Genomic DNA, 58,717 nt, shown 5'->3' with positions numbered 1-58,717 from the left:
GGGCAAGACCCTGACGGCGCCCTCGACACTCCATCAGTGTGGGCCAGTTGAAAAACTTGTCAGAGCAGACCCAGATGCTTGCAGCGCCAGTTCACTACAGGTACGTAGCACACCAAGCTTTGGCCCCGCAGAGGAGACACACCCAAAGCTACCAGGGGCCCGCGCAGGGTACAAGACCGCTGTCCACTGTCCGGAACCCAACCCTGTACGGGGGCCCGCCTCCCACGCTGCGTCGGGGGTGGGGCAGGGCGGGGCACTGGGCGCCGGCGAACGGCGTGCGACGAGCGGGGGGCGGGGCCAGGGGCGGAGCGGAGCGCGCATGCGCGGTCGCCTTTGTGTGGGTCGAGCGGCGGCGGCGGCGGCGGCAGTGGCGGTCCCACTGGCAGGCGGGCAAGAGGGGAGTCCGGGCGGCGTCCGGCGTGGGAGCCGGGGGACCACCATGGTAAAGAAGCGGAAAGGCCGCGTCGTGATCGACTCGGACACGGAGGACAGCGGCAGCGATGAGAACCTGGATCAGGTGAGGGCAGGCCGCGGAGGCGCGGGCCAGCGGAGCGGGAGGGCTGACTCCGGGCCACGGGAGCCTGGAGCCGGCCGGGCCCCGGGCCTCCCGGCCCGAGCTCCCGGCCCGCCCCGTGCCCTGACCTCCGCTGCCACCTCTTTCTTGTCCTCCCCGCAGCTCCCGGGCCCCTCGGAGTCCGGACGGGGCCTGGAGACGGAGCCCAGAGGACTTGGCGCCTTGGGCGGGGAGGCGGGGCAGGGACCAGGCTGGTGGGCCTCGGGCTCGGGGGACCAGCGGGGTCCGTGATCTGCCGGGGTCAGATCGGAGCAGCGGGCTGCAGGCCTGGCGATCCGGGCCCAGAGAGATAGGAAGTATCATACGCCCGCCAACCCGGGAGGCTGGGAGATTTTGGAGGAGGTGCAAGGGTGAGTGTGGGGTGGTGGGGGCGGGGGGCGAGATGGTGCGGGCTCTGGAAGATGAAGTTTTTCAGACTAGAGGTGTGGACCTGGAGGAGAGACACCCTTAAACGTTCCGGGGAACCTCTGCGGTGCTTGATGAGGAAGACTTAGGTGTGGGCACAAATCTATTTGGCAACTAGGGTCGTTTGTGGTTGAGAAGGGTTCCCGTTGAGATGTCAGACCAGAGAAAACTCCTGGGAGAAGGAAAGAGGGCAGAAGTGGATAAATATATAGGACGACTTGGAAGGACTATGACTTTGGCCTCTTGGCTCTTTTCATGCAGCATCCCAGAATTCTTTCGTACTTGAAGATTGTGCAGGAACCATTGAAAGTAACTTTTGGTCTCACTGTCTTGGGGTTGAACTGTTTTTGTGCTCTGGAAAATACTGTAGGGAGGAAGCTGTCCTTTACAACAGTGCTCTAGTGATACTAGAAGATTCAAAGACAGTTTCCCCTCATGTTTTGGGAACAAATGATACAAAGAATATGCAAGAGGTAGTAGCTTTATAAGTTAAGTAGAGGGAGTACTGAACTTAGAATCTGAAATTTTGAGTTCTAGGCTGGCTGTGCTGTTTTCTAGCTATGTATCTTTTGTCTGTAACTGTAAAATCTGGATACATTAGCCTTGAGTAGCAAATTGGGCTATTATAAGGATCAAGTATTTTTAAGAATTAATATTGGTACAAGCACTTGCAAACTAAGGCTTTTGTATCAATGGCTTCTTGGGGGTTCTTTGTATTAGGCCACAAGTCTCAGGACTAAAGTATTAGGGCATAAAAGGGGTGGACTTTAAGAAGGAGGGACTGGAAATGTGTTGAAGAAAAGAGGACTGTTTCGAAAATGGTGGTATGGAGGTGGGAAAGTCGTGGGGCTTCATCAAAGGGAGAAAACCTTGTTTGGGGATAGGAATTGAAAGGTAAATTGAAAATATTCTCACTGAAAGGCTCCTGAAATTTACAAAAATATAAAAAATATATTCTTGGCTGGAAAAATTTGTTCGATAATTTTAGACTGGTACTTAAGAGGATTAGAACTTTTTTTTTTATCTAGAAATGTGGGTATTTCCAATAAAAACATCAGCTACCATTTACATAGTGCTTGAGGTGAACTAGTCAATCAATTAAGTACTTTATCTACATTGTCAAGTTTTCAAATTATGGTGAACTTGGTATCATTTTCTCCATTTTACATATGAGGAAGATGGAGATTGAAGAAGTAACATACCTAAATTCACACAGCTTGTTAGTGGTACAGTGGGAATTTGAACTCCAAATCTGCATGATAGCAAGGCACATACTCTTCACTATACCAACTTAATCTGTTAGTCTTTTAATTTTTCATAGTGCAAATTGAGAATGTGTTTCATGGTCATTTTCCACATTGCTAGAATTCATGTTTGTAAAGTACATTGAATAGTTTGGAGGAAATTGTTACATCAATTAAAAAGATTATTTGGGAGCTTCTTTGGCAAAGCACTCTAAGACATCTGTTCTGATGATGAATGAACTAAGCTGCAAATTACTTTGTCTGTAATGATTTTCCACAGAATTCTAACAAATGAAATGAGTTCAGAGCTTCCTTTTGTGGTAAAGAGGTTTTACCTGATCCACAAAGAGCTCTTCCAAAGTGGACACTGGAAGGGATTGCAACTTTAAACCCAGCTCTATCTATTTATAAAAAGAAATTAGCATAAAATTTGTAAGTAATACTTAACACAATTTAACAGCAATTTCAACTTTCTCCTCTTCAACCACTGTCATTGGCATTCTTTTATCAGATGGGAACCAGATCAAAATTCCCTTTCCCAGCACATCCTAACAGAGGCACCTGTACCTTCTGTCTGTCTAGCTGTTCAGTGCTGCACCAGGCTCTCAGAGGAATCAAAAACAAAGATCTCTGCCCTCTAGAAGTTTTCACCAGAGACTGTTAGCAGAAGTTCAAAGTCAGGCCGGTTTGGGGGTCTTTGGAATCCTAAGAACAAAATTAATGCATCTGGGCCTTTCTAACCAAGATGCCTTGGGCTGCTCCATCTAGTTCTGGGTCTTCAGTGGGGGTATAACATCATATTTGCTGTCTAGTGTAAGGTCCTTGTGGAAAAGACAAAACCATAACAAACCTCTGAGTGTCTAGTGTAAGAGTAGAGCAGTTAGAAAGGAGGTCCTTTGTTCTCAGATTTTCCAGATGGGAATAGAAGTCATTATGTCAGAAATATTATTTCCAACTTAGTCCTTGCTGAAAGTGAGGCAGGTGAGCCTACTATGCTGATTCTTCCTGGTGGTGGGAGGAGGACCACCTGTGTCAGAAGCTGCCTGGGTTGCTTATTTAAAATGTACTTTGCAGGGGCTCCCATCCCAGACCTACTGAATCAGACCCTCAGGGGATAGAGCCCTGGACTCTGCATTTTTACCAGGTACAACCCAGGTACTCATTTATGTTAATGATTGAGACCACTGTCTGTGTGCAAGTTAATCTTTTTGGTAAGACACTCTAAGTAGTTTGGGAGAGAAATAGCCTCCTGTCCCGGCTATAGTGTGTGCGTAACTGAAGAAACTTGACGGAGATGTTTGAGGTAGCAAAGCTGTTGGCTTTTAAATCTCTGAAGCTATTTGAATTGTTGGGATGCTTTTTATTGAAGCCTGTTTCCTTTTTTTCCTTTCTTCATGTTGGGAAGAGAGGTGTGTAGGAACTGAATCAGAGTAGTTTAAAATTGGTTTAGCTTTGAAAGGTTTTAAAAACTCAGACCTTTGAGGGGCGCCTGGGTGGCTCAGTCGTTAAGTGTTTGCCTTCGGCTCAGGTCATGGTCCCAGGGTCCTGGGATCTAGCCCCATGTTGGGCTCCCTGCTCCGCGGGAAGCCTGCTTCTCCGTCTCCCACTCCCCCTGCTTGTGTTCCCTCTCTCGCGGTGTCTCTCTCTGTCAAATAAATAAATAAAATCTTTAAAAAAAAAAACAAAACAAAACCCAGACCTTTGAGAATTTGAAGGATTTCTTTTAACATGTGACCTGATAGTGACCTTATTTTTTATGTTGGGCACACCCTTTCTTCAACATTTTTTTAAGGATTTATTTATTTTAGAGAGAGTGCGAGCTAGTGAGCACATATGAGTGGGAGGGGTAGTGGGAGAGAGAATCTCAAGCAAGACTGCACTCAGCACAGAGCTGGATGTGGGCTCTATCTCACGACCCTGAGATCACAACCTGAGCCGAAACCAAGAGTCAGATGCTTAACTGACTGCGGCCCCCCTCAACACAGGCGCCCTATTTTGAACATTTTTAAAATTGCAAATTCTGAAGATACTTGCTTTTGGCACCTCTTGGAAAAGAGTTTGAGGCAAACCTAGGTTTTTTTGTTTGTTTGTTTCCCCATCATGTACTTCCATGGAAATAATGTATGTCACTCGTTATGGAATAATATTTATGCAATGGGTCTTATAAAATGAAAAGCGTCCAAGATAATAAAGGAATAGAGTTCTCTATTCAGATTAATACAACTCAGTATTTATAAAAACTTTACCCTGCCTTTCTCAAGAAAAAAAAAATTGAGCTACTTGCATACTGGAATGCTTTATTTCATAATTTCCTCTCATTTAAAATGGTGGTGTTGTCATGTCCTCTTTTTCTCTGCTTATGATACTCGAAGTAGCAATAATTATATTTGTCTTTGAAAGAATAGACCCCTAAGTATTTTCTAGGAGTTATTTTTAGATATTATATGTAAAAAAATGACATTGTTATAAAGTATCCTTCCATAAACCTTCCCCATAAAAGTTGGGAAATTTATTTTTTAAAAAAAGATTTTATTTATTTGAGAGAGTGAGTGAGTGAGAGCACAAGCTGGGGGAGAGAGAGAGGGAGGAGCAGACTCCCCGCTGAGCAGGGAGCCCAACACAGGACTTGATCCCAGGACCCTGAGATCATGACCTGAGCTGAAGGCAAATGCTTAACTGAGCCACCCAGGCACCAGAGTTGGAAAGTTTAAAAGTTGTGCTGCTTTTTATAGTCTTTTTTATATTTCATAGAAGTCTAGGATGAAAAACTTGTGAGAAGTGTCAGTGTTAACTTGTGAAGTTTTTAATTTGTGTCATAATGTTGCATCCAGCTTCATGTAACTCATTTGCTAATTTCACTCACCTTTTCTGTGCAGGGAAGATTGAGTCCCCCTGGGAGCTTTAGCAGAGAGGCTTTTAGGAAAAATTCAACACCAGATCTATTGGTGTACTTATTGCTCCCTTCCTAGACTGTAAGTTCCCCAAGGGCAGAGATTGTTTATCTTTCAACAAATGTGTTAGACAGTGTTAGGCACTGAGACTATTGGGTGAACAAAATGGAAGCAGTTTCCACTTTCAAGATTAGAGGAGACGGGAGGGGGTTGAGTGTGGGGCAGGCATTGCCCAGAGAGTCATTTCCTCACAGTTTCACTAGAGGCTGTGAGGGAAGAGCAAGGATACTGTGAGATTGTGACAAGTGGCCCTAGACTACCCTGGAGGGAGTAACACTTAAACAGACTTGGAATATGTGTTAAGGAAAAGATTAGGAGACTGAAGAGTACAGAGACGTGTTGAGTGTTCATGGTTGAGGGACCAGCAGCATTGCTCAAAAGCATTGGGGCAGGAAGGACCTAGCACCCTAATGAAACTGAAAGAAACACACAGTGACTGGAATATAACAAGTTGGAGAGAGAAGGTACAAAGGAAGCTGCAGTAGTCCCTGTTTGGACCCTTTGAAGATGGAAAAGTCAGTTTAGTGAATCGCAACCAGCATTAAAAATGAAAATGAAATTGAACCAAATAGAAAACATCAGGGGTGCCTGGCTGGCTCATTCGGTAGAGCATGTGACTTTTGATCTCGGGGTTGTAAGTTTGAGCCCCATGTTGGGTGTAGTGATTACTTTAAAAAAAATCTTAAAAAAGAAAGAAAACATTATGTGTCAGACTTAGTAAAAAGGAGTATTGTTTTTCTGTAACCTGTATTTTGCATATATACATATACATGTATACTGGCTTATGAGTTAGAATTGATCTTACTGTGGGCTGGGGTTAAAAAGAAGTTTTAAAGTTATTGGTAGGGCCATGTTGGCAATGTTAAGGGACTTTGAACTTGATTCTGAGGGTAATGAGAAACCACTGAAGGATTTTAAGCTTGAAGAGGTGTTCACATTTGTTTTTTAAAAAGTTTGCTTAGGGGACGCCTGGGTGGCTCAGTCGGTTAAGTGTCTGCCTTCGGCTCAGGTCATGATCTCAGGGTCCAGGGATCGAGCTCCACATCAGGCTCCCTGCTCAGCTCTCCCTCTCCCTCTGCTGCTCCCCCTGCTTGTGCTCTCTCTTGCATGTGCGCACTCTCTCTCAAAAAAAAAAAAAAAAGTTTGCTTAGGCTATTACATGGAGAGTAATCTGGAGAAGGGACACCAGTTAGGTGGCAGAGAGAGGAGTCCAGGTGAGAGATGGTGGAAAGCATAAGTTCCACTAGAATGGAAGCTCCAGGAAGGCAGGGCTGTTTGTTCACTGTAGTATCCCTGCACCCTAGGGGATGGTATGCAGCAGGTACCCCGTCAATTTTTGCTGAATGAATGCCTGACTTGGACTGGTATGGTACTCACAGAGACAACAAAAGTAGATTTGATTGGACAGAATATTCAGGATAAAGAGAGGACTTGATGATTGATTAGATGTTGGGGGTGAGGAAGAGGAAGTCCTGGCATGAGATGGGGAACGCAGAGGAAGATCAGATTTAAAGGTGAAGAGTTTAAAGTTGTCCGTGAGAGATCTCAGTGGTGACGTCAAGTAGGTAGTTGAAAATAATGCCTGCCTGGGGCACGTGGGTGGCTCAGTTGGTTGAGCATCCGACTCTTGGCTTCAGCTTAGGTCATGGTCTCAGGGTCCTGAGATCCAGCCCTACATTGGGCTCTGCACTCAGTGCGGAGTCCGCTTGTCCCTGTCCCTCTGCTCTTCCCCCTGCTCACTTGCACGCTCTCTCTCTCTCTCTCTGGAATAAATAAATAAAATCGTTAAAAAAAAAGAGAGAGAAAAAATAATGCCTGACACAGAGTAAGCACTTAATCTTGTTGAATATGCAAATGCTACTTGGCATATCCATGGTGGAAAGTTTTCTGACTTTTCTGGTTACAGCAGGATTACTCAAGAGATAAGAGCGTCAATTTGGAAGTTCTTACTTCAGCCCCTCTACTGTAATACTGATAACCCTTCTTTAAAGTGTAGAAGAAATGTATATTAGTTAGAAAGTATATTAGAAAAGGAAACCAAGTACAAACAAGTAACAATAGTAGAATTTTTTAAAATTTTCTGTACGTTTTGTTTGGAATGGGTTGAAAAATGATTTTGTCAATTTTGTAACATTGTGGGCATTTTTACAACTCAGTATTTTATCTACAATTATAATTACTTGGCTGGAAATTTGAAGGGGAAGTTGCCACATTTAGTGCCAATCATCTGAAATATAAAGGATTTTTTTTTTTAATTTATTTATTTGAGAGAGACAATGAGATAGAGAGAGCATGAGAGGGGGGAGAGTCAGAGGGAGAAGCAGACTCCCTGCTGAGCAGGGAGCCCGATGCGGGACTCGATCCCGGGACTCCAGGATCATGACCTGAGCCGAAGGCAGTCGCTTAACCAACTGAGCCACCCAGGCGCCCTGAAATATAAAGGATTTTATACTGTCACTTTGGAATTAACTCAGAAAGGTTTTTGTATATATGTTCATTGTTTGGATTTATTTTCTTTCAATAAAAATAGTAGGGGGGCACCTGGGTGGCTCAGTCAGTTAAGCATCCAATTCTTTTTTTTTTTTTTAAGATTTTATTTATTTATTTGCCAGAGAGAGAGAGCATGTGAGAGCACAAGCAGGGGGAGCAGCAGAGGGAGAGTTAAGAAGCAGGCTCCCCCCTGAGCATGGAGCCTGATGCAGGACTCGATCCCAGGACCCTGGGATCATGACCTGAGCTGAAGGCAGTTGCTTAACCGATTGAGCCACCCAGGCATCCTGAAGCATCCGACTCTTTTTTTTTTTTTTTTTTTAAGATTTTATTTATTTATGTGACAGAGAGACACAGCGAGAGAGGGAACACAAGCAGGGGAAGTGGGAGAGGGAGAAGCAGGCTTCCCGCCGAGCAGGGAGCCTGATGTGGGGCTCGATCCCAGGACCCCAGGATCATGACCTGAGCCGAAGGCAGACGCTTAACGACTGAGCCACCCAGGCGCCCCCTGAAGCATCCGACTCTTAATTTCAGCTCAGGTCATGATCTCAGGGTCCTGGGACTGAGCCCCACATCAGGCTCCACACTCAGCAGGGAGTTGCTTTTCTACCTCTCTCTCCCTCTGCCCCTCCTCCCACTTGGGCACACACGTGTGCGTGCTGTGTCTCTCTCTCTCAAATAAATAAATAAATCTTTCCTAAAACATTAAAAAATAAAAATAGTAGATGCTTGTTGAAACAGTTCCAGCAAAACAAATACCTCTCTGTCCCAAAAACATACATACACCCAATGGCTCCATTCCTTACTCTTGAAAGGTAGCCAAGTGTCCATCATTGGAATCCTGTTCCTCTACCTATAGTTTTGATATGAAAGAAAGAATAGGAATTAACATCTCAAATCTGTTTCTTTTCTTTTCTAGAGGGGGAGGGAGGAAAGGAAAGGGAGAGAAAGAAAGAGAGATGGGGAAGGGCAGAGGGAGAGGGAGAATCTTAAGCAGGCCCCATGCCCAGTGTGAAGCCCCATGCGGGGCTCAGTCTCACAACCCTAAGATCATGACCTGAGCCCAAATCAAGCGTCAGACACTTAACTGACTGAGCCATCCAGGTACCCCAACATATCAAATTTAAACCTATGTGAATTACTACTCTTTCCTCATTATCTCTCTAGTTCTCCCTCTTCTCTTTGTCCCTGTGACTGCTTCCCATGTCCAGGTCACCATCCACTCTGATGACATTGCTGAGGTTTCCTTCTGACTCCTTCCTGCACGTCCACTCTAGCATCTCTGGTCTGTTCCTCTGTCAGTCAGAGTGCTCTTTAAAAAAATCCTCTGGGGATGGTTACTCCACCTAAAACCATTTGATGACTTCCCATTGCCTTCAAATAAGAATGCTTGCTCCTGGTCTTGCTTTATAAACCCTGGAATGAACTCGTTTCTTCTTCTTTTTTTTTTTTTTTTTTTTTTTAGATTTTTTTTTTTAATTTATTTATTTGAGACAGAATGAGAGACAGAGAGCATGAGAGGGAGGAGGGTCAGAGGGAGAAGCAGACTCCCCGCCGAGCAGGAGCCCGATGCGGGACTCGATCCCGGGACTCCAGGACCATGACCTGAGCCGAAGGCAGTCGCCTAACCAACTGAGCCACCCAGGCGCCCTGAACTCGTTTCTTCTTACCTCTAACCAACCTTACTCTTTTCTCCCCCTTGCCTGCTAAGCTCCAGTCACAGTTCTTCTTCAGTTCTTTTTTTTTTTTTCCAGTTCTTCTTCAGTTCTTTGACCAAGCCAAGCTCTTGCCAGTTCAGGCCCTTAGCTATTCCATCTGGAGATTTCTGTCCAGAAAACTGCACCTCTCTTTCCTCCTGAGTTTCTAGTCTCAGCCTAAATGCCGTTGTCTCCGAGAAGCCCCCACAGATCACCCTATCACAGATCTATTCCCCATTCACTTGATTTACTTCCTTCTTAGCACTTATCAGGAGATATAATGAGTTGTTTCTGTTTATTGTCTCTCCCTCACTCAGTTTTAAATTCCATGAGGTCAAGGACTATGTATCCTTTTTTCATGACTGTCTACCCAGGGCTCGGTGGTACATGATAGGTGCTGGTAGTAGGGTGACCATCTGTCCTGGTTTGCCTGGAACTGAGGACTTTCCTAGAATTCAGGACTTTCAGTGCTAAAACCAGGACAGTCCTGAGCAAACCAAGATGTTTGGTCACGCTAGCTGGTAGTAATTATTTGCAGTACTTATATTTGTGGAATGAATAAGGGAAAAAGACCTCAGCATGCTAATTAGCCATAGAAACCCCTAGGGCCTACCCATATGGGCTTTTAGCCTCATTTCTGGGGTCTAGAATATGTATCCTACTTTCATGTGATCATGGAGGTTTGATTAAAGAGATGAGATTTAATTTCCTTTAAGTGAGAGGGAGCTAAGTTGCTTTATTACCAATTGATCCTGACATGACATCACAAAATGTATACTGTGAAGGGGAGGAGGATTAAATCCTAAGGTTTATGAGTCTTCACGTGTTGATGGGATTAGAATTCTAATCTTAACCAGAAAAATGCTATTTTAACAATCATTACGTAAGTGCAGTTAGATTTGCTTTATTTTAGGGTCTGAGTTTTGGCAGTCCAGTTTAACGTTAAATAAGGCTTTTAAGCAATGTTAATGAAACTGCTCTAGAAGCCAGTTGTGTCCTACACAGCCATACCTGTAGTATGTTGGGCACTGGCCTTGATTTAACCAGATCTTTAGTTCAGCTTAAATTTGATATACCATGCTGTCACCCCCGACTGCCATTCCCTTAGACAAATACCAAGATAAGTAGGGAAGGTTTTCACTGGATGAGATGAAATACGGGGATAGTAGTGAGAGAGAACCACTGGACACACAGAATCATCTCAACCAGCATGGTACAGTTGAATCCAGCTGTTAGGAGAGAGCTGCAGATGGACCTACACCCTGTGCATGAATTAATTTTAGATTGGCTTTTTCAAGTCCAGGTGTTGGATCAGTCACCGCTACAAGTAGTAAATCTGATGGTCTCTTCACCTGTGCATGTTGGAAAGACCTTTCTGTTGCACCTTGGTCTGTTTAGCTGTACTTTTGAGCCCTCAGTTGACTAGGGGACTTAACTATAAAGAGTAACCTTGTCACGCGTTCCCCCAGTAACTTCCTGTACAAATCTTAACTTGTGGAAAGGGTATATATCACACTATTAAGAAGGTCTTTGCTTTCACCATACTATTGTTAATATGGTATTTATGTCATAGGAGAAGAGGGACTGTGTCTGTCAGATGCAGTTGTTGATAAAGGAGCGCCATTGTTAGGTTTTTAGTATGGAGTGGAACTTTAGCAGGAAGGCAGTTTTAACATTTTAACACTTCAGTTATAGTAACTTTTAATGAATGTCTACTAATAATAGTGATGTTTCAGGGTAGGATTTGATTGATAGTTATCTAAACCCCTGTTATAATGAGTTGGTATTAAAACAGATTTCTAGTGCATTTGTGGACCTCAAAGGGTCAGGAAAGAGATTACTTGCCAGAAATCTTTCTAAATTTTATAAAATTCGCATTAAGGTAATGTGGGGAAAAAGATAATAGTAAAGGCTGTATGCCAGTTACCAGGTAACCCAGCAATCCCACTTCTAGGTATTTACCCAAGTGAAATAAAAACTTACATTTAGGGGTACCTGGGTGGCTCAGTCAGTTAAGCATCTGACTCGATTTTGACTCAGGTCATGATCTCAGGGTCCTGGGATCAAGCCCGACATTGGGCTCCACACTTAGCAGGGATGAGGATTTTCTCTCCTTCTCCCTCTGGCCACCCCCCTCCCACTCGTGCTATCTCGCCCACATGCACTCTCTCTCAAATCTTTTTTTTTTTTTTTTAGATTTTTAAAAAATTTATTTGGGAGAGAGAGCCACGAGCAGCAGGGAGGGGCAGAGAGAGAGGGAAAGGGTGAAGCAGACTCCCCCCTGAGCGCCTGGGTGGCTCAGTTGGTTAAGTGACTGCCTTCGGCTCAGGTCATGATCCCAGGGTCCTGGGATCGAGCCCCACATCGGGTTCCCTGCTCGGCGGGAAGCCTGCATCTCCCTCTTCCACTCCCCCTGCTTGTGTTCCCTCTCTTGCTGTGTGTGTCTCTCTCTCTGTCAATTAAATAAATAAATAAAATCCTTAAAAAAAAAAAGACTCCCCCCTGAGCAGGAGGCTTGATGCGGGCTTGATCCCAGGATCTGGAGATCATGACCCGAGCTGAAATCAAGAGTCAGATGCTTAACCAACTGAGTCACCCAGGCGCCCCTAAAATAAATCTTTAAAAAAAAAAATCTTACATGTACACAAAAACCTGTGTATGAACATGTAATTGCCTCCAGATGGAAACAACCCAAATGTTTTTCAAGTGGTAAAGTGTGGTATATCCACACAATGGAATACTACTTAACAATAAAAAGGAACAAACTACCAATATGTGCTGCAGCATGGATGAATCTCAAATGCATTATGCTAAAAAGCCAGACTCAAAACGCTGCGTACTGTACGGTTCTATTTATGTGATATTCTACAACAGATCTATGGTTGTTGGAGGATGGAAGGAGGGATATAAGAGCACTAACTTCCTGAAAAGGCTAAAGATCATAAGAACACTCTACTTTTTTTTATACCAAGACAGTAACTCGTCTTGATCAAATGCAAATTACAATAATATTTGTGGGGATGATAGAACTGTCCTATGTCTTGATTGTGGGAATAGTTAAACTGTATGTATTTGTCGAATTCTTAGAACTTATGCATAAGAAAGGATAAAATGTACTATATGTAAGTTACACCTTGGGTTTTTTTTCCTTCAATTTTATTTTTAATTTTATTTATTTTTATTTTTTAATCAGAGAGAGAGAGCAAGCGAGGGAGCACAAGCAGGGGGAGTGGCAGGCAGAGGGAAAAGCAGGCTCCCTGCTGAGCAAGGAGCCCGATGCGGGACTTGATCCCAGGACCTTAGGATCATGACCTGAGCTGAAGGCAGCCGCTTAACCAGCTGAGCCACCCAGGCATCCTCATTTATTTATTTTTTAAAAATTTCATATATCAGCGAGAGAGAGAGTGTGCACGCACCTGAGTGGAGGGAGGGGCAAAGGGAGAAGGACAAGCAAACTTTCCACTGAGCACAGAGCCTGTTGCAGGGCTCAAGCCCGGGACCCAAGAGCATAATCTCAGCTGAAGCCAGATGCATAACTGACTGAGCCACCCAGGTGCCCCTGTTTTTGTTTTTGTTTTTTAAGATTTTATTTTTAAGTAATCTCTATACCCAATGGGGGGCTCAAACGCACAACCCCAAGATGAAGAGGCATGCTCCACCAACTAAGCCAGCCAGGTGCCCCCTCAGGTTTTTAAAAGACAGTAAACACACATACTTACTGCTGTAATTTGCATTGATCAATAGGAGTTTCTATTTTGGAATGAAAAAGTAGTGTTCGTATGATCTTCAGCCTTTTCAGGAAGTTGGTGTGGTAGCTCTCTTCAATGAAATGAGAAGAGTAACATTTCATGACTACTTATGAAGGAAGAGAGCGGGTCAGCTGTTAATCTGAGAAGGTCATTTTCTCATTCTGGCCAGGGCAGTATACACCTAAAATAGAAAGAGACTGGAAGAAGAAAACAGATACTTTGTAGCAAGTCTGTTATTTTAAAATCCATCTTGGCATTTGACTTATAATTGTATAGCACCATCATCATCAAGAAATACTACTACTAGTATTTATTAGTTGTATTTTTGTCTTTTTTGGCAGAAGGGAAAAATGTTTTAGACTGGTAAACCATGACTGAGTTACGAGGTAGGGTCTGCCTGCCCTGGTTTGAATTCTGGCTCTATCATGTACTAGCTGTGTTACCCTGAGTAAGTTTCTAACCTTTCCTGCTGCTTAGTTTCTTTATCTTCAAATGGGGATGAAGACAGTACTTACCTTCAGGTTGTCCTGAAGATTAAATGTTAGATACTTAGAAAAGTACTTGGTGCCTAGTAAGTACAGTATAATTTTGGACTGGTGCTGATACTATAGAAGGTAAGAACCAGAGAAGTTTCCTTTTGTTGCATGTTTGAGTGACTGGACTGAGTTGGTGAGAAGTAACAGGAGAGAGGAACCATGTGAAAGCAAATTCTGGTTCTAGCCATGACACTTACTGGCACATCCCTCCCCCTGTAATCTGTCATAAATCACCAGGACAAAGCAGAGGTGGTGAATGGGAACATTTGGGTTGTCAAATTAGGATACTGATGTAGATGCCAGAACACTTACTGCTTGTTGTCAGGCTCTGGATTAAACACCAAAAATATACTCATTTTACCCCCTGGTTCAAGCATTCAAATTAAAAGATGATCTTAGAAGGGCACCTGGGTGGCTCAGTTGGTTAAGCATCTGACTCTTGATCTCAGCTCAGGTCTTGATCTCAGGGTCAGGAGTTCAAGCCCCGCTCTGGGCTCCTTGTTGGGTATGGAGCCCACTGAAAAAAAAATTATCTTAGAAACTTGTAGTTTGTCAGCTTATTCAGAACAATCCCACAAATCCAGTTTTTCCATGACTACAATAAGAGGATGCTTAGAGTATTAGTTAGCTATACCAGTTAGAACAGTGAGCAGATTACCTTTGAAAATATGGTTCTCATATCAATTCCTAAGAATCAGTACTTGTGTAGCTTATAGAGGAAATGGTGACAGTTTGGGAGTAACCTCCAGTTCAGTTTTCTAGTCATTTTTGCATTTCAGACATACATTTCCCATTAAGAAGAAAGGGACAGATTTTGTCTTTAGTGCTTAGGAATACTGGCAGTCAGTCTTTTCGTGTGATAAAAGTTCCCATGATGACAACTTTGAATTGAAAGCACAAAGAGGTGGAAGAGACCTAGGGAAGGTGGGCATTTGGCTATTCTTGAATGTTTTTTCTCCGTTGAACCAAACTCATGTGTCTACTTCTGCCCTGTTAGGAGCTCTTGTCTCTGGCAAAGCGGAAGCGAAGTGACTCTGAGGAGAAGGAGCCACCTGTGAGTCAGCCTGCAGCCTCCTCAGACTCTGAGACATCCAACAGTGATGACGAGGTGGGTGTGGAGGGGCTCGGCCCCAGGGACTGCGTGGTATTTGAGGGCCCTGAGGTGGTGACTCCTGACAGCCTCTTTTCCTTAAATGGAGACCATACTGCCTAAGATCTACCAGAACTTCTTAGGGAAAGAAAATTGTGTAAGGAAAGCTCTCGAATTGTCATGTGTCCTTGTGCTGTCAGTTACCTAGTGGGCCCCTCTGCAGGGCACTTGCGGTCATCGTTTAGTGGCTTGTTTCCAGCCCTGTTGCAAAAGAAGAGGCACAACCTGTTAGTCTTCATCTCTTTATTTTATCTATTTTTTGTCATTGTTTTCATTCCACTCTCATGTTAGAAAAGAAATTCTGGGGGCTCCTGGGTGGCTCAGTCAGTTAAGCATCGGACTCTTGATTTCAGCTCAGGTCATGATCTCAGGGCTGTGAGATCGAGCCCACTGTTGGGCTCTGTGCTCAGCAAGGGGTCTGCATGAAGATTCTCTCCCTCTGCCCCTCCCCCCACTCATGTGCAAGTACTCTCTCAAATAAATAAAGAAATCTTAAAAATAAAAGAGAGAGGGCACCTGGGTGGCTCAGTCGTTAAGCATCTGCCTTCTGCTCAGGTCGTGATCCCAGGGTCCTGGGATCAAGCCCCACATGGGGCTCCCTGCTCAGTGGGAAGCCTGCTTCTCCCTCTCCCACTCCCCCTGCTTGTGTTCCCTCTCTCGCTGTGTCACTCTCTGTCAAATAAATAAGTAAATCTTAAAAAAAAAAGAGAGAATGCCATATGTTCAGGTGCCTGGCTGACTCAGTCAGTGGAGCATGCAACTCTTGATCTTAGGGTCCTGAGTTGAAGCCCCCCCCACATTGGGTATGGCTTAAAAAATAAATAAAATATTTTTTTAAAAAAAAGAATGCTGTATGTTAGTGGGAAATACTTTAGCAAGGCAAGAGGCTTTCTTTGGATAGATTGAATCAACAGCCTCAGGGTGATGGTAATTTTTTTTTTAATTAAAGGTTTTTATTTATTTGACAGAGAGAGACAGCAAGAGAGGGAACACAAGCAGGGGGAGTGAGAGAGGGAGAAGCAGGCTTCCCGCCGAGTGGGGAACCCGATGTGGGACTCGATCCCAGGACCCTGGGATCATGACCTGAGCCGAAGGCAGACGCTTAACCGACTGAGCCACCCAGGCGCCCCAATGGTGGTAATTTTTAAGGAGGAATATTCAGCTGTTCATTGTTTAAACCAAGGTGACTTTCCCAAACTGCCCACCACCAAACAAGGTTGTAAAAGATCTATAACCTTAATGGAAGAGAGGGATGAGGGGAAAGGTCTTTGAAGCCCTCCTACGTGTTCCTCATTTGATTTAAAATACTTTTTTTCCTTTAGTAATTTCCTGGAGAGAGGCCAGATACCACCTTTCTGTTGAAGCTCATACCCTGCAGTTTTTGGGAGTGGGGTGGGAATAGATAGATAGATAGATAGATAGATAGGGGAGTCCCCCTCGGGGCTTGAACTCACCAACCCTGAGATCAAGACCCAAGCTGAGATCGAGTCAGACACTTAACCAACTGAACCACACAGGTGCCCCTAGGAAAATATTTTTAACAGTGTATTTATTTTGTTTTAAAGATCCACCAAAAAATAAAAAAAAAAAAAAAAAAAAAAGTTCCACTAAAGTAAAAAATGTTTTTTTATTATAATGAAATTTAATTAACATCTAGAATAATCTTTACCAGTGCCCTGCATATGCAAATTAGGAGTGATTATATTCTGATTGACTGTAGTGATGTTCTCTTAATCTTAAATAATTTAATCTAAAATTGCTTTCCATAGCAAGAGGTAGTGAAAATGTGGGTTTTTGGGCACCTGGGTGGCTCAGTTGGTTAAGCGACAGCCTTCGGCTCAGGTCATGATCCCGAAGTCCTGGGATCGAGTTCCACATCGGGCTCCCTGCTCAACGGGGAGTCTGCTTCTCCCTCTGACCCTATCCCCTCTCATGCTGTTTCTCTCTCTCTCTCTCTCTCTCTCAAATAAATAAATTAATTAATTTAAAAAAATTAAAAAAAAAATGTGAGTTTTTTTCTTTTGTTTATTTTTAATATACTATATTAACTAACTAGAGGAACTATAATTCCTCTCAAATTGATAAAATAACTCTGTTAGAAAAGCAGTAGGCTCTGTGAAGTAATTTTTTGCTTTTTTGTTTTTCTTAAAAAAAATGCATAGACAGTACAGGAAAATGTTGAAATAATTCCCTTTCCCACCATTCCTACATGAACTACTTTTATTTTTCATGTTTCAAAAGTCAGCTTCTGTGGGTTCCCCCCTAATATCTGAGAAGTTTGAATCTGTGTTCCGTCTGGAATACCCTGTAACATGGTTATGGTCTTCGCAATTCCTTAAGATACAAGCAATAACTATCCTTTGAAGTATTTGGTTCTCCATAGTCCTGTCATTAGATCAACGTCCTCGGTATACAGTCACTGTAGGGAGTCCCTTTATCCTTTTTAGCTGCTTCTACCAGAAGGGCCGAGTATGTGTCAACCTCCTAGCATTAGAGGAGTCCAAAACTTGTACTAGAGTAGATCCAGCGTTTCTAAAAGCTTTTACAGCTTACAGTTCCCTGTGTCACTCACAGCTACTTAACCAAGTCTAAATGTCCTCACCTTAGAATGCAACCCAACTGCTTATGCGCTTGTTGGAGAACAAGCTGACACGCAAGCGGCACCCTGCTCCCTGAGACTTTGAGTAACTTTCCCCCACGAGGTTCTTTGCTCTTGCTGCTGCCTCCAGGTCCCAGGCTCTACCCTAGTCGCCTTTCCCCCACACCCACTCGGAATAGCAGCCTCTATAACACGGTCATTCTGAAAGGTGCCTCTTTGGTTTGCATTTTGGCCCAGGCTACTAGCTTAGCACAGATGACCTCAAAGTTAGGGTGCATATTTCATTAACTTGGACAGTTAAACAAACTGTCCAGAAAGATTTAAATATTTTTTTTAAAAATCCTCAGGACACCTAGGTGGCCGGCCAGTCGGTTAAGCGTCTGCCTTCAGCTCAGGTCATGATCCCAGGGTCCTGGGATCGAGTACCACATTGGGCTCCCTGCTCAGCACAGAGGCTACTTCTCCCTCTGCCTGCTGCTCCCCCTGCTTGTGCTCTCATGCTCTCTTTGCTCTATCTGGCAAATAAATAAATTTTTTAAAAATCTTAAAAAAAAAAAATCCTGCCAACTACTGGAGAACTCAGTGGTATTACTCTGAACTCAGATTTATGGCTGCCTTAAAGATACTCTAAGGTAGGTAGGGGATTTCTGCAAGATCCTTAGAATGTGAAGTTTGAGGCAGAGGCTTTTGCTTTTTTCCCCTCTCTCGTGATGTTCATACATCGGGGTAGGTAAAAACCACATACTGAAGTAATTTACTATGTCTTCTGATTCCTGCTGTGGCGCTTATATCCGTATGAACTACAACATAGCCTTTTTGGAATTTGGTTGTTCAAGTTGCAGTTCTCAGTTAGGTAGAGTCTATGATCTAACTTCTGTTCCAGAAGCTACTCTGGAGTTTTTTTTTTAAATACACCTCCTAGCCCTTCTCCCCTTCCACTCTTATTGTTCATTGTTATTAGTAAGCCATGAATACTGGTAGAAGTATGTCGGTCCCTTCAGATTTGCTAGAACAGAAAACTGGTCAAGAACAACTGAGTTAGCGTGCCTGGGTGGCTCAGTTGGTTAAGCGACTGCCTTCGGCTCAGGTCATGATCCTGGAGTCCCGGGATCAAGTCCCTCATCGGGCTCCCTGCTCAGCGGGGGGTCTGCTTCTCCCTCTGCCCTCTTCCCTCTCGTGCTCTCTCTATCTCATTCTCTCTCTCAAATAAATAAATAAAATCTTTAAAAAAAAAAAAAAAAGAACAACTGAGTTAGAAAGCTAATGGGTGGTTTGTTAAAAGGGTAGACATGCCCTAAGTTTAGAGCCAGAAGGTATCTAGCTAATTAATCAGGAGCAGTAGAAGAGGGGAATAGAGAGAAGTTAATGGACATTTCCTATGCAGAAAAAACTGGTACATTGGACATAAAGTGTAAGGTTCAAGTAGGGAAGGAATAGTAGATATTTCGTGTGTAGTATCTTTGCAGGGAGGAAAACCTAAATTTAATGAAAGAGAATATACTTGTGTATTATGTTTGGTGAAGAGATTATTCTCAATGATATCTTGGGACACATGTGAAAATAAGATGCAGGACTCTTTCTGTAAGGCTTACATTGCCCAAGCCTGGGAAATTGGAAAGCACACTTCAGTGGTAGGTCATAAGACCATGGTGTGGCATTTTGGTGTTGTCACTTCCTGTCCCTGAAAGCATTTGATAGGAAAAACACCACCAAGGGTACAAACAGGAGTGATAGGGAGGAAAAATAACAGGGAGGAGGAGAGAGCTAGCAACCACTCATTCACACGATGGGATTTAAAAAAAAAAAAAAAGGCCCAAACAAAAATGTCCATTTGTTAGAAAGAAGAGAGTCCACGGGCGCCTGGGTGGCTCAGTCGTTAAGCGTCTGCCTTCGGCTCAGGTCATGATCCCAGGGTCCTGGGATCGAGTCCCACATCGGGCTCCCTGCTCTGCAGGAAGCCTGCTTCTCCCTCTCCCACTCCCCCTGCTTGTGTTCCTGCTCTCGCTATGTCTCTCTCTGTCAAATAAATAAATAAAATCTTAAAAGAAAAAAAGAAAGAAGAGAGTCCTAAATCAAATAGTTCAGAATCCTTTTTTTTAATTTTATTTTTTAGTGGGGAGGGTGGCGGGGGTGGGGGCTGGGGAGGACCAAAGGGAGGGAGAGAGAATCTCAAGCAGACTCCCTGCCGAGTGCGGAGCCCTACACTGGGTTTGATGTCATGACTGCGAGATCATGACCTGAGCTGAAATCAGGAGTTGGATGCCTAACCGACTGTGCCACTCAGGCGCCCCCAGAATCCTTTTCAAAAACATGGTGGAGGGGCACCTGGGTGGCTCAGTCGTTAAGCGTCTGCCTTCAGCTCAGGTCATGGTCCCAGGGCCCTGGGATCGAGCCCCGCATCGGGCTCCCTGCTCGGCGGGAAGCCTGCTTCTCCCTCTCCCACTCCCCCTGCTTGTGTTCCCTCTCTCCCTGTCTCTCTCTCTGTCAAATAAATAAATAAATAAAAATCTTCAAAAAAAAATTAAAAAAAAAACCATGGTGGATCATGCGCCTGGCTGCTCAGTTGGAGCGTGTGACTCTTGATCTTGGGGTTGTGAGTTCAAGCCCTACATTGGATTTAGAGATTACTTAAAGATAAAAATCTTGGGGCACCTGGGTGGCTCAGTTGGTTGAGTGTCTGCCTTCAGCTCGGGTCATGATCTCAGGGTTCTGGGATCAAGCCCCATGTCAGCTCCCTGCTCAGCGGGGAGTCTGCTCCATCTCCCTCCACTCATGCTTTCTTTCTTCCTTCCTTCCTTCCTCCCCTTCCCTTCCCTTCCCTTCCCTTCCCTTCCCTTCCCTTCCCTTCCCTCCCCTTCCCTCCCCTCCCCTCCCCTCCCCTCCCCTCCCCTCCCCTTCCCTCCCCTTCCTTTATTTGACAGAGAGAGACACAGCAAGAGAGGGAACACAAGCAGGGGGAGAGGGAGAAGCAGGCTTCCCGTGGAGCAGGGAGCCCTACATGGGGCTTGATCCCAGGACCCTGGGATCATGACCTGAGCCAAAGGCAGATGCCTGATGACTGAGCCACCCAGGCGCCCCCATGCTCTCTCTCAAATAAATAAAATCTTTTTAAAATAATTAATTAATTAATTAAAAATAAAAATCATAAAAAAAAACCCCACCAAAAACATGGTGGATCTCATAGAAACAGCTACAGCTAAATAAGAAGGAAGCCCTGATTTCCTTACTTGTTATTAGTAAAAATCACATTGAAAAACCAAAACCCTTTTTTTATTGTTCAGCATTGAATAAAACTACATTAGACAAAGTAAGGAAACAGCTGAATTATCTTCTAAAACCCTCTGCCTAAGCGAGAGTTATTTTTTAAAGTTTCATGTATAGTCTTGTTTGCAGCATTTTTGAGAAATAAAAGCATTTGGCCCAGCCCTGTAGTTCAGTACTTGTCACACCTGTTTTTTCTTTCCACTTGCCTCTTTGAAGACTTTGCTCTCCTCTTGCTTTTCCCCCATTTCATTTCGTTTTACTTTCTTTCTGAGGCTTCTTCCTTCTCTTTTTTTCTTATCTGATCTTTCAGATTCTCTCATTTGGATCTATTTGCGCTCCTATTCCCGCTCTGTTATCTCTTGCTGGTTCCAGTATTTTTATTAATAGAACATTTTGAAAATGATACAACTTATGAATTCATTTAGTAACAACTTCTCCGGGAAGTCGACCTAGATATCCAAGAGCATGTTGTGATTGCTTTACCATACAGATAATTAGCACAAGCTCTCAAGAAAGGTCTTCCCTGCTAAGCTAGTATTTCCCCGTGTGTATATTGGTTTAGTGGAGTTTCCATACACACCATACCTCTGGAACAAGATGTTACATGTAGATGAATTACGCCAGTACTGAAACTAAATCTTTGAAAATCCAGAAAATCATTGTAGTTGGAAAATTTTTTGATAGATATTATTATATATGGTTGTTTTTCTTGCTGATTTAGTCATGATTATGAATGGCAGTTCTTGTATTGTGAAATAAGGACTTCCAGAATATTGAGCTGTGTGTAGTGCATTTTACACCTTTCTCCTCTGTGAATGTTTGTAAGAAGTGGCCATTGTTCTTTTTTTTTTTTAATTTAATTTAATTTTTTTTTTTTAAAGATTTTATTTATTTATTTGACAGAGAGAGACACAGCGAGAGAGGGAACACAGGCAGGGGGAGTGGGAGAGGGAGAAGCAGGCCTCCCGCAGAGCAGGGAGCCCAATGCCGGGCTCGATCCCAGGACCCTGGGATCATGACCTGAGCCGAAGGCAGACGCTTAACGACTGAGCCACCCAGGCGCCCCTGTTCTCCTCTTTTGGTAGTCTTTCTACTACCAACTTCCTGCATCTGATCTTGGGGTCAGGAACCCAGGTGACCCGCTACAGTTTAGGTCAGAATACTCTGCATTAGTACTTGATTTTAGCAACAGCTATGTGGATTGCTTACAAGCCTTTTTTTTTTTTTAACATCTTGGTTCTTGGCTATGTAGATAACCGTACAGTAGCACCTCATTTATCTAGACACCATAAAATCTCATCATAAGAATTTGGAAAAAAACGAAGTGATTTTCATGGACCACTTGCTCAAACTTGTTTACATTCTGACACTTCCACCAAGCAGTGGAATGGAGGTACTGATTATCTTTTACTTTTTTTTTTTAAGATTTTATTTATTTATTTGAGAGAGAGACTGAGATAGAGCATGAGAGGGGGGAGGGTCAGAGGGAGAAGCAGACCCCCCGCTGAGCAGGGAGCCGGATGCGGGACTTGATCCCGGGACTCCAGGATCATGACCTGAGCCGAAGGCAGTCACTTAACCAACTGAGCCACCCAGGCGCCCATCTTTTACATTTTTTTGTATGACTGCTGTTTCACTTCTGTTTTTGTCTCCATAATCAGGCTGCAAGTTTTTATGACTGAATGTAGGGATTCTGTGTGTTTTCCAGTTAAATATATGTGATTGTCTGATTACAGAATACAGTAGTATCTTTTGTACTCTAATTACACAGTAGAAGGAAAAAGAAAGCTGAGCTACCCTTCATGTCCTTTAGCTATCCTTCATACTCTTTAATATTCTGTTAAATTGCATTTACTCTTCAACTCCGCTGACCCTTTTCTACCTTCGGGGGAAAAAACATAATCAGGGACGCCTGGGTGGCTCAGTTGGTTGGGCAACGGCCTTCGGCTCGGGTCATGATCCTGGAGTCCCGGGATCGAGTCCCGCATCGGGTTCCCTGCTTAGCGGAGAGTCTGCTTCTCCCTCTGACCCTCCCCCCTCTTGTGCGCTCTCTCTCTCTCATTCTCTCTCAAATAAATAAATAAAGTCTTTAAAAAAAAAAAAAAAAGAAAAAAACATAATCAGGAACCATGTCCTCCCCACATACCTCTTTGCTGGCCACTGTTAAGGTCTAGAATGATGACTACAGAATCCTTTTGATAGTTGCTTCGACTTAGTATACCACTTCATGAAGAATCCTACTTTAGAAATCCAAGGGGTCGGGCGCCTGGGTGGCTCAGTTGGTTAAGCAACTACCTTCGGCTCAGGTCATGATCCTGGAGTCCCAGGATCAAGTCCCGCATCGGGCTCCCTGCTCGGCGGGGAGTCTGCTTCTCCCTCTGACCCCCCCCACTCTCATGTGCTCTCTCTCATTCTCTCTCTCAAATAAATAAAATCTTAAAAAAAAAAAAAAAATCCGAGGGGTCATAGAGATCATCTGGACTCCCCTATTTCAGAAATGGTATTAAAACAGGCTAATAAAAGTTCTGATTTCCTTTTCCCATCATAAAGAATATCCTGCCTTTATATAGAACTTCATGGTTTCTGATGTGCTCTGTGTACTTCTATTCTGTCTCCTTTGAGTCTCAAACTACCCTGATAGGTGGTCAAGGTAGTATTATTATTCCTACTTTACAGATAAGGTAACACTCTCAGGTGGAGGGCTTGGGCTGTATTCCAGTTCTTTTAACCCCTGATCCCAGCGTGATTTATCACTAGCCCAGCTGTTCTTGAACACTACTAACCTCGGCGATGTATTTCATTTTACTTGTAAATTCATTTCAGAGTAATTGCCCTGCTGTGGTTTCTACTCTGGATCCTGAGACCTCGAATATGATCTTCCTTGCCCATTAGAAATACCCTCTCTGAAATCTTGACGTTTCTGCTTCAGGATGTTCAAAATCCTGCATCTCAATATTACCCAAGTCCAGAACAACCACTTGCCACCCCGTGTTCCTCCGGTCTGTCAGCTGCTTCCCTGAGTAGGCCCGGCCTACACCACCCCCACACACTAAAGCTGGTACCGGGTTGTGTGGTACTAACCCTCCTTGTATCATTAGATCATGCTGCCCGTTATAGGATCTGTTACATCAGCGAGAGTCAAAGTGCTCATTTTAATTCAGTAGTGAAGAACGCATCTTCTTTCCAGTCTCTGTTTGAGGTTTTCTTAGCTGCTTGTCTACAGGACGCTTCCCTGATGGTGAGTGTGGGCCTGCCTCCGCATAGAAGTCCCGCGCGAACGGGTAGTCATGTGTGTGACTGGCAATCTCCTGACTGGCAACGCATCCTTGCCCTTTCCCACATTGTTTTTGAGCAGCTCTCACTGGGGACGTTCAGGCCTTTGTACTCAGATGCCCATCAGCAGGCACTTACCTTTTCATGCTTGCCTTCCGTGTGCCGCGTCCACAGTCACAGCAGAGCCTGCCTTTCAGTAGAGTCACGGTTCCCAAAACACATTTTAAAATGCCAGTCAGGGGCGCCTGGGTGGCGCAGTCGATGAAGCGCCTGGCTCTTGGTCTTGGTTTCAGCTCAGGTCATGATCTCACGGGTCCTGAGATGGAGCGCCGCCTGGGGCTCTGTGCTCAGCAGGGAGTCTTCTTGAAGGTCCTCTCCCTCTGCCCCTCCTCCCACTTGCCCTTGCGCACACATACTCTTTCCCTCTCTAAAATAAGTCTTTAAAAAAATAAAAAAATAAATAAAATGCCGGGTCATTTCCTGTACTCTCTGCTGGATGGGGAAAGCCTAAGAGTGTATTCCTTTAATCCTGTCCTTTATTCTTTAGACTCCATTTACTACCACACTCTGGCAATGAAAGAAGGATTCATTTACCTTCTGTCTTAGAGTCAACAGAGTAAGTCTTTTGCAGGGACAGGGGAGCAACCTCTGGGCTGTAGAACTGGATTAAGATATTTCTGTATTGATGTTACCTGCCATAAGCTTTGACCCTGTCCTTTATGGTTTATCAGAGACTGTGATCTTGGGAGAAGAGATGCTGGACAAATATTTCAAATAGGTGCTTAGACCAAAAACATTCAGGAACCTGTAGTTTATGGGAGTAAAAGTCAAATATGACAAATGTGATCTGCGACTAATATAACACTGTATGTTAACTATACTGGAATCAAAATAGAATAAAATAAACAAAAAACAAATGTGATCTATTCTCCAGGAAAAAAAAAATCTTTGGAAGATGATTGGAACTCATTTGAGTGTCTTTCTGTATACTAATAATACATAAATAATAGACTGGCCCCCACATTTTAAGTGATTATTTGTCTTTGGGTGGTGAAATACAAGTAATTTTCTTTAAGATTTATTTATTTTAGAGAGAGAGCATGAGCAGGAGGGGCAGAGGGAGAGCGAATCTCAAGTAGACTGCGCTGAGCATGGAGTCTGTCATGGGGCCTGATCTCACAACCCTGAGATCACCACCTGAGCCGAAACCAAGAGTTGGACGCTTAACCATCTGTGCCACCCAGCATCCCCAAGTGATTTTTTTTTAAACTTTAAAAATACTTTCGTATGTTTTCAAAGATTCATATAATGAGCATATATTGGTTTTAAAATTCGATTTTAAAGTTGTATCAAAAATAAGATACTTTTTTAGAAAGTAAATATACAAACAGCTTAATCCAGCTTCTCAGAACTGAAAGGCATATTCATAAGAATTCGTATTTTTTACTTTTTTACTTTCTAAAAGATTTACTTATATATTTTTATTTTAGAGAGAGAGAGCATGAGCCAGGGGAGGGGCGGAGAATCTCCAGCAGCTTCCCTGCTGAGCACGGAGTCTTTTAGAGCCTGTTGCAGGGCTCAGTCTCACAATCCTGAGATGATGACCTGAGACAGAATCGAGTCAGTCACTTAACCGACTGAGCCACCCAGGTGCCCCAAGATTTTGTATTTTAAAGTAAAGTCATGTACGTACAATTCCCCTAAAACCCTGTCACGTATATGTGACGCTGGTTGTCAATGGCATGACAGACCCTATTGAGTCAGTGTCACGGGAGATGAAGGTGGTTTTATTGTCTCATTTCTTTTGAAATTGCTAGAAGGAAAAAAATGAGGTTCCCTTCCCACTCAGATTTAGCCAGGAAAGCCCTTGTGAAGTCGAAACATTTTATTTTCTTCTGTTTTTACTCTTATCTTTCCTCCTTCTCCCCCAAGGGATAAATAGCATAGACTGCAAATGAGGGACAGTTGCTAGGCTCAGGCAGTGGCAGATCGAAGAAGATAGAGGGGGGAAGGATAAGGAAGCCAAGTAGCTTCCTGGCACATCCTGAATTTGACTCACCTGTGTGACCTGATTTAACATTCACCTTTTTTGCTCTCATAGAAACTTTTTCCCCCTTCTGGGGAGTTCAGAATTGACTCTGTTGCACATGAGAAACTGCAACCTGTAGGCAGAAATAGACCTAGCCACTCTTAACACACATGTGACCCTGGTAGCTCAATCTTTACCCTCTCGGCCTCTTCATATTCCCATTGGTAGAAATACCAAGGGCCAAGACACACTGTTTGAAAGAGGTTTCATAACCAACCAGTAACTATTGACTACTTATTATGTGTGTAGTTGTGCTATTTCTTGTAACCAAAGCCCATACAAAAGGTGTTTTATACATTATTGCCTGTAGAAATATGTGTATTGTCAGCATGGGAAGCTGATACATTTTAGCTCAGTTGACTAAGATACTGAACCCATTGGTCTTTTTTGGATTCTTTCAAACTGACCTAAAAATTATCTTCCTTGAGTGATTAAAGTTTGAAATGGTTGAAAAGTAGGCTTTAGGGGCGCCTGGGTAGATCAGTCGTTATGTGTCTGCCTTCGGCTCAGGTCATGATCCTGGTGTCCTGGGATCAAGCCCATCAGGCTCCCTACTCCGCGGGAAGCCTGCTTCTCCCTCTCCCACTACCCCTGCTTGTGTTCCTGCTCTCACTATCTCTCTCTCTCTCAAATAAATAAATAAAATCTTTTTTTTTAATGTTTTATTTATTTATTCATGAGAGTCAGAGAGAGAGAGAGAGGCAGAGGCAGAGGGAGAAGCAGGCTCCCCGCCTAGCAGGGAGCCCGATGCAAGACTCGATCCCAGGACCCCGGGATCATGACCTGAGCCGAAGGCAGACGCTTAATGACTGAGCCACCCAGGCGCCCATAAATAAATAAAATCTTAAAAAAAAAAAAAAAAAAGTAGGCTTTAGAGGGGAAGCATTGGGATTTCTTACTAAATAATAATCTAGGTGTTGAAATGTTAAAGTTTGAGGGGTAAATTCACTTAATAAAGAAAAGTTGCTCTTTACTCATTTAATATATCATTCTTGAACATGTGACTTTTTTTTTTCACTTTTCCCTTCTTCCTAGCTCGTAAGTACAAAAATAAGTGGCAATTAAAATAACCAAGAGTAGGGGCGGCTGGGTGGCTCAGTTGGTTAAGCGTCCGACTCTTGGTTTCAGCTCAGGTCATGATCTCAGGGTCCTGGGATCGAGCCCCGCATCAGGCTCCCCGCTTAGCAGGGAGTCTGCTTATCTCTCTCTCTCTCTCTCTCTCTCTCTCTGCCCTTCCCCCTGCTCATGTGTGTGCACGTGTGCACACTCTCCTCTCACTTTTTCTCTCTCTCTCTCAAATTTTTTAAAAAAATAACAGTAAATTAAAATGTGAAAGGGATTTTAATTCTTTGATTTTTCAGTACTTTAATCTGGCAGACTGTGGGCTTTTAAGAGTAGCTCATAACGACCTTTCTAAGATGGTAACTCCACCAGAACCACCCCTCCACCATCCCCCAAAAATACCCCCAAAATAAATTTACTTCTGATCTTAACTATTGTGAGGTAGGAAATCAATTTATGATCACATTATAGGAGTAACAAAGACTTTGTACTTTTGTTAAATAGTAGATGTAGAAATTTTCTGTTAATACTAAATCTATAATTCAATGTGATGCTAGAAAAATGATTATTTTTTGTGGTACATAAAATAAAGCTCCCAAGTAAAGTATTTTTCCCCTAAAATCATCCTCCTAAAATTGGCAAGTTAAACTATCAAATGAGGTATGGTTTAATATGACCAAATAGTTTTTAACAGTCTTTTTTTTTTTTTTTAAGCTTTATTTATTTATTTGAGGGGGATGAGGGGCAGAGGGAGAGGGAGAAAGAGAAAGAGGCTTAAGCCGCCTCTCTGCTGGGTGGAGCCCAACACAGGGCTCGATCCCACAACCCTGAGATCATGACCTGAGCCGAAACTAAGAGTTGGGTGCTTAACCCACTGCACTACCCAGGCACCCCAATATAACCAAATAGTTGTGGGGGGGTTTTAAGATTTTATTTATTCATTTGACAGAGATAGATACAGCGAGAGAGGGAACACAAGCAGGGGGAGTGGGAGAGGGAGAAGCAGGCTTCCCTCCAGAGCAGGGAGCCCGATGCAGGGCTCGATCCCAGGACCCTGAAATCATGACCTGAGCCGAAGGCAGACGCTTAATGACTGAGCCACCCAGGCGCCCCCAACCAAATAGTTCTTATGAATTTTTAAAACAACCATATAGTCTTTCATTTTTATAATTAAAGTGCTTGATGGAGACAGTTTTATTGGCCTTGAGGTGACTGTGTATTGCCTGCCTGTTATTTGTTAATCCAGATTGCAAGCTTCTTATGTCTTTAGGATCTCCTTTTTATGATCCAATTTAAACATTATGTTGTAGTGTTAACATACGCAGATTTTAAAAAAAAAAGATGCACACACGTATATATATTTAATAATACAGTTTACTCTCTGCCTCCTTGTGATTGGTACCAGTGCTGCCATCTGTGCCAGGGATTGGCCTTCATCCTTTCTCCCTGTGCTTTCTGCAGCTTTCTCCTGCTAACAAGCTTTATTCCCTGCCTTCCTGGGACCCACTCCAGAACTAAACCATCCTCTGTGTATTGAAACCCAGTCATACCAGCCTCTAGCCATGACTGCCCTTTATGCCACAAGAAACATTAGAAGCTATGTTCTGTACCAACTGAGTTAGCTCAGTTGACTTGTTGTAAGGTTCATATCTTTGTTTTCCCGTTGTGATAAAAAGTACATTATTTAAATTTTATCTTTGTTATATGTATTATCTACCATCTCTAAGAAATTGCAAACTGGAACTTAGGAAATTTTAAGCAAGGTTTGGAAAAAAATCCATCTTTCTTCGTATACAGTATATTTGTTTTGGGTTGAAAGCCATAGAGACTCCTGTAATCATTTTGATGAATATCAGAGACTCGACTCTTGACTCTTCCAGCTTTTCCCAATAAAGTCCTTGTTTTAGTTTTCCTTTTTCTTTTCTCCTTGTAGTGGACATTTGGGAGCAATAAAAATAAGAAGAAAGGCAAGGCCAGAAAAATAGAGAAGAAAGGAACCATGAAGAAACAAGCCAACAAAACTGCTTCCTCAGGCAGTTCAGATAAAGACAGTTCTGCTGAGAGCTCAGCCCCTGAGGAAGGTGAGCCTGCATTAGAGTCTCAACTCACTTTACCCTGAGTGTATTCTCTTTCCTTTTTCTTGGTTACACATGCATGGTCTGGCTGAGGAGGAAAATCCTTGAACCAGATACAAAACTCAGTGAAAAAATGTTCTTATTTTGAAACCAGTTCCAGAACTTTTGCTGACACTGGAATGAAAGTGAACTTGTTCCGAGACTAGAATGATACACCTTACATTTCTTTTAAGAAATAACATTTATGTGCAAACTGGCCTGTATAGAATTGGCCAAACCTGGTTTTAAGCACATTGCCTGTGAATGTTAGGTCAAATTGAGTTAAGTAAATTCTTATTAAATTGCTAGTTTAACTTAATACTCATTTTTTCCATCACCCTTTATCCTATCATGATCCAGTTCCATTGAGAATTCACCAGTGTAATGACTCATTAAAACATTGAATATTTTAAATGCCAACTAATAAATATAAAAGAAATTATTGAAAATCACCATTTTTCAACCTTCATGGTGATAACTGATTTACTTAAGAATTATGAGTCTTAGGAGCACCTGGGTGGCTCAGTCAGTTGAACATCTGACTCTTGATCTCAGCTCAGGTCTTGATCTCAGAGTCACGAATTTAGGCCCTGTATTGGGCATAGAGCTTACTTCAATAAAAGGGGGTGGCAATGATTATCAACACTGTGGGGTCATCTCTGTGGCCTCAGTCTTCTGTAGCATCGGCTAATCTTGTGTTTGGGCCTTGTTGTAGGTGAGGTGTCAGATTCTGACAGCAACAGCTCCTCCTCCAGTTCAGATTCAGACTCTTCCTCAGAAGATGAAGAGTTCCATGATGGCTATGGAGAAGACCTCATGGGCGATGAGGAAGACCGGGCCCGTCTGGAGCAGATGACAGAGAAGGAGAGAGAACAAGAACTGTTCAACCGCATAGAGAAGAGGGAGGTGTTGAAAAAAAGGTACGGTTGTAATTCCTTAATAATAAAACTCATATTTGGAGCCCTGTCTTCCCAGAATTCAGGACTCAGAACTTCTCATAATCTCTGAGATAAGTATCTGACTATCCTTCCAGCATAGTTTTTGGGTTTTTTTTTTTTTTGAAAACTCAAATGTTAAATTGCCTTTTGATAGTCAAAAGCTGCTTCAGTATTTTTTTCCCCCTTTTTTTTTTTTTTAAGATTTTATTTATTTGTTTGACAGAGCACAGGCAGGGGGAGCGGCAGGTAGAGGGAGAGGGACAAGTAGACTCCACACTGAGCAAGGAGCCTGATGTAGGGCTCGATCCCAGGACCCTGGGATCATGAGTTCTTCCTTATCTCATAACATAATTTCACAGTAAAAATAAACGTGTTTGTTGTCTCTAGAAATAAAATAGTCCTCAGAACTAGGAGCCTTTTCTACCTAACTAATAACATGAAAGAAAAATAGAATTTTCTCTGACCACAGTTAGTTCCATTTCATTTGGAAATCTGTCCCTTTTGGAGACCATATTAAGTATAGTTAGTTATCCTGGACAAGAATGTCTGACTTTCAGCAGCAAGTAATAGACATTTGTTTGGATTATAAATGCTTTCAAGGTTACCTATGTTGGAACAAACAGGACTGAAGAAACTGTGCTGGAGTTGCCAGATAGTTAAGGATGGCTTAAAATTGGTATTTCTGAACAGTGGCGAGCTTAACGAGATTCTTTTTTTTTTTAAAGATTGTATTTTATTTGACAGAGAGAGACACAGCGAGAGAGGGAATGCAAGCAGGGGGAGTGGGGGAGGGAGAAGCAGGCTTCCCACGGAGCAGGGAGCCTGATGCGGGGCTCAATCCCAGGACCCTGGGATCATGACCTGAGCCGAAGGCAGACGCTCAACGACTGAGCCACCCAGGCGCCCTATGAGATCCTTATATAAGGCCAATAGGGCCCCGTGATAAAATCACAGAGTAGGGAATCCTCGGTGGCTCAGTCGTTTAAGCATCTGCCTTCGGCTCAGGTCATGATCCCGGTGTCCTGGGATTGAGCCCCACATTGGGCTCCCTGCTCGGCGGGAAGCCTGCTTCTCCCTCTCCCACTCCACCTGCTTGTGTTCCCTCTCTCACTGTATCTCTATAAAATAAATTTTAAAAAAAATCTTAAAAAAAAAAAAAGTCTGTATAGGGGCATCTATAGTGGCTCCGTCAGTTAAGCGTTGACTCTTGAGCTCAGCTCAGGTCTTGATCCCAGAGTGGGGGTGAGTTCAAGCCCTGTGTTGGGCTCCACACCCAGAGCCTACTTAATAATATAAAAAAATTTTTTTTAATGAAAATATATTGATCTCATTTAATCTTAATAATAGTCTGTTTATGTAAACACCATTAGCATCCCATTTTATAGCCAGCAGCAACAGTAGTGAGATGTCATCTTTAGTTGTTAGGTTCTTAAACTTATTCTAGGCCTGCCCCTTTAAAAAAAATTTTTTTTTTTTTTAAAGATTTTATTTATTTGAGAGAGAGAGAACGAGAGACAGAGAGCAGGAGAGGGAGGAGGGTCAGAGGGAGGAGAAGCAGACTCCCCGCCGAGCAGGGAGCCCGATGCGGGACTCGATCCCGGGACTCCAGGATCATGACCTGAGCCGAAGGCAGAGATGCTTAACCATCTGAGCCACCCAGGCGCCCCCCCAAAAAATTTTTTTTAAGGTGGGTGCAGGTGGTATAAAAGGTAGCTTGTTTGTGGAAATAGCGCTGACATTTGTCTAGGCTCAGTTCAGACTCACTGGCCAGGTGATCTGAATGAGTCCCTTACCTTCTTCCTGCCTCAGCTTCCTCTTTGGGATTATTGTAAGCCTTGAGTGAGATGATATGTATAAGCATATTGTGTAAATAATAAGCTATTAACTTTTTGAAGTAACTTTATTGAGATACATTTTGCATACCACAACACCCATTTAAAGTGTACAATTCAGTGGCTCTTATATATTCACAAAGCTGTTCATCACAATAAATTTCAGAACATTTTTATCACCCTGGAAGGAAATCCTCTATCACTACCAGTCATTTCTCTATTTCCTCAGGCCTCCCAGCCCTAGGCAACCAGTAATCTACTTTCTGTCTCTATAGATTTGCCTATTTCTGGACATTTTATGTAAATGGATACAATTATATCTGTATGGATTTGCCTATTTCTGGACATTTTATGTAAATGGAATCATACAATATGTGACTGGCTTCTTTCACTTAGCACATTTTTGAAGTTCATCCACATAGCACATCAGTACTTCATTCCTTTTTATGGCTAAATAATATTTCTTTCTATGTGTATACCACATTCTGTTTATCTGTTCATCTGTTGATTGACATTGGGTTGTTTCCACCTTTTGCTACTGTAAATAGTGCTACTATGAACATTCATGTACAAATATTTGTTTGAGTACTTATTTTCAGTTCCTTTGAATATAGACCTAAGAGTGGAATTGCTGGGTCATATGGTAATTTTATGTTTAACTTTTTGAGAAACCATCAAACTGTTGCCCACAGCAGCTGCACCATTTTGCATATCTACCAGCAGTATATATGGGGTCGAGTATCTCCACATCCTCGCCCACACTTGTTATTTTCCCCTCTTTTTCATAATAACTACCCTGGTGGATGTAGAGTAGTATTTCATTGTGGTCTTTATTTTTCATTTTCCTGTTGACTAATGATATTAATCATCTTATGATATCTTTGTTGGCCAATCATATATCTTTGAAGAAATGTCTGTTCAAATCCTTTTCCCATTATTTAACTGGGTTAACTGGGTTATTTGTCTTTTTGCTGTTGTGTGGTAAGAGTTCTTTGTATAGTCTGCTTATCAAACCCTTATCAGATATCTGACTTACAAATGTTTTCTCCAATTCTGTGGGTTGTATTTTTCATTCTCTTGCTAGTATTGTTTGATGCACAAAAGTATTTAATTTTGATGAAGTATAAATTTTTTTTCCTTTCCTGTTCAAGCTTTTAATGTCATATCTGAGAATATGCCAAATCCAAGATCATGAAGATTTACCCCTATGTTTTCTTGTAAGAGTTGTACAGTTTTAGATGATCCATTTTGAGATCATTTTTTAATGTGTTATGAGGTAGGGATCTAGCTTTATTCTTTGGCATTCCAATATCTAGTTGTCTCAGTACCTCTTGAAGAGACTATTCTTTCTGCAGTCTTGGCACACTTGTCAAAAATCAATTATCCAGGGGCACCTGAGTGGCTCAGTCGTTAAGCATCTGCCTTCGGCTCAGGTCATGATGCCAAGGTCCTGGGATCGAGCCCCACATCGGGTTCTCTGCTCATCGGAAAGCCTGCTTCTCCCTCTCCCACTCCCCCTGCTTGTGTTCCCTCTCTCTCTATGTCTCTCTCTGTCAAATAAATAAAATCTTAAAAAAATATCAATTATCTATCTACACACACACACACACACACACACACAGAGGCAGATGCTTAACGACTGAGCCAGACGCCCCAAGCAGTTTGGATTTTTATAGAAATTGTGTTGAATCTATAGATCAGATTTGGGAATATTGCCACCTTAACACTATTAAGTCTTTCAATCCATGAGCCTGTTATCTTTCTATTTATTTAGGTATTCTTTAATTTCTTTAAACACTTGTCTTACAGTTTTGGGTGTAAAAAGCTAGCACTTGTTAAATTTATTCCTATATATTTTTTCTTTTCGGTGCTATTATAAATTGTTTACTTTGTTTCATTTTCAGATTGCTCATTGTAAGTATATAGAAGTACAGTTAATTGTCATATACTGATCCTGCCCCTTCCAACCTTGCTGAGCTCATTTATTAGTTTTAATAGTTTTTAGTAGACTCTTTAAGATTTTCTGTACATAATGGGTGCCTGCAAGGCTCAGTCAGTTGGGCGTCTGCCTTCGGCTCAGGTCATGATCCCAGAGTCCTGGGATCGAGCCCCGCATTGGGCTCCCTGCTCAGCAGGTAGTCTGCTTCTCTTTCTTCCTCTCCCCCTGCTTGTGCTCTCTCTCTCTCTTTCTCTGTCAAATAAATAAATAAAATCTTAAAAAACAAAAAATAGGGGCGCCTGGGTTTGGGCATCTGCCTTCAGCTCAGATCATGATCTTAGGGTCCTGGGGTCGAGCCCCGCATCGGGCGCTCCCTGCTCTGTGGGGGGCCTGCTTCTCCCTCTACCCCTCCCCCTGCTTGTGTTCCCTCTCTCGCTGTGTCTCTCTCTGTCAAATAAATAAATCTTTTAAAAATATATATATATTTTTTCTATACCTAAGATCATGTGAGAAAAAAAATAAATTTTACTTCTTCCTTTTCAATATGGATTCCTTCTATTTCTTTTTCTTGTCCTCCAGTACGATGTTGAGTAGAAATGATGAGAGTATCCTTGTCTTCTTCCTGATCTGTGGAGGAAAGCAGTGTTTTATCATTAGCTGTGGTTTTTTCATAGATATCTTTTATCCATTTGAAGAAGTTTCCTTCTATTCTTTGTTGAGAGTTTTTATCAAGATAGGTTGTTGGATCTTGTGAAATGCTTGTTCTGGGTCTGTTGAGATAGTCATGAGATTTTTGTACTTTATTAATAATAAGTATATTACATTGATTTTCTTACATTGAACCAACCTTACATATCTGGGATAAATCCTACTTGGTGATGGTATATCATCCTTTTTATAAGTTGCTGGATTTAATTTGCTACTATTTTGTTGAGTTTTATGTCAGTATTCATAATTCTTGTAATTTCATTGCCTGGTTTTGGTATCAGGATAATACTGGCCTCACAGAATATAATTTGAGAAGTGTTTCCTCTTCTCTTTTTTGAAAGAGTTTGTGAAGAATTGGTGTGTGTTCTTTTTTAAATGTTTAGGAGAATTCTTCAGGGAAGCCATGTGGGCATAAGCTTTTCTTTGTGGGAACTTTTAAAATTACTATTTCAATCTCTTATTACAGGTCTATCCAGATTTTTCTATTTTTTCTTGAGTCAGTTTTGGTGGTTTGTGGCCTTCTAGAGATTTTTCCCATTCCATCCAGATTACCTACTTTGTTGCCATATAGTTGTTCATAGTGTTCCCTTATGGTATCTTTTATGTTTCTGTAAGGTCGATAGTGATGTCTCTTCTTTCATACCTGATTTTAGTAATTTGAATCTTCTGTCATTTTTTCTTGGCCTATTTAGACAAAGTTTTGTCAATTTGGTTGATCTTTCTAAGAAGCAACTTCTGGTTCCATCAATTATTGTTTTCCTGTTCTGTGTTTTCATTAATTCCTGCTCTAATCTTTATTAATTCTTTTTTTCTACTTGATGTACATTTAGTTTGCTCTTCTTTTTCCACTCTGTTAAGGTAGAGGTTAAGTTACTGATTTGAAATTTTTGTTGTTGTTGTTAAGTAAGCTCTGTGCCCAACATGGGGCTTGAACTCACAACCCCAAGATCAAAAGTCACATGTTCTACCACCTGAGCCAGCTAGCCAACCAGCTACCCCTACCTTTTTTTTAATATAGGCATTTATAGCTATGCATTTCCCTGTAGGCACTGCTTTAGCTACATCCTGTAAGTTTTGTTATGTTGTATATTCATTTTCAGTCCTTAAATTATTTTCAAATTTCCCTTGTGATTTCTTCTTTGACCCATTGGTTATTTAGTAATATGTTGCTCTGTGTTTCTAAATAAAGTAAATTCATTAACAGTGCTCCTTTATGTCATATTACAAAAGTACATTAACAACCTTAATCTTGAGTGTAAAGGACATAACAAAAGAGATTTGTGTACTCTGTTAAAAATTAAGTAAAAAAAATTGGTAGTTGGGGTTAAAGTGTTATGAAAAGTTTAATGTTTATTATATTCCTTTATTCCTTCCGTAATGTTCCTTAAATTCATGACCCCCAAAATAGTTTTGTTTCATAAGAGCCTGATTTTTATTACAGGGAAGGAGCCTAGATTGCATTTGTTGAAGAGAATAGTGTATTTATTCACAGCATATTTATTCATTATGTTTGCTGGTGTGGAGGTGAAGGGGAGGGCATTTTTCCTAATGAAGAAAGATGGAGAGTGGTGGTTTTTTTTATTTTTGTTTTAAGATGTTATTTTTAAATAATCTCTACACCCATTGTGTGGCTCGAACTCACAACCTGGAGTTCAAGAATCACGTGCTCCATCAACTGAGCCAGCCAGGCACCTCAAGAGTGGTGTTTTTAAGATACAGTCTTTGGGGCGCCTGGGTGGCTCAGTCGTTAAGTGTCTGCCTTCGACTCAGGTCATGATCCCAGGGTCCTGGGATCGAGTCCCACATCGGGCTCCCTGCTCAGCGGAGAGCCTGCTTTTCCCTCTCCCACTCCCCCTGCTTGTGTTCCCTCTCTCGCTGTGTCTCTCTCTGTCAAATAAATAAATAAAATCTTTAAAAAAAAAAGGTACAGTCTTTGTCCTGACCACCTTAAAAATGTGACAGTGGGGGGATGCCTGGGTATCTCAGTCATTAAGCGTCTGCCTTCGGCTCAGGTCATGATGTCAGGGTCCTGGGATCGAGCCCCACATCGGGCTCCCTGCTCCGCGGGAAGCCTACTTCTCCCTCTCCCACTCCCCCTGCTTGTGTTCCCTCTCTTGCTATGTCTCTCTCTGTCAAATAAATAAATCTTTAAAAAAAAAAAAATGTGACAGTGGGGGCACCTGGGTGGCTCAGTCGGTTGAGCTTCTGACTCTTGGTTTCGACTTAGGTTGTGATCTCAGGGTTATGACATCAAGCCCATGTCAGGCTCCAAGCTCAGCGCAGAGTCCACTTGGGATTCTCTCTCCCTCTGTCCCTCTCCCCCGCTCTCTGTCTCTCTGAAATAAATCTTTAAAAAAAAAATGTGACAGTGGCTCTCTGTGGTTTCATTCTGTTTCTAATGGGACAGCATTGCAGTTGATCCAGAAATCAACTATTTTCCTGTGTTATATGAAGGTTGAAGAAGAGCTGTGTGTTATCAACAGGGTACAATAGTATCCTGAATATTTTCTCTCATTTTAAATCTATTCCAACTTAATGCTTTCAAGTACTTCTGGTATACTTACGTTCATTATTTTTAATGTACCTATAAGGTACATTGGAGTTTCTTGCAGGAAACCAAGATGTTTAACTCCTTCCCCCTACTTACTTCCTTTATCCTATCTAATAGAAATCAGTTTTTGTACATACTTCACTGCCATCTAAAACCCAAACAAATATCTTTTAACCAGATTTGAAATCAGGAAAAAACTAAAAACAGCCAAAAAGAAAGAAAAGAAAGAAAAAAAGAAAAAGCAAGAAGAGGAGCAGGAAAAGAAAAAGCTGACACAGATTCAAGAATCTCAGGTAGGAAATTCAGTGGTCCTTGTTATCCAAAAAATAAACCTCAGTTTTGGGTGTGTGTGTGTGTGTGTGTGTGTATTTGTGTGTTTATGTAAAAGATGGTTTTATTAAAAAAAAGATGGTTTTATATTAATCAGTCTAGTTCAGTTCATGCAAGACATACTGTCTTTATCTTGTAGGTTCACTAATCTCTGGACATATCATTTCATCATTAGCTGTGCTGTTTAATTCCTTAGTAATTCTTCACTCAGGTCTGCTTTTTAAAAAACAGCTCACTGGTGTGTGAGCATTCCTTCCTTAAGGGAAAGTTGATAAACATCCTATCCCAGGTAGCCGGATTAGTTCTGAGGTTTACTCACGTGTGTGTCATCCTGGACTTGGTAATAAATGTAGCTGCAAAAATTATTCATCTCTGAATTCATCACAAAAAGCTTGTTAAAAATATCCACAAATATGAGCCATCTAGGGTGGCCTTCCATAAAGTGTTTATTCCTGTAATTCTTAGGCTTTCTATTTATTGGGCAGGTAAGACAGGAGCTGACTTTATGCTCTATCCTCTTTGTCCACTAGAGGATGCTCTCTTCCCCTAAACAAGTTTCAGTTTCTGCAGCCTATATAGATTCCCACTAGAAAATTGAATGATTTATAGAAATAGAGAATGTGGTCATTGGCTGTTAATAAAAAGCACCATCCTACATATTTTTCCTTTCCCAGGTAACATCCCACAACAAGGAACGGCGTTCCAAACGGGATGAGAAACTAGATAAGAAATCTCAAGCCATGGAGGAGCTAAAAGCAGAGCGAGAAAAACGGAAGAACAGAACAGGTGAGTGGGGAAAATGTAATGGCTGCTTTGTCTCTGGGATCATATGATTTGACATTCTGGTGCCCGTTTATATTTTCCCCCCTTTTATCAGCTTTTTTTTTTTTTTTAAAGCTCTTTATTTTGGGTAATTCCAAACACAGAGAATAGTATAATGAACCTCCATGAACCCATCACCCAGCCTCAATAATCAACTCATAACCAGTCTTGTTAAATCTATATTCCTCTCTTTCATTGGGTTATTTTGAAGTAAATCACAGCATCATTGTATTTCAACCATAAATATTTCCGTATGTGTTTTTAAAAGATAAGCACTCTTTTGTTTTAAACATTACAATATCATTATCACATCTAAAAAACAGTAACAGTGACTTTCTTAATATTATTGAATATCTAGTCAGTGTTCAAATTTTTCTAGTTGATGTATAATTAAAATATACTAATTTGGTTGTTTGAATCAGGATCTTTAAAAAATCCACACATTTTGAGTTGTTAATATGTCCCTGAGGTCACTTAACCTGTTTAGGTTTTCCTGTTCATCTCTTTTTCCCCCTTGCAGCTTATTTTGAAGAAACTAGGTCCTTCGTCCTATAGTTTCTCAGGTGCTGGGTACATCCCATTGGAGGTGTTGAATATGTTGCTCTAGTTTCTTGAATTTCCTGTAATTTGTAGTTAGAGCTAGGGAATTGGACACATTGGGATTTATTCTGTTTTGGTTTCGGTTTGGGGGGGGGATGGTGAGGGGAGGCTGAGTTTTAGTGGTGGTGTATACTTCCATCGGGAGACACGTAATACCTGTGTCTCACATTTTGTGGTATTACCAGCTCTGTCATTTAGCTTTTACCATAAGAACGTGAAATAAAAGACTGCTCCCAACTCAGAAATACGCATTTGCTCCTGCTCATGGATCTGCAGTTGAGCAGAGGGTTGCCTTATATACAAGTGTGCTGGGATTGTCTCCAAGCTGCAGGTTGGGACCAGGTCTGTTACACCTGTCTCTCTCCTTCCCCAGACCAGTATACCTAGGGCACATTCTTCTCTTGGTGACGGTAGAAATGTAATAGCGGCAAGCAGAAACGCGAGATGCCTCTTGAGGCCTAGACTTGACATTGGCAGGTGCAGCGTCAGGTCTGTGCATAATCCATTGGCTGAGGCAAGTCACATGACATCCCATCACTAATGGCTGGGAGAACTACTGAGTCACATGGCAAAGGGCATGGGTACCGAGAAGGATGAAGAATTGGGAAGTAGTAATATGTTCTTTCCCAGTAGCCATTGATAATCATTACCTAGATCATTTCATTTATTATGAGTTGCAGAATGGTGATATTCTAATCTATCATTCTTTCTTCATTTATTATCTGGTCTCCTTTTATAAAGAGAAACTTCACATCAGCTGTTTAGTTATCATTAGATACATTAGGTACATTTTGTATAGGAAAGGCAGAAAGGTGGATTTTTTTTTCCTTTTATTACTAGTTTTCAAAAGAATGAGATAGTACCTTAGCAGCTTCCAAAGGTGACCACTGAGGTTTATTTGCATATTTTGTGTGTGTGTGTTTATGTATATATATATATTTTTTTTTTTTTAAGATTTTATTTATTTGAGAGAGCAAGAGAAAGCACAAGTGGGGGTGGGAGAAGCAGACTCCCCACTGAGCAAGGAGCCCGATGTGGGACTCATCTCAGGACCCTGAGATCATGACCTAAGCTGAAGGCAGAGGCTTAACTGAGCCACCCAGGCACCCCTGTTTGCTTATTTTGAATATCCTTTTGAATTCATGGATTTAAACATCCTTTTATGTATTTTAATCCATTTATTTAATCAGTTAACTCTCAAATTGTCCCATCTTCAGTCACTAGCCTGAGTCCTTTTGATGTGAGACTCCAGTAGTCTTCAGTAGCTTCCTTGCTTTCTGGATTTGGAATCTGCCATTTCTCTAAGGAGCCTTTTCATGAGAAACTGTCACTAGACACCATAGTCTAGACATAAGGAGGGCCCATGCTACTGGGTTGGCTATTACTTCTAAGCCTTTCAGTACAGAGAGCTAGGATTTTTTTTTTTTTAAGGATAAATTTTATCTTTATGAGCTCCATATTGATAAGTCCATTTCAGAATCAGAATGCAAAGGTTTTTGTTTTGTTTTTTATAACAGCGATGCTGAGATAAAACAAAGGTAACGGGATGCCTGGGTGGTTCAGTTGGTTAAGCATCTGCCTTCAACTCAGGTCATGATCCCAGGGTCCTGGGATCAAGTCGCACATTGGGCTCCTTGCTCGCTGGGGAGCCTCCTTCTCCCTTTACCCCTCCCCCCTGCTTGTGGTCTCTCTCTCTCTCAAATAAATAAATAAAATCTTTAAAAAAAAAAAAAAAAAAGAAAGAAAGAAACTACCAGACTGTTTTCCAAAGAGGCTTTTTGCATTCCCACAGCAAAGTATAAAGGTTCCACTTTTTCCACATCTTTACCAAGACTCGTTAATTGTCTTTCTGATTATAGCCACCTTAGTGGGAATGAAGTGGTATTTCACTGTGGTTTTGATCTGCATCTTCCTAATGATTAGTGGTGTTGAGCATCTTTTCATGTGCTTATTGACCATTAGGGTATCTTTCTTTGATGAAATGTCTGTTCAAGTCCTTTGCCCATTTTTAAATCAAGTTCTTTGTTTTCTGTTGTTGAGTTGTGAGTTCTTCAAATATTTTGAGTATTAATCCCTCATCAGATATATGATTTGCAAATATTTTCTTCCATTGATAGGTTTCTTTTCACTCTTGATAGTATCTTTTTGTTGCATAAAAGTTTTTAATTTTGATGAAGTACAATTTAGGTTAATTTTTTTTCTTTCGTTGCTTATGCTTTCGGTGTCCTATCCAAGAAATCATTGCCAGATCCAGTGTTGTGAAGCAATTCCCTTATGTTTTCTTTTTTTTTTTTTTTTAAGATTTTATTTATTTATTTGACAGAGAGAGACACAATGAGAGAGGGAACACAAGCAGGGGGAGTGGGAGAGGGAGAAGCAGGCTTCCCGCCGAGCAGGGAGCCCGATGCGGGGCTCGATCCCAGCACCCTGGGATCATGACCTGAGCCGAAGGCAGGCGCTTAACGACTGAGCCACCCAGGCACCCCCCCCCCTTATGTTTTCTTTTAAGAGTTTTATAGCTTTAGCTCTTACGTTTAGGTCTTTGTTTTTTGGTTTTGGTTAGTTTGTTTGGTTTGGTTTTTAGACAGAGAAGGTAGGAAGGGGCAGAGGGAAAGGGAGAGAGAGAATCTTCTTTTTTTTTTTAAGATTTTATTTATTTATTTGACAGAGAGAGACACAGCAAGAGGGAACACAAGCAGGGGGAGTGGGAGAGGGAGAAGCAGGCTTCCCGCGGAGCAGGGAGCCCGATGCGGGGCTCGATCCCAGGACCCTGGGATCATGACCTGAGCTGAAGGCAGACACTTAACGACTGAGCCACCCAGGCGCCCCGAGAGAGAATCTTCTGTGGAGCCCTGCGCTCCATCTCGCAACCCTGAGATCATGACCTGAGCCAAAATTAAGAGACGCTTTACAGATTGAGCCACCCAACGTGCCCCACATTTAGGTCTTTGAATCATGTATAGTATAGAGTAAGAATCTAACTTTTTTTTTCCCCCCCACATGGTATGTCCAGTTTTCTCAGACACCCTTGTCAAAAATAATTTGACCGTATATACAAGGGTCTCTTTCTGGGCTTTCTGTTTCATTGATCTATGTGTCTTTCTTTTGAACGTCTGTATTTTAATGTCAACTCTTATAGTTCCTATTGTGTGATTATGCCATCAGTTGAATATTTTATTTTTCTTGTGATATATAGAGGTGAGTTTTTTATTATTATTTTATTCCATGATTATATGAAATACAAGGTTCCAGGGTTGCCTGGCTGGCTCAGTCAGTAGAGCATGCAACTGTTGATCTCAGGGTCCGTGAGTTCAAGTTCCATGTTGGGTGTAGAGCTTACTTAAAAAAAAAGGGGGGGGGGGTTCCCCAAATCAAAGCTGCTAAACAAGGTATATTCAAAGAGATTTAGTATCTATACCTTTTTTTTTTTTTAAAGATTTTATTTATTCACTTGTCAGAGAGGGAGAGAGAGAGAGAGCACAAGCAGGGGGAGAGGCAGAGGGAGAAGCAGGCTCCCCGCCAAGCAAGGATCCCGATGCAGGACTCGATCCCAGGACCCTGAGATCATGACCCGAGCCGAAGGCAGACGCCTAACCAACTGAGCCACCCAGGCATCCTGTATCTATACCTTTCTATTTCACCCTGGCCTCCTTCCTGTAACAGACAACCACTTAAAAAAATTTTTTAGGGGCGCCTGGGTGACTCAGTTGGTTAAGCGACTGCCTTCAGCTCAGGTCATGATTTCAGGGTCCTGGGATCGAGCCCCGCATAGGGCTCCCTGCTCGGCGGGAAGCCTGCTTCTCTCTTTCCCACTCCCCCTGCTTGTGTTCCCTCTCTTGCTGTGTCTCTCTCTGTCAAATAAATAAATAAAATCTTAAAAAAAAAAACAACTTTTTTTTATGGGGCGCCTAGGTGGCTCAAGGTGGCTCAGTCGTTAAGCGTCTGCCTTCGGCTCAGGTCATGATTTCAGGGTCTTGGGATCGAGCCCCACATCGGGCTCCCTGCTCCGCGGGAAGCCTGCTTCTCCCTCTCCCACTCCCCCTGCTTGTGTTCCCTCTCTCGCTGTGTCTCTCTCTGTCAAATAAATAAAATCTTTAAAAAAAAAAAAATTTTTTTTTATATCTTATCCTTTCTTCTTTTTTTTTTAATGAAAGGACACAGATTCACCTTCCTTAGATTAATGGTAGCTCACCATGCATACTTTTCGTCTACCTTGCTTTTTTCACTTAACCACAGATTCTAGAGGTCACTCCTTAGTTTTTATGTCACATAGTGGTTGGTAGATGACTTTTTTTTTTTTTAAGTTTTATTTAAGTAATCTGTATACCCCTTGTGGGGTTCAAAGTCATGACTGGAGATCAAGAGTCGCATTCTCCAACTGAGCCAGCCAGGCACCTCTAAACTACATGTTTTTGTAAATAGAATATTGGAAAGCAGCAGTGCCCATTTGTTTATAATTGTAGCTGCTTTTTATCTACAGCAGCAAAGTTGAGTAGTTGAAATAGTGACCACATGAAGCACAATCCTAAAATATTTACTGACTACCCCTCCAAAACACATTCTCTGACTCAGGATGTAGTGTAATGGCTCATTCCTTTTTTTTTTTTTTTTTTTTTAAGATTTATTTATTTACGGGTGCGTGGGTGGCTCGGTCGGTTAAGTGTCTGCCTTCAGCTCAGGTCATGATCCCAGGGTTCTGGGATCAAACCCCACATCGGGCTCCCTGCTCATGGGGAGTCTGCTTCTCCCTCTCCTACGCACTCGTGCTCTCTCTTGCTATATCTCTCTCTCTCTCTCTCAAATAAATAAAAATCTTTTTTAAAAAAGAAGATTTTATTTATTTATTAGTGTGAGCGGGAGGGAGAGAGAATTTGAAGCAGACTCTGCGCTCAGCCCAGAGCCCAACATGGGGCTCTGTCCCACAGCTGTGAGATCCTGACCTGAGTGGAAACCAAGTGTCAGACTTTCAACTGACTGCACCACCCAAGCGCCCTGATTCCTTTTCTATAGCTGCATAGTAGTCTGTTTAGGTGGATGTACTAGAGGTGATTCAGCCACTCCCCTGTGCAGACATTTGGGTTGTTTTCAGTCTTCTCCTAATTCAAATAGTACTTTAAATTGAAAATAAAGTTTTTCTCCAAGACCCTCAGAAGACATCACAAAATTTTCCCCCATCTTTCTTACCCATCTTCAGGCATCTTGAGTGTAATAAAGACAACTGTCAGTAGAGTTGGTGACCCTTTCTGCCCACTTAGCAATAAACTTACAGCCCTTTTTTGTCTATTAAAGCTTGACATTTGGTGCCTGAATGTTTTTACTCTGGTTTAACTCGCTTCTGTGTGTAGCCCAAGTGATTACCGTGCAATCTAGGGAGGATGGGGCTGTCTCTTGAGTCCCTTCCCATGTCCAGGTTCTTTTTCAAGGATGAAAGATGTTTCAGTTTCTTATTGAGAGAATGTGGATAAACATTTCCCCTTTCTTTTTAGCTGAGCTCCTTGCTAAAAAACAGCCATTGAAAACCAGTGAGGTGTACTCTGATGATGAGGAAGAGGAAGAGGATGACAAGTCCAGTGAAAAGTCAGACCGCTCATCCCGAACATCATCATCTGATGAAGAAGAGGAGTAAGCTTGTGTATATTTTGGTCTAGTAGTCAGGATAGGTGGGTTCTTTGGGGAGAAACTTAGTGTAGTTTCCAAAATGTTCTTGTTTGGATGGTGAACTTTGATCTGGTTCAGTACCCTGAATTGCAGAGCTGAGTTCCCCCACACATCAGCCCAAAAATATGCTCCTGCCTTTGGCAATCTAGCCTGCACCCCTCGACATTTCATCTGGGCCTGGCAGGTAAGAACTGACTTCATGTCACCTCAGACTGGTCTGGATCTTCCATTACTTTTCTTACTCTGATAAGTCATCTGGAATGACAGCCTCATTGAAGACAGTTTATACAGGAGCAGGATTCTCTTACCACTCTTTGCTGTGGCTTCATTTATTTCTCTTATGGTTAATCACATGTACTTTGGTTAAGTGTTAAGAAGTTGGTAGTATTTATGTATCTTGATCTGATTTGTTGTTGTTGTTGTTTTGTTTGTTTGTGGGGTTTTTGGTTTTGTTTTTCCAGAGAGAAAGAGAGCACATGCCAGAGGCTGGGGGGCAGGGGAGGGGCAGAGGGAGGGAGAGAAAATGTTAAGCAGGCTCCACGCCCAGTGTGGAGCCCAACACGGGGCTGGATATCGCAACCCTGAGATCATGACCTGAACCAAAATCAAGAGTCGGGGACACTTAACCGACTGAGCCACCCAGGCACCTCTTGATCTGTTTTTATGAGGAACACTTTTTCCATTGCCCTTTATTCCTCACAGGAAAGAAGAGATCCCTCCCAAATCACAACCAGTCTCCTTACCCGAGGAATTGAATCGGGTTCGATTATCACGGCATAAGCTAGAGCGTTGGTGTCACATGCCCTTCTTTGCTAAAACGGTCACAGGATGTTTTGTACGGATTGGCATTGGAAACCACAACAGCAAACCAGTTTACCGGGTTGGTGTTTCTTTCCATGGACAATTGTCCATGTTTTAAATATAATGATTCTTGACTGGGAGTAGGAGCTGCTGAACAAGTCTGTCACTTTTCTGCTACCATTTGATGGGAAAATAGACTCTAATTGAGATGCCTGTAGAATAATGACAATCTGAGGTAACCAGAGATCATGCATGACCTGCTGCCAGAAAGAGTCTTCAGAGTCCAATGGAGGGGGGTTTGAATTTAGACTAACTCTCTTTATTTTCCCTTCATAGAAAAGCAAGAAGAGAGACATTTAGGGAGTATTCATTGGGAGTTACATAATCTGGAAGCTTTGTTCATTTGAAAAATAAATAAATGAAAATTTTCCATGTTACATGGAAACAGAATTATACTGAGGTTTAAAAACAAACACAAAAACACAAAAAACCACCCTCCAACCTAATTGAGGTTGTTTTGTGAGTTCTGGCACTGCTTCTATGATCTGGATGGCTGGAACATAGCTGTTTGATTTTTTTCTTTTTTTCTTTTTGTTTGTTTTAGCCTGGGTTGTATGGTTTTAATATGTGTTTACCTCCTTCTGTGAGGACCAGCAGCCATGCCAAGTCCCAGAAAGCTTGACAAACAGAAACTGACTTCCATATTCTTCATATTTGGTTGATAAAAGTGACCTCTGGGATCCCAAGTACATCCCCCTTAGTAAGGTAGAATTAAGTCGGAGGGGAAGCTCCTAATGGTCCCCACCAGGCTAACTGCTTCCTCTCCTGGCGCTTGCTCACTCTGTTTTCGGGACTTCTGGTGCTTGGCCATCTGGGTTCTGAACCTGAGGAAGGTGCCCAGAGCCCCGGGCAGCTGTGGGGTCCTCTCAGTGCAGGGCCACTCGTCCGCAGTTAGGTTGGTAGAGCCAAAGAGGGAGTGGTGTGGAGAGCTCTGAAAGAGTCTGTTTTTAACTGGCATCTCTGTCCTTTCACTTAGGTGGCTGAGATCACGGGTGTTGTGGAAACCGCTAAAGTTTACCAGCTTGGTGGCACCAGGACAAACAAAGGGCTACAGCTACGGTAGGGGAGGCGCTGCTGTGGGCTTCTGCTCCTGCTGCACACGGGCACCGCCTAGTGGGGCGTCCTCGCCCAGTGTGATGGTTCCTTTTTTTTCTTTTTTTTAAGATTTTATTTATTTATTTGACAGAGAGAGACATAGCAAGAGAGGGAACACAAGCAGGGGGAGTGGGAGAGGGAGAAGCAGGCTTCCTGCTGAGCAGGGAGCCCGATGTGGGGCTCGATCCCAGGACCCTGGGATCATGACCTGAGCCGAAGGCAGACGCTTAACGATTGAGCCACCCAGGTGCCCCCCAGTGTGATGTTTCTTGTTAGAGTGAATTTCTCTTGTCCCCACAGGGGACTTGGAGGGAATCTTATTCTGCCTTTGGGATCTCTCTCTCACAGGGGAAATCCAGGACAAGAAGTGGTAGGACACAGAGAAGGAAAAAAGCAGGTTGGGAACTTCCCCCATCCAGAGTCCTGCAGGCATTTCCTTGGTGACTGTGGTCAGGAGGCTTGCTTCCGGTCCTGGCTCTGTCCCTAACTAACCTGATCTTTGACAGGTCAAGCCACCTTTCAGGACTTGGTTTCCTCTTCTGTAACATGATCCTTACTGAGTGCCTGCTACATGCCACTGTTCTAGGCATCAGGATAGAGGCAAAAACAAAATAGACACATGCAAATCCCTGCCCTCTTGGAGCCTGAAAATTCTAGAGACCCTGTATAAGAAGGAATAGAAGTTGTGTGCCAGAATCACTGCAAATAGTAGCTGATAGATTTGGTTGTACCATGGCCTAATTTGGTCTCTGTGGTCTCCATTCCCTTCTCCTGTCCCCATCATCCTTCCTGGTCTGTTTTAAACGAACCAGTTGGGGTAGGCAGTGATGATGACATGCAGAGAGTGACTGTCCCTAGGAGAATGACACTGACTCCCTTAACTTTGCCACCATAGGGGTCAGTCAGAAGGCAGTGTGCTTTCTCTCTAGGGAATGGAGTTTCCTTGTCATTCAGATATATACATAATATTTCATATTCTTGATGCCAGTTGACAGTGACAGATTTTATTGTAAATGGACTTTGGAAGCAATGGCCAAGTCCAATTTGTCCCCAGTCTAGCTGTGATTCTTTATCCTGGCTGCCCATTAGAACAGCCTGGGAAGAATTGTTTGTTTAATTTCATTGCCTGGTCCCTTCTCCCAGAGATTCTGATTCAGTTGAACTAGAGTGGTGCTTTGACATAAGAATTTTTACAGATCTTCCTAGGTGATTCTAAAGAGCAGCCAGGATTGAGAACCACAGAGATGGGTGGTTCACAGTCTGGTTGGGTTGCTCTGCTGCTACCGGAGGTAACATACCCATTCTTGGAGATGCTGTCTCTTTTTTACGTAGGCATGGCAACGACCAACGAGTGTTCCGCCTGGAGTTTGTCTCAAACCAAGAATTCACTGAAAGCGAATTCATGAAATGGAAAGAAGCGGTAAGTTTATAGATAGTATCTAGCAGTTCATGAAAACCCTGAGGAAGTTTCCAGAATCTCTCATTAATAACCTTTTGTCGTGTTTTGGTCTAGATGTTCTCTGCTGGCATGCAGTTGCCCACTCTAGATGAAATCAATAAGAAGGAGTTGTCTATTAAAGAAGCTCTTAATTATAAATTCAATGATCAGGACATTGAAGAGGTAAGAAACCTGGTGCCCCAGAGACTGGAGGTTCAGTAAGAACCAGTGTTCAAGAAGATCGTGACTTTCTTCTCTTTCCTTGTATCTTGACGATTTTACCTGTGCTACTCTTGCATAAGGGATGAGAGAGTACTGATATTACTACCTACTTAATAGTTCATCCAGATTTTCTCTGTACATTCTCATTTGAAGTCCTAGAGTACAGAAGTGTATTGAGAGTTCAGGGATCTGTATTCTGCTAGGCTTGGTCCTTCAAGAGTTTCCTTTCTCCAAAACATTTTGGTAAAATTCTTTGATCTCTGTTCTCTTGGACAGTGGCTAGCCTTACAGTACCAGGTCCTTGGGCTGCTGCTGTTTATTGGTGCATGTTCCTTCAGACTGTGCCAGAAGAATCTCCGTGACCCCGGAAGCAGCATAGTATCCCTTGGAATGAACTCGCTCTCTCTCTCCGGGGTGTGACACTGCTGTAGGAAGAGCAGCCCCCTTTTAACTAGCCGCTTGCCTCCAAAATGGGCTCACTTAGCCTGTCTACAGAAATAGTTTAGGAATACCTCACTGCTGATATCTCCTCTCTGGTACAGATTGTAAAAGAGAAAGAAAGGTTCAGGAAAGCTCCACCCAACTATGCTATGAAGAAGACTCAGCTGCTAAAGGAAAAGGTGAGGACTTGCACTTGAACCTCCTTCCTCGTCCTGTAAGATGCGGAAATCAGACTTGTTCATCTCCTGCTCAGTCGGTGGTGGCGGGATTGGGCTCCAGAGGAAGCAACACGGTGCTTCCTGGCACCCGGGCACCATCCCTTGGCCATTTTCCTTTCTGTAAATTGATCGTGTCTGTTCCATTCTCCTTACTTCCTAGTCCCTTTTGTTTTATGTGTAATAAGACAGAAGCCAGGGTTCTCTCAGCACTGGGTCTGAACAGATGATCCTGCCAAGCCCGGCTGAGGTGGGTGGCTTTCCATTCTTCACATCAGGATGGGGGTGAGCCTTGGTAGGGTGAGTGAGCCCCATGGGGCCTGGGTTCCAAGGTCAGTGTTACACATCCCTGCTACCAGGGGCCCAGGGCCGGATAGGATATGGCAGGGTGTTAACGACAATAATAAGAATTATACCTTGCATTTGTAAAGCTTGTTTTCAGTGTCCTGTCATATTTCCTGTCGTTTGTTCATCACGTGAGCTGTCTCGCCTGTGCTGGAAGTAAGGGGACACTTGATACAGGGCCCGTCATGGCCCAAAACTCACACGTCTATCTGTGTGCAGGCCATGGCTGAGGACCTGGGGGATCAGGACAAGGCCAAACAGATCCAAGACCAGCTGAATGAGCTGGAGGAGCGGGCAGAGGCCCTGGACCGCCAGCGGACCAAGAACATATCCGCCATCAGGTGTGTTACAGGGCCTGTTTCCGTTGGGCTCCTACTCTGGACCCACGGACCTTGTCACAGTCGTCAGGAGAGCCCGTGGCCTTGCACACGCTGCGCTGCGCTGGCTCCGTGTGGCTCCGGGGTCCGGGCTGAGGGGTTCCCTCCCTCCTTCCGCAGCGCACTGACTCCCCCTTTCACTCACCCACAGTTACATCAACCAGCGGAACCGGGAGTGGAACATTGTGGAGTCTGAGAAGGCCCTTGTGGTGAGTAAGACAACTGCATTTGGATCGCTGAAGACAGTTTTAATGACTAAATCGATACGAAATCTTCCATATATCTTGCTCCCGTTTATTTGTGTAGTTGCTGGCGTAACATGTACCCTTCACACACACGTGCTCTGGGTGCTCACATATACCCGTAGGATTTACTGATGGATAACGCAAAGCAGCAGTCTCCTGCCCGTCTTACCTTGCCCTTCCCTTAGCTTCCGCTCCACAGGTGTTCGTCTTTATCGACTTGCGCTTTTGTTCTTTCGGTTGCTGCCCCCATATCTGCTCTGGTGTTCTTGAAGGGAAGAGGATGAGAGACCACTCTGGACTTTCTTTAGCCCTTGCCAAGACTGTTATTTATACGTAAGCTTAGGATCAACGAAAGGCGGGGAAAAGGAGGCACAGTTCTGTAATGCATGCTCTCTGTTTCAGGCTGAAAGTCACAACATGAAAAACCAACAGATGGATCCCTTTACGAGGCGGCAGTGCAAACCTACCATTGTTTCTAATGTGAGTGCTGAAAGAGGACGTTTTTAGTCAGGACCTAGATTCTAGGACATAAAATGAATTCCATTAGGACATTAATAAGGAAGTTAAAAATAATGTCTTAGTGGGATTTGCTTGCCTCGAACTCTTGGGTCTGGCTACCTCTTTTTCTTTTTCTTTTTTTTTTTTTAAATCTTGCTGTAGGCCATACAGGGAGTGAAAACCTGGCACGGATTTGTAGACACCTTCAGACTCACCCCTCCTGTGTCGGGGTGGGTTTACCGATGCAGCAGACATTAGGACTGTGGAGGCTGGGCCACCTAGGGCCAGGCCGGCCTGGGCTGGGCTTCAGAGCTTTAATTGCCTCTCTTTGCTGCCTTGAGGAAAACCCCACTGAGCTGCTGATGGGTCCACTGTGGTGCTTGTGATGTTAGCATGGTCGATGGGAGAGAATCTGGCGTTGCACTGTGTGAGTGTTAAATAATCTCTAAAATAACTTAATTTCTCCCTCAGTCCAGAGACCCAGCTGTTCAAGCTGCCATCTTGGCCCAGCTGAATGCAAAATACGGTTCCGGAGTGTTACCAGATGCTCCGAAGGAAATGAGCAAGGCAAGTGCGGTGCTGCCCTGTGGCCCGCAGGCTGCCGGCCCGGACACTCGGCCTGGGTTAGGCCTGACTCTTCCCACCTGGGGGAACATAGCGTCCCACTTGCAGCCCTTTCTCCATCCTGATTCTTTACAAATACGATAAACAGCTACTGAATTTTGACTTTGAAAACCTAAATGCTAAACCCAACACCACTACTTAACTGAGGCCTTGATTACAGCTTTAGGCGACTGATATCTAGCCCTCTGATCGACATTTTCTCACGTGTAAAATGGGAATAATACTCTGTCCTGCTGCCTCACAAGATAATTGGGAGAAGCTGATGACACACAACGATCAGATGGTTGTAAAGGTGAAAGCTCTTTGAGAACTAAAATGTTAACAGAGAAACTGCCCATTTAGAAGCAGTTTTTTGCATAAGTTAGGTCTTTTCCTGTGGAGGCCAGACTGTCCCAGGAATTTCTGAAATCTTGGGTCAGAAGGTAGCTTATTGTCTTAAGCCCTCGTCCCCCACAGCACAGACATGAGCCTTCCCTTGCTCTTTTAGGCTTCAGAGAAGAAACCTTCCTGTGGCCTCTCCTAAAGCCCCTGTGAGAGAAGGAGCCAGAAAGAGCCGGTCGACTTGAGCCGAAGCTTTTTTGACCGTTAGCGGCCGCCGCCTCTTAAGCTCACTTGCATTTATACTTTGATGCTTTTCCCCTTCACACTGCAGGGTCAGGGAAAGGATAAAGATCTGAATTCTAAGTCAGCCAGCGACCTCTCGGAAGATTTGTTCAAAGTACATGATTTCGACGTGAAGATTGATCTGCAAGTTCCCAGCTCGGGTAGGTGAGGGGGGCGAGCGGTGATATCAGGCCGAGGACCAGACGGCACCAGGGCTGACTTGGCCAGCAGGGAGGCGCGGTGTCCGGGGAAAAGTGCCGCGTCCACTCCAGCGTGGCTCCAGAGGCCAGAGTGAGCGGGGCTGCGCGCATGCTTGAGACGGAGGCTACCGGAGGAGTGCCGCCGCGCGGGACTTCACAAGGGCCTCGGGAGGCTCCTCAGATGCCGACTTGCTCTTCTCTCCCACAGAGTCCAAGGCTTTGGCCATCACCTCCAAAGCTCCCCCAGCCAAAGACGGGGCTCCAAGGAGATCGCTAAACCTGGAAGACTACAAAAAACGACGAGGGCTTATTTGAGCACACCCAGCCTGCTGCTTCTGACCCTGCATGCCCCACCACAGTGTCCTCTTTTCCTCTTTGCCTTTGATTTGCCCTCTTTGGGCTGGAGCAGCAGTAGAACTGGGAAGAGACTCTCAAACTGCCAGTCATCTGTAATATAAACCATTTGCTGTAAAGACCTCCCCTGTCTGCACCATCTCCCACCCACCCGCCAGGCCTCTCACCCAGTGTGGGCCTGGGCTCTCTTGGGCTTTATCCATGTCTTTAGATTTGTGTTTGCCTTTTTTTTTTTTGTTTCGTTTGTTTTTTGTTTTTGTTTTTAAACCAGCACAGTTCATTGGCCACTCTGCACACATTCAGTATTAGCGTGGAGCTGGGATTCTTGCTGGAGCCCCTGGTGGCGACAGCGGCGGCACTCGGCAGTCTCCTCCGTGGGCTGCCTCGGACCCAACCATTGACCATTTGGCACCGGACCCTTGTGGAGGGAGTGGGGACTGGGCACCTGCAGTCCTCCTTCCTCTCTCCTCATCTTTCTCTTCTTCCCATCTCTGCAGAAGAGAGGTTTTCAAATCCAATTTAGTTTCCAAAAAGTGTACATTTGTGGGGAGGGGGGGGGCTATTTGAGAGAGAGAGAGTGTGTGTGTGTGTGTGTGTGTGTGTGTCTGTAAGTGTGTGGATTTTTTTATCATTTTTTTAAACTGCAGTACTCTTTGTATCAGTCTGTCATGGGTCTATAGCCGTTTCAGATTTTTTTCAGCTGTACTCGAGCATCTGAAACCGCAAGAAAGAAACTCATTAAATGTGATTCTTCTTACTAAACAGGCCTGACTGCTGTAGCTGTGTAACCTCCCCTCCCCTCCCACCTCCCAGAAAGCACCCCGTGTGGCCCCTGCCCTGTAGGCTGTGTCCCGGCAGGTGGGAGGGAAGCCCCCGGCCAGGTACCAGACGGGGCAGCACAGGCATCTTGCTCACCCCATGGGTACGGCCCGCAGCTTCGTGGCTGAACACAGACTATATCTTCTCCCCACCCCATGTACGTGTCTCTTCCTAGTGAATCTGTTTTGCTGTTTCAGAAAGAATAATATTTTGTCTTGTTTCTTTAAGAGAAAGTATTCAACGTGAATGCGGAGAGAACGAACACAAAAAGGATTTAGGTTGCAGGTGTTCCAAGCATGTGCAGTTTTGTGTGTGTGTATACATATATATATGGTAAGCATATATGTTGTTGTGCAGCTAGGGTGAAGCCAGCAAAGAAGTGTGTGTGTCTTTATGAAATGTTTGAAAAGAGATAAGCTGACTGCTTGATAATCATTCTCAGGTGTAAAGCTCCAAGTGTAAATAAAAGCGGCATTTAACAAATCTTTTCAGAACAAAGTACAGCTGACTCTGTATACCCAGAACTAAGCTAAAGAAACAGCTGAGAGCTGCTGAGTCCCACGAGAGGGAGAGGAACTTAGAGGCTCCGCTTTGTACTTCTTCACCCTACTTTTCCGTAAGGAAGTGGGATGATGGGAAATCACGGACTTCAGTTGTATTTAAACAGAAAAATGAACTTGGTGACTCTTCTGGGTTTAGTGGAGCCTCGGTGTTGCTTTAACTTAGTTTACACTTTTTTTATTTGAAAAAGAAGCAGCAATGGATGGTTTTTTAAAAAGTATTGTGACTGTAAACTTGGTGAACTGTGACTGTAACACAGCTCTGCGGTAGGCTGTGTCGCAGTTCGGTTGGGCAAAGGTGGGCGATGGACTCATTAAAATCATCTATACTTGAACAGTCCATTGACCGAAACCCTTTACAGACTCTTGTGTAAATGTGGAATCACAGACTGCGAACCGTTGCCCGGACTCCGGCAGAGTCCTAGAGGCTGCTGGGACCTCTCCTATCATGACAAACCTGGACTGTTTTTTTCTTTCTGGTTTTCAAAGACATGAAATTATAGAATCCATATAATTTGCTGGAGTCATTCTGATCCACCATGTAGATCTGTATTTAGTATCATTTGGATTTGGAGAAGTGTCGATTACATTATGGCTGTGTAATAAAATTTTTATTAAAACTGCATCACACTGTAGCCACTTTGCCCCTGCCTCCCCCCACGCAGCTGCTGAAACTTGCTTCCGAGACGCCAGCACACGGCTAGGAGAGAGGCCAAGCAGCATATCTCCTGAGTAGTCTCCTCGGTGATTGGAGTCAGGACTGAGAACTTGTCTCCAATCTCCACTGAGGCAAGGCCTCTGAACCGAGATCTTGACCAGGCGTGAGACTTTGGCTTGGTCCCCCTCCCCCAAAGCCCCCACCCCAGCTGGGTTTCTTGGCAGTTCTCGGTCTTTCTTAGGCTGGGGAGTTGCTGCCGTGGCTCCCTACTCCACACGCACCCCGCTCCATGTGGTTCAGTGTTGAAGGGTGCGGCACCTAAGGCTGTTTTGTACATTTTTCACTTCCTTCCAAGAAGCAAGAAGGCCAATGTCCATCAGCCTAGCTCATGATGTATAGGTCTGTCTGTCTGTCTTGGCTCCTGACAGGTGCAGGGAAAGTCTACTGCCTACAACTTCCCTTCAGAAAGAATGCTTTTGTTTTCTTTGCTTCATTGGAGTCTTGACCTGTCACTCAAACTGTACAGATATTTGTAAATAAACTTTCCACCGTTTGAACTAGGGGATCAGATGTGGTCCAAGGATTTCATCCCAAGTGGCGACTCTCAGAGTCATGTTTTGAAAGTCCAAGAGAGCCTCTCTTTTGCTTGGTTTTCCTCCTTCCCCTTCTCTTAGCCTGACACTCCTCAAAGTGAAAGTGGCTGTTTCAACTCTTCAGCAGCCTGGTTCCCCAGAAGCTTCTCTGCAAGCTGTCTAGAGCCAGGGAGCCCTCCAATTGGCCTGCTCTACTTCCTACCTCGGAAGATATCCACCAGCTTCAAGAGAACCTGGTAGGACCCTGATAACACTGCCTAACCCCAGTGAGAGGCTGCTGCTTCCAGCCTAGGCACCGTGAAGGGGGAGCCAGGGACTGGAGGCTGTGGAGGAAATACTAGAATCCTTTCCTCAGTCTCCCACACTAGGGCGATCTGTAAGGGCTCCACACCCCCCACTCACTGAGGAGATGTCTCAGACCTTCCTGACCATGTTTTAGGAAGCAACATCTGGATCATCTACTCCCCTTTAGAGATGGGAAGGTGGGAGGTAACAATCAAAATGGTAGGAGCCCAGTCCAAGCCTGCCTCTGGTATTGGGAGGGGGGGTCCCTGGGGCTCACCCCGCAACTGTGCCCAGTGAGGTTTTCTCCAACTCCTTAACACTCCCACTACCTGACTGCTGGGAACAGGGGGCTCCCTATGCCCTCGAGAGCAGGGATTCTTGGCAGAGAACAGCCTTATCTGTGCATCTTCCAGGATCTAGTGCCCTGGGGCAGCCATACCTGGAGGCAGAAAGAAAGCTGACTGCCACATGCAGAGGGGAGAGAGGTGTAGGGTCAGTCAACCTAATCTTAGGGCCCTGGTGTGGGGGACTTCCCTTGGGTAGTCCTGGACGCCAGTGTCCAGCAATTCTTGGGAGCCAGGAGACCATCAACCCCTAGCATGGAGTTTTTGCATGACTTCCCTGACCACTGGGGCCCTCTGAATTCCCTTGAGGAGGAAAGCATTGGGCTGGAGGGGGCAGCAACACTGTAAGAGGGCCAAGGGGCAGCCTGGCCTCCTGGCTGCGCAGAACCTGGAGGTGGAGTTTCTTGGCCCTGCAGAGGGGCTCAGCTACTGCAGCTCAGGCACATCTCGGGATCCCAGATGGTGCTCTGGGCCCAGAGGGGGAGCCAGGAGTCACGAGGCACTGCAGGCTCAGTACAGGGTTCACATCCCAGTTCTGCCACTTACTACCTAGGGCTGAGCTAGTTAACCCCGCTGAGCCACGAACTTCCCATCTTTAACCCAGGATCTGTTAGGATCGTGGCAAAGATTAAGTGTACCTTTCCCCAGAAGCTGTTGTTAGAGCAGAGGCTGCTGGGCTTGGGAGGAGAGACTCCGGGGACAGAGTGGCAGGGGTCGGGATGGAGTGGGCAGCAAGTCGAGGGACGCGGTGTAGGCGGCAGGAGACCAGCCAGAGTGGAGCACTCACTTGGCCCAGAAACTTTGGTGGGCACTGGGGCTGGCGGGGGGGGGGGGGGGGGGGGGGAGTCCAGAGGTGCAGAGCGGCTTTTTGGGCTGCCTTCTCCAGACTGGCCAATCTGAATGTGGCTCGGAAGGCCACCCCACCTCACCACCGCCCCAGCAGGCTCAGGAAGATGGTGAGGCTTCACCTACCCACCACCACCAAGAGTCATTCAAACATAAAACAGTACCAAACCGGAAAGTACAGGGAAAGAACACTAACAAAATGTTCTAATCCTTCCCACGGGGACTCTCTCAATACCCTCTTTAAAATACCAAGTTATTATGAGGCACCTGGGTGGCTCAGTCAGTTAAGCCACCGACACTTGATCTCAGAGTCAAGAGTTCTAGCCCCATGGAGCCTACTTAAAAGATTTTCTTTTTTAGCTGTCAGTGACCGTACTTTGCAAAGTGCGCGGAGACGGCATCTTGCTCAGCCCACATTCGCCTCTCAGCAGGAATGCACTGGTCTGTCTCCATCCATTTCCCCTGGAGAACGCCTCACCCTTCAGCGCTCAGCCCAACGGTTACCTCCTCCGGAAGCCTTCCTTGATCTCCCCTCCCACTGGGGTTTGGGAGCAGCTTCTGCTGGCTCTCCCTAGCGCGGTACTGTTATTATTTAGGAGTCTCCACCCTCAGCCTGGAAGCTAACTGTGTCTGCCGCGTATCCCCAGCACCCAGCGCCACCTGGCACTTAAGTTAACGCCCAATAAATGTGGGGGGAGGAAGGGGGCAAGCGGATGTCCTGCGGAGCCGCTGCGTTTGCGGCATTCGATCCCACCTGTCCGTCCCACCCTGTCCCCAGACGGCAGCGCCCGCGGGTCTGAGACCCCAGGCTGCCCATCCTTTGCGTTCGACCCAAGACGGCGAGAAAGGCGGCTGCGGCAGATGGCAGCGGCCCGCTCACCCGGGGCGGGTGCGCCGCGGGGCCCCGACGAGCCCACAGCCTCGGCCTCTGCTCGCCCACTCGGGGCCCCGCCGCCTGCACGTGCGCGCGCTCCTCCAGGCGTGGACCCCAGCGGGATGCGCGTCCCGGCGACTTTCCGGACTTGGGAGCGCGGCCCCAGCTTTCAACCCCCAAGGCCGGCGCGGAGGCGGAGCCGGCGCTAGCTCCCCGGACCTGGGGCCTGCGCGCGGCTTGCCCCCACCCCCGGGGGCTCCTCGTTTCGCCCGGCCACCGGATGCTCTGCGGACTCGGTCGCCGGGCACCCGGGGTGCAAGTCAGGCCGGCAGAGATATCACCAATGGAATTAGGGGAGGCACCCACGCCATCGGGTACAAGATTCCGGGAGGTGCCCTGGTGGGGACTTGGGGGACGGAGGCCGGGCGTTCTCAGAACAGTCCCTTGGACCGGCAGCCGCATGCTTGACCTCAGATGCTCTCGGTCCCCTCTGCCTCCCCTTGGCCACTGGGAGAGATCTTGTGGGTTCTGAGTTCTGGAGAGAGGGAGGAGGGAGAACCACAGGAACACAGGCTCCTGGGAGGGATGGGAAACCTTGTTTCTGAAGTGTGTCAGGAGAGAAAATGTTCTTATTGCGCATACACAGGCGTGGTGGCACATTTTGTTTGTTTTAAACCAGAGTGATTCAGATGGTGAAGGGTCAGCAAACGCTGCTGGATCCCTAGCCCTGCTAAACTATCCTACCTCACAAACCCAGAATATTCCCACCAGGTCTATGAATAATGGAGTGAGAGATTGCACGAGGAGGAAGAGAAACCCAGGTGCAAGGCAAAGGGACTGGGGTTGTCAGGTGAAAACATCCTTTCACGCCCCTACCCAGGAGGAAGGAGACCTCCAATTCTTACCTCCTCCCCTCAAGTTGCCATTGGGCCCTGGCTCTGGCCAGCCTTCCAGCATCCTCTCCAGTATACTCTGGGCAGAGAAGGGCATCAGACTGAGGGGGCTGGGGAGTGGGTGGGATGCATGGGGCAGCTGAAAGGGCAAGGTCTCCCTGACAGTCCCTTGGAAACAGAGCCATTTAGCAGCCTGTTTTCTGGTTGGATCCCTTCTGGTTTCCTTTCTCCAGAAGACAACGTAAAGTGATACACCACCACTCCAAGGAAGGAAGGGAGGTCATTATAGGAGCCACTCATTCCTGTGTCCTTTTCACCTAGCACAATGCCTGGTTTGAGGAAGCTGCTCAGTGGAAGTTTGCTCTGTGAATGAACAAATGAATCACAGGTATTGTCACAAAACGTTGGAACCTTGGGATCAGAAAGTCCCTTGGAAGACACCAAGTCCCACAGAGCATGTCTTGGAGTTGACCAGAATGCAAAGGCTGCGCTCCATCCTTTTTCCCTCCCTGCTTGTGGGTCTTGGGAAGAAGAGACCGGCACTCTGCCTGGCAGGGATGGTGAGCAATGACTTTACTCCTGCCCCTGGGGCCATTGGTGCTGCTGCCCTGGGAGTGGAGGGACAAGGGGCAGAGCTAAATGAGGCAGGCTGGGGAATAAAACCAGGCCCCCAGGAAACCCCCACCTCACACACCCCATTTTCCAGGCCTCCCCTTTCCCAGCTTTTGTGTTCAGTGTTGTTACCCCTAGGA

At 44.2% G+C, this 58,717-nt stretch overlaps 1 protein-coding gene across 3 annotated transcripts; it reads left to right on the top strand.

Moving 5' to 3' along the window:
• The first annotated feature begins 319 nt into the window (after positions 1–319).
• On the top strand, positions 320–54,097 carry RTF1 (RTF1 homolog, Paf1/RNA polymerase II complex component). Of its 3 annotated transcripts, XM_054513601.2 has the most exons (19): positions 357–517; positions 3,298–3,367; positions 14,644–14,754; positions 29,017–29,164; positions 29,913–30,117; positions 37,344–37,458; positions 38,170–38,281; positions 44,404–44,539; positions 45,278–45,455; positions 46,413–46,495; positions 47,864–47,951; positions 48,045–48,152; positions 48,734–48,811; positions 49,412–49,533; positions 49,721–49,778; positions 50,217–50,294; positions 50,784–50,879; positions 51,589–51,700; positions 51,948–54,097. In XM_054513601.2, exons 1-19 carry the CDS (start codon positions 501–503, stop codon positions 52,052–52,054), a joined length of 2,022 nt encoding a protein of 673 aa, XP_054369576.1. In that variant the 5' UTR covers positions 357–500; the 3' UTR covers positions 52,055–54,097. The 3 variants fall into 3 exon arrangements, 2 of the variants coding, with proteins under 2 accessions (XP_045756267.1, XP_054369576.1); XM_045900311.1 differs by lacking the exon at positions 3,298–3,367 and having other exon boundaries at positions 320–517; XR_010405046.1 differs by lacking the exons at positions 50,784–50,879; positions 51,948–54,097 and adding an exon at positions 50,475–50,739.
• Positions 54,098–58,717: the final 4,620 nt, after the last annotated feature.

The sequence above is a fragment of the Mirounga angustirostris genome, unplaced genomic scaffold (assembly GCF_029215605.1).
Source record: "Mirounga angustirostris isolate CCGP_5_RB_7025 unplaced genomic scaffold, mMirAng1.0.hap1 SCAF_9, whole genome shotgun sequence".
In the NCBI taxonomy this organism is placed as follows: domain Eukaryota; kingdom Metazoa; phylum Chordata; class Mammalia; order Carnivora; family Phocidae; genus Mirounga; species Mirounga angustirostris.
Note: the sequence above shows the minus strand (reverse complement) of the source record. Positions and strands in the feature narration are given on the sequence as shown.

What these genes read in the sequence shown, in the direction of transcription:
- RTF1 (XM_045900311.1), top strand. Translation starts at nt 320, where the DNA reads ATGCGCGGTCGCCTTTGTGTGGGTCGAGCGGCGGCGGCGGCGGCGGCA. An exon ending in CACAGATTCAAGAATCTCAG is followed by an intron (nt 37,459 to 38,169) that starts GTAGGAAATTCA and finishes TTCCTTTCCCAG; the next exon opens with GTAACATCCCACAACAAGGA. An exon ending in TCATCTGATGAAGAAGAGGA is followed by an intron (nt 44,540 to 45,277) that starts GTAAGCTTGTGT and finishes TATTCCTCACAG; the next exon opens with GAAAGAAGAGATCCCTCCCA.